This window comes from Rhineura floridana, chromosome 5 (genome assembly GCF_030035675.1).
Source record: "Rhineura floridana isolate rRhiFlo1 chromosome 5, rRhiFlo1.hap2, whole genome shotgun sequence".
Classification (NCBI taxonomy): Eukaryota; Metazoa; Chordata; class Lepidosauria; order Squamata; family Rhineuridae; genus Rhineura; species Rhineura floridana.
The window spans coordinates 95474151-95533503 of record NC_084484.1 but is presented as its reverse complement, the minus strand read 5'-3'; the positions used below and the strand labels follow the sequence as shown (position 1 = coordinate 95533503).

General features: G+C 41.9%; 2 protein-coding genes across 3 annotated transcripts; one reads left to right on the top strand and one right to left on the bottom strand.

Moving 5' to 3' along the window:
* Nucleotides 1-4666: 4666 nt before the first annotated feature.
* On the top strand, nucleotides 4667-37018 carry UBASH3A (ubiquitin associated and SH3 domain containing A). Its single transcript, XM_061629461.1, has 14 exons — nucleotides 4667-4779; nucleotides 8116-8169; nucleotides 11062-11248; nucleotides 12814-13012; nucleotides 13672-13841; nucleotides 17267-17475; nucleotides 19607-19718; nucleotides 21078-21186; nucleotides 21606-21728; nucleotides 22587-22679; nucleotides 25227-25371; nucleotides 34801-34907; nucleotides 35469-35575; nucleotides 36881-37018. Exons 1-14 carry the CDS (start codon nucleotides 4667-4669, stop codon nucleotides 37016-37018), a joined length of 1866 nt encoding a protein of 621 aa, XP_061485445.1.
* A 5512-nt stretch (nucleotides 37019-42530) lies between these two features.
* Nucleotides 42531-58990, bottom strand: RSPH1 (radial spoke head component 1). Of its 2 annotated transcripts, none has more exons than XM_061629459.1 (9): nucleotides 58888-58990; nucleotides 57326-57439; nucleotides 56383-56488; nucleotides 54978-55068; nucleotides 52630-52765; nucleotides 51039-51104; nucleotides 45792-45963; nucleotides 44520-44657; nucleotides 42531-42727 (listed from the first exon to the last, which is right to left on the bottom strand). In XM_061629459.1, the coding sequence occupies exons 1-9, from the start codon at nucleotides 58939-58941 to the stop codon at nucleotides 42675-42677; spliced, it is 930 nt and encodes a 309-aa protein (XP_061485443.1). In that variant the 5' UTR covers nucleotides 58942-58990; the 3' UTR covers nucleotides 42531-42674. The 2 variants fall into 2 exon arrangements, with proteins under 2 accessions (XP_061485443.1, XP_061485444.1); XM_061629460.1 differs by lacking the exon at nucleotides 58888-58990 and adding an exon at nucleotides 58075-58114 and having other exon boundaries at nucleotides 57326-57442.
* Between the last annotated feature and the right edge of the window lie 363 nt (nucleotides 58991-59353).

The window sequence follows — 59353 nt, the reverse complement described above, 5'->3', positions numbered from 1 at the left end:
GTCCTAGCCTTCTTCTAATTTCTTAACTATTGTCTCCATTTTGGTTAATGATTGTGCCAAGGTATTGATAATCCTTCACAAGTTCAGTGTCCTCCTTGTCAACTTTAAAGTTACATAAATCTTCTGTTGTCATTACTTTAGTCTTCTTGATGGCTGTAGTCCTGCTTTTGTGCTTTCCTCTTTAACTTTCATCAGCATTCATTTCAAATCATTACTGGTTTCTGCAAGTAGTATGGTATCATCTGCATATCTTAAATTATATTGATATTTCTCCCTCCAGTTTTCACACCTCCTTCATCTTGGTCCAATCCCGCTTTCCATATGATATGTTCTGCATATAGATTAAACAGATAGGGTGATAAAATACACCCCTGTCTCACATCTTTTCCAACTGGGAACCAATCAGTTTCTCCATATTCTGTCCTTACAGTAGTCTCTTGTCCATATTCTGTCCTTATAGTAGGCTCTTGTCCAGAGTATAGGTTGCACATCAAGACAATCAGATGCTGTGGCACCCCCATTCCTTTTAAAGCATTCCATAGTTTTTCATGATCTACACAATCAAAGGCTTTGCTGTAATCTATAAAGCACAGGGTGATTTTCTTCCGAAATTCCTTGGTCCGTTCCATTATCTAACGTATGTTTGCAATATGATCTTGTACCTCTTCCCTTTCTAAATCCAGCTTGGACATCTAGCATTTATCGCTCCATCAGCAGTACAATAGCTTTTTAAACAAGCATTTTGGTCTCCCTATGAATATCCCTGTCCTTGAACACTCTACTCTTCATTCGGGAGAATGCATCACTAGGGATGGGTGAGAATTTCGATTCAGTTCACATTTGAAGCAGAATTTATCAAATTCCCAATTTCTGAAACAATATGAGAACTGAAAGACAGCCATCCTTTGAAATTCACACTTATTTTAATTTTGGGATGCAGTTTGCCAACTAAATAACATTTACAAAACTGCATATATTAGGGGAAAGTGTGCATAAAAATGAATACATGAGTGAAAATAACATGCAAAAAGGCATCAAATGATGAGATATGGCTTGCAAAAATGTGCACCTTTGTCAATAACCTTTGTCAAACCTGCCCACAAAAATGGGCTTATTTCAAGAAATTCACACTAAAATAGTGGAGAATTTTCACAAGGATTTTTTTTTTAAAAAATTGCTGATCTCTTCAGAAAACTGAATTTAACATTGGAAAAATGAGAAACTGAGAGAACCAAAACTGACAGATCTTTCCATCCCTATGAGGCACTCGCAGAGCTCAGACGATGTTGAATTTCATCTTCAATATCAGCTTTTACAGAGAGATGGCTGCCAAGGTAAGAAAAGTGATCAACATTTTCCAGCGTTGCACTATTAATCTGGATTGATGGTGCTACAGATGGTTCGCACCTGCTGATGAAGCACTTTGGGGTTTTTTGATATTAAGTGAGAGCCCAGGCTTTCCATATGCTTCTGCAAAGACATTTAGGATAGTTTGAAGATCTTTCTCTGAATGTGCAGAGACTACATTATCATTGGCATATTGAAGTTCTACAACAGAGGTTGTAATTACCTTACTTTTTGCTTTCAGCTTACTTAGATTAAAAAGCTTTCCATCTGTTCAATATATGATTTCCACACTAGCAGGAAGTTTCCCCTCAATAAGGTGTAGAATCATAGCAGTGAAAATTTCTGTTTTGCCATTGAGGACATTCTTGGATCATTCTTTGCCTGGTTCCTCTCTCTTGACCTTACTGCCATGGGCGACCCTGCTGGGAGTACATGACTACCAATGGCATCGCTCACAGGGTTCACTGGAACACTCAAGCCCACTCACCACTACAAGGCGACAATCCAGCAAGCAGGCTCTTTTATAGAGTTCTTCCGTGTATTACTTCCATCTTCCTTTTATTTCATCTCAGTCAGTCAGCATGATCCCCTGTTGATTATTCAACATCCCTACTCTTGGTTTAAATTTCCCTTTCATTTCTCTAATCTTTTGGAATACAGTAGGGCCCCAGTCATACGGCAGGTTAGGTTCCAGACCCCCGCCGGAAAGTGAAAACTGCCAAAAAGTGGATCAGCTGTAGCACGGGGGTCTGGAACCTAACCCGCTAATTACACCTGAGGAGGAGAAGATCAGATCTTCCCTTCCTTGGGCACAATCAGCTCGAGCGGGAGTCATGCCAAGAGAATATCGGCTGTAGCGAGCTACACCTGATCTTCCCCTCCTCTGGCACGATCAGCTGGAGTGCGCAAGTCTGACCACCCCCGAGGAGGAGAAGATCGGCTGTAGCACGCTACAGCTGATCTTTCCCTCCTCAGGCACGATCAGCTGGAGTGCGGGGAGCTCCAGCACCCCCTCCAGCTGATTGCCCCGCTGGTGCCATATCAACGGAATGCGGAAAAGCGGGGCACTGAGAAGGGGGCCTTACTGTAGGGCTCTTGTTCTTCCCTTTTTGTTCCTTCCCTTTTCTACACAATAACTATTATAATAGTTCTCTTTGTCCCTACATACTAGTCGTTGTATTATTGCATTTAGGGTTCTGACTGTGTTTCTGTCTCCTTTTGCTTTCCTCCTATCTTTAACCAGTTTAAGAGTTTCATCAGTCATCCACTGAGGTCTTTCTGTCTTTTTAACTAGAGGTATTGTCTTTTTGCATTCTTCCCTGATAATGTCTCTGACTCCAATCCATAGTACTTCTGATCACCCCGCTAGAGCCGTATTAACGGAATGCCGAAAAGCAGGACACCAAGAAGCGGGGCCCTACTATAATCCTTGTCAAGTTTAGTGTCCTCATTGTCAACTTTAAAGTTACATAAATCTTCTGTCGTCATTACTTTACTCTTGTTGACATTCAGCTGTAGTTCTGCTTTTGTGCTTTCCTCTTTAACTTTCCACAGCATTTGTTTCAAATCATTACTGGTTTCTGCTAGTAGTATGGTATCATCTGCATATCTTAAATTATTGATATTTCTCCCTCCAATTTTCACACCTCCTTCATCTTGGTCCAATCCCACTTTCTGTATGATATATTCTGCATATAGATTAAACAAATTCAATAATTACTGCATTCCCTGGAATCCCCTTTCTTTGAAATGGGATATGTGGAGAACGCTTCCAGCGAATTCCGTATGATCAACGGCTATGTTTGTGTAATGAGGGGGTAATGGAAACGCTCTCTCATACCTTGTTGGAGTGTCCATTATATACTCGGGAACGTCATAATTATATTTTTCCAATTATAGAAAAATACCCAAGTAAATCTTCTAAGGAACTCATAACTTGCCTCTTGAGCAGTCTGAACGAACAACATACGAGAGCAGTAGCTAAATATCTGTATGTAGCTCAGCTTAAACGTTCAAAGCTTTTAAAGTGATTGTATTAACATTGAAACTCTAATTATCAGATCCCTTGATGATACTTGAGAACAACTATTTTATTTATTCTTGTAACAATTACTTTAAATTCCTTTATATTTTTGTATTAACTCTGTATTATTTATTAGTTTGTTTTAATCCTATTCCCACACTTCCAACTATTGTATATTAACCGCCGATTTTTATGGGTCTTTGACTGCAAATAAACTTTTGTATTTGTATTTGTATTTGCTTCCAGTCTGTGGGCCATTGTTTAGTTTTCCATATTTGTTGACCAATTTTTATCAAAATTTGGACAGATTCAGTCTCAGTAACTTGTAGCAACTCTATTGGTATGCCATCTGTTCTCGGTTATTTGTTTCTTTCACGTATTTTAAGAGCAGGTTTCACCTCACATTCTAAAATTTCTGGTTCTTCATCATGTGGTTCCTCCATGAATGAATCATCCTGGCATCTCTTTTATAGAGTTCTTCAGTGTACTGCTTCCATCTTCCTTTTATTTCATCTCGGTCAGTCAGTGTCTTCCCCTGTTGATTATTCAGCATCCCTACTCTTAGTTTAAATTTCCCTTTCATTTCTCTAATCTTTTGGAATAGGGCTCGTTCTACCTTTTCTGTTTTCCTCTTCTATTTCTATACAATAACTATTGTAATAGTTCTCTTTGTCCCTACATACTAGTCTCTTTATTGTTGCATTTAGGGTTCTGACCGTGTTTCTATCTCCTTTTGCTTTTGCTTTCCTTCTCTCTTTAACCATTTTAAGAATTTCTTCAGTCATCCATTGAGGTCTTTATGCATTCTTTCCTGATAATGTCTCTGACTTCACTCCATAGTTCTTCTGGTTCTCTGTCAACTAAGTTTAAAGCCTCAAATCTGTTCCTTATTTGATCTTTATATTCTTCTGGAATGTTATTTAAATTATATTTTGGCATTATGATTGCATTGTTGTTCTTCTTTAGCTTTACTCTGATTTTTGATATTAATTAATTTATGACCCAGGAAATGCTGATCTAGTTAGCTGATAAGTCACTGAAATATACTATATAGCACTGAGGTATGTGGACATATGCAGTTCTCATGGGACCTACCATGTGAGTTGCATTCAGTTTTTCCTTTTCAGCCTGCTTACAGTAGTAATTGCATGAACCATGCTATGCTGCAAAAACAGGATATCAGCTTGTGTGAAAAACCTCGGAGGAGGTTTTTGAGGTTTTGATTTTTTATCTTCATCTCTCAACTCTTTCTCTATGTATTTGTCTACATACATTCACTAAAGAGAAAGAGAAGAGATGGCGGAGGCCAAGACACCACTCTATGCAAAGGTCTTGAACAAGTACAAATACAGAAGTACCCAGTCCTTACTGGAGCCTCTCTTGGCCGCTGGGTTCCCCGTACATACGGCGTGAGTACCTTTGTTGTTACATTGCCACAAAAATCCTCTCCTATCTCTTTGTAAAAGTCTAACCTAAAAGACCACGTGGAACCATCAACAATTCCTTTGTTGCAGAATGTCTTCTTCTGTATCACAGCAAGCTCAGGTTTGGGTTGGATTTCACAAAAAAACTAATGAGTATGCTAGTTTTTTTCAGTCCTACCTTTTGGGGGAAAGGATTTGGCATAGTTTTAAAGTACAGTCATGATATATTGCTGTGCCTGCATCTTGTTTCAGATTTGCCAAGGCTAAAACCCTGTTTTAGGATGAGAACTATAGGAGAGCATGAAACCCTAGCAATAATTAGCAAATGCATTGTGGAATAAATGGATCCCGCAGGAAATCTCAGATCTTAATATGCTTAATAATAATACTAACATTAATAACCTTAATATTTATTATTTATATAGTGCCAAATCTAAGTGCTATACAAAATGTTTAAAAGATAGGCTTTGCCCTCAGGCTTGCAACAATCTCACTAACCTAACTAATGGTGCTTCATTACATCTCCTTTTTTTGACCATCTGATACCATTTTGAGTGAGGCCTTGCAGGAGATGGCTTCCACACAAGTGATTGCAATAACCATTTTTGTTATGGTTTATAATCCTGTGGCACTAGACTGTTGAAACTGATGAACAGAAGAAAGCGCAAAGCCACTTGCTCAGGAAAACAGTGGGCATGTGATCCACATAAAGCCTTATCACTCACTGGAGAAAAGGCAGAAATGGGCAAGGCAGGGAATAATTTGCCCTTGGAAATATTGAGGGAAGCATAACACAGAATCATAGAATAGTAGAGTTGGAAGGGGCCTATAAAGCCATCAAGTCCAAACCTCTGCTCAATGCAGGAATCCAAATTAAAGACTATACAACAAGTGGCTGTGCAACTACCTCTTGCATGCCTCCCGTGCTGGAGATCCTACCACTTCCCTAGGTAATTGGTTCCATTGTCATACTGCTCTAACAGTTAGCAATGTTTTTGTGATGTTCAGTCAAAATCTGGCTTCCTGTAACTTGAGTTCATTATTCCATGTCCTGCACTCTGAGATAGGGTTACTAGATCTCCATGTTGTAGCCTAAAACTCCAGTTTTGGGGGGTCCCCACCAGGTCTCTGGCTGCCTCACCTTAATCTCCGGACTTTCAGCTTCATTTTTTTAAAAAATTAAGTTTCTAGGTGGTCTGGTTCCAGAGACATACACCAAAACGTCAGCTCCCCCCCCCACAACTTCTTAGTTGCTCTAAGTTCTGCCCTAATCCCTGCCCTTTCAGGTTTTTAGCCAATAAGGAGTCAGGGTTGTGACTGACAAAGAATTATAGAGCCAAACATGTAGAGTCAAATTGAATTGTCTCTTTTTTTAATTCCCACGCATGCACAGGTTTGTGGATGTGCAAAAGGGCAAAGTTAATGGACCCCCTCCCCAAGTGCAAGCAAGATAAATGTCTGGGCTGTTACATATAACATAGTGCATATTAAGGATGGGAGCCACAGGTTACTCCCGATTCCATTCAATTTGTCAAACTGGGAAGCAAATCCCTTTCCGTGTTCAATTGATTCCCACTATCTCCTACTGTTACCATTTTGAAAGGGTTTTCCTTCTGCCCAGTGCACCTACCAAATATCCTCTTCATGCTTCCTCCTCCCAAATTGTATTAGATCCTCCACTGCCCACCACGGGAGAAAGCAATAGATCATCTATCATTCAGTTTCAGGTTAGCAAAGGGAGGACCCAGATTAGTTTCAGGCTCAGAGTAAAAGAACACAACTTACAGTGTGTGCGCTCACACACACACACACACACAGAGCCAGACCAAGAGAGAGAGAGAGAGAGAAAGAGATCTGGCTGCCTGGAGGGAGAGAAGCTGATATCTCCTTTCTCTGGTTCCCCAATTATTGCCTCTTTGATATGTTTGACTCTCCTTCCCATCCCTATCAGTAGTTGGGCAGGAAAAGAGAGGCTTTGCCTGCTGTTGGATTGGCTGCAAGATCAATACCATGTTAAAATATTAGAGTTTGCTCTTCTCCCCTCCTTCCCCCATCATCCCAAGGAAGCTCAGTGAAAAACCTCCTCCTTTAAATGCCATGTTTTCAATGAATTGTTTGCGTAATATTGCAAAATAGCTTCTAAGTGGAAATATTATTCATTAAACATTTGATTTTACGTTTGATTGCAAAATAGTAGTTTTGGGGGGGGGAAACCCAATGCAATACAGTTACAGACATCAGAAGGAGGAAGTACCCCAGTTCATTACCAGAAGCAGGAATGAACAGCAAAGAAGGAGGAGGTATGGACAGAGGGTGGATCCAACTTCAGTACTGGAAATGCAACTGGCTGTTAGGGGGGAAGGAGACAGGGCTTGGCATATGACAGAAGAATGCCCATGGACCACCTACTGCAGGAAAGTCCATGGCATTGCATCTGAGTGCACGGGTGTGAATGCGATTGATTATCAATACAGAAAAGGATATTGTTTTTTGGTGGTATTTCTAATGCGAATTTGTGAATGCGAAAATCCATACTGGCTTGCAACATCATATGGATGACGGTGAATTAATGAGGCCACAAAGCAATAACATTGCAGATTACACAGTCATATGGACAGGCCCTTAGTTTGAGAAGTGAGCATTAGGTCATTTCTCAGGAAAGTGCAAAATGAATCCAATTTCTCCTTCATCCCTATATTATCAACTCACAAGGCCTTTCTCAACCTCATATCAGTCCAGCTGCCAAGGCCTCTCACACACAGCTTCTGTGTGTCAACAAAAACCATACTGACCCATAGTAAGCCTCTCTGCAGACTGGGAATGTTGGACTACAACTCTGTCATCTTTCATCATTGACCATGCTGGTTGGGGCTGTTAGGAATTGGGAGTTGTACAACATCTGGAGGGCCACAGGTTCCCCATCCCTGTTGCAGGCAAACGTTACACACAGCCAACCCTTTCTACTGCTGTTTGATTCATTTTGATTCATCATGGCTGTTTTGAGGTTTGCTGAATCCAGTGGGTCTTTGAGTCTGGCAGGACTGGATTAACAAAGCTGTCAATTAAAATCCATTGTGATGAATCAACTAAGATTTCTTTATCTGGGTGATAATCCTAGTATTGAAATAGTGGGAAAACTAACAACTGGCTAAAATACACCATAGGCAAAAGTATTCTAAGTATCAAAGTCTAAATTTAGCCAATGCAGTAGGTCATTATGTTCAGAAAACTTCCCTCAGTCAAATGCCAGAAGGACAGCATACTGTTCAAATATGATTATGGCTTTGTTTTCACACAGTGCCTTCATTGTACTTTTCTTAGGCTAAAAGCTTTGGCAGCTACTGGACAAAAGACAGCAGAAGAAGCTGCAAAATGGTGAGTGTGCAAAAGCTGTACTTCTGAATAATGTGAATTAGCAAGCATTGTTCCATCTAGTGTTTTCTCCCCCTAACTGAATATGACTGGAACTGATGCTGCAAGATCACAGCAAATCCAAATATAACTTTTAACAACAGAATGAGAATGTGCAGTATGATTGCATATTAGATTAAGTATTTTAACAATAGGCAATAAGGCTGCCTGTGGGATATATGAGGTTGTCATCTCTGCCCCATTTTTGTACCGCTGATTACTTGTGATTCTAGAAGAGAAACAAATGACTGTGACCAAAATGATTGGGGGTGAGGGGGCAAGGTTGCAGATATGCACCAGCAAGGTACTGTCAAGGGTGTAGTCATCCAAGGTCACAGGAGGTTGTAGACCCCTTACTTTTTTAGGAGCAGAGTCCCAGTCAAGCCCCTATATACGAGCCAATCATCATGAAAGGGGAGTGTATTAGACACTGAGAAAAGACCTTGTCCTTTCATGCTGATTGGAGCCAATCAGCATGAAAGGAGATGAGTCAGCCACTGAGAAGTCTCTTTAGTAGCTAACATACAGGCTCCCCTCTGATGCTGATTAGCTCCTAGATACGTCCGTTGTAGTGGAGTGTGGACACGGAGAGCAAAGGAGATGAGGGAAAGTGGAAAGGGATTGTAGCTCTGAGCAGGGCCGGCCCCAGGCATGCTGGGGTCCTTGGGCCCCAGCCTGCCCTGGGCCCCAGCACCCACACGCACACACCACCTACCTACCAGGCAGGCGGAGGAGCAGGAGGTTGGGTGGGTGAGGGGGGCAGGATAGTGGGTGAGCGAAGGGGGGCTCAGGGGAGGGTGAGCAAGCGGGGTAGAGGGTGAGTGAGCAAGTAGGTGGGGGAGGGTGACCAGGGGGGCAGGATGGTGGGTGAGTGAGTGAGCAGGGGGATGAGAGGGAAGGGGAAGAGGGTGGGTGGGTGGGTACAGGTGACAGTGAGCGAGCAGGTGAGCACGGGCCGGTGAGAGGACAGGCAGTTCCCTCCCTGTGATCCTCTCTGCCACAGAAGGTCGGGCAGGCAAGGGAGGCAGGATGGCGGGCAAGCGAGTGGGGGGCACATGGGAGGGCGAGCGAGCAGGGGAGAGGGTGAGCGAGCAAGCGGGGGGGAGGGCGACCAGTGGGGACAGGACGGCAGGCGAGCGAGTGAGTGAGTGGGGGGAGGGTGGGCATGGGCTGGCGAGCGGGCAGGCAGCTCCCTCCCTACAATCCTCCCTGCCGAGGAAGGTGAGTGCTACTCCACTACCATGGAGAGGGCCTAGCTGTGATTATGATCAAGGGACCTTGCACTTCTGAATTCACCTCTACACTACTGGGTACTGTTGGTCATTGTTTTCCCCATCCTATTTTTAACTAATTAATTCTACTCCCCCCATCAATGCACATTTGAAAAGAAAGAGGCCTCATCAGTGGCTACAACCAGACACCAGAACTCCCTCCCAGGGAGGCTCACTAATGGTCTTTTATTAAATTGTCAAAACCTTTCTTTTTAGGAAGGCTTTTATGTTGCTTCCTTTGTAAAGAGGTAGAACTGTTGTGGTTACATTTTTTTATGGTTGCTGCATTTTCTATTTTCTCTACCCTTTCAGACTGCTTTCTTGAATTTATTCTCAGTATTCTATCAAATTGTTTTCAAATGGCTAAGTTTTAACTCTGTTGTTAGTTGCCTTGGGCTAATTGAAGAAAGTCAGGGTATAAATAAATGATGTTTTAGAGTAGCAGAGAATGGGCCCTTCCACAGGGAGGTTACTTACAAGGGGGCAGAGAACAATATATTCAAACGTGGTAACACATTAGCCCCATGGGTGGTTTGTTTTTAAAGGAATCTCCACAAGAGGAGAATCAGCCATGCAGAGGCACTTTTAAACTTTCGTTGAAAATGCAAATTACATGGCAAAGCAATGCTATGATCAATATGTTTTAACATTTGAATGTGATTTCAAGAAATTTAGCACTTATATTTAACAACGGTCTTCTCCATCATCTCTTACAGTACTGGCAATTGGAACAGTCCCGTTCTTTGAGTACTGGTTTGTTATATTCTTGCCACAATTTACGGGCAACATACACAACCCGCACCCTAACCCCCACCCTAGCTTCTTAACAGCCTCAAAAAGTTTGATACTTGGAATTTTTTAAAAAAGGTAAATCTCACATCAAATCATATGACTTGACAATAATTGACTCCCTTTTCATTGGTTGGCTGGGCAGTTTTTTTTCTGATGACGGTGTGATTCTAAATTCTTGCTTTGTGGGACTACTTTGTCCTCATTTTTTATCAGATATTCTATTTTGTTTGAGGAATATCACTCCTCTCTTTTCATTCCAAAACAGCTTTATCTGACACAATGATGGTAGTGATAATGGCAGCTGAAGAGTGCTTGGCAAAAGGATTTTTCAATATAAGTCATCTTGCACCAGGCTGTTGCATTTCTAATTTTTTTTAAAAAAAATAATCATTTCTTTTAACATTTGGCATCAGGCACATGCTTCACCCAAGTGTCTTAGGTTGCCTGGCTGCAGATTTATAAACTCACAACACCTCAGACTCAAACCTAGGCCTTCCTGTCTCCCAGGTACATGAAGAGGGTATAGAGGTGCTTCTTTGCACTTTGGATTGGCTCTTGCATTCTAAGAAACTCCCAGCTGCCCTTTAGGAATGCCTGTTTATTACAGAGGGACAAGATCTGTTTGCATGAGGAAATGGAGTTACATAAATACTGGTATAATCTGTAGAGCCTAAAAAAGAATTTTGGCTCTGATACACTTAAACTGTCACAGACAGTGCAGTCTTAACCAGAAGATCAGCAGGATGCTTCCCCCAAAGTTGATATGTTTTGACTGTTCCCCTCTTAACTCTAGGTTGCATTCACACTGCAATGATCCTTGTTTGGAAGACCCAATCCCTCAGGAATATGCCCTCTATTTGTGCCCAACGGGCCCTTTGAGTGATGTACTGATGGAGTTTTGGAGAGAAAGCAAACAACAATGTGGAAAAAATAAAGCCCATGAAGGTTTCCCACACATCACGCTTTCTGAATTCTTTACGGTGAGTGAGCCACACATTTCTTGTGTAATAACAATGACTGAAGTGCTATCATGGATAAATATACTTCCTGGTATTTGGTGGTGGTGGTGGTTCATTTAAGCTATTATTTTCAGGTATTATGTAACTGTAAGCATTAGGGATGAGAGAATCTGTCAGTTTTGGTTCTCTCAGTTTCTAATTTTTCCAATCTTAAATTCAGTTCTCCACATGTGCGATTTTTTTAAAAAAAATCCTCATGAAAATTCATGACCATTTTAGTGTGAATTTCTCCTAAGAGACACATTTTTCTATGCCGTTTTAAGTAACATACACATTATTTATTTATTTATTTTATTTATTTAAAACATCATAAAAACAGATCTTAAAATACATTAGAACAAAACAGTGTTAAAAACTTTTTTTTAAAAAAAGCAACTTTAAAAAAGAATTAAAACATTATTAAAAACATATTAAGCAATTCTAACACAGACGCAGACTGGGATAAGTCTCAACCTAAGAGACTTGAAAGAGGAAAGTCTTCAAAAGGTGCCAAAAAGATAGCACCTTCCCAATATTCTTGCAAGTGATTTCTCCTAATATGATGCATTTTTGTATGTTATCTTCAATAATATATGCATTTTATGCACATTTTCCCCAAATATATGCATTATTGAAAACAATGCTTGGTTGGAGAATGGCATCACAAAATTTAACTAAGGATGAATTTCGAAGGATAGCTGTGTTTCAGTTCACACATTGTTTTGGGAAGTGCAGATTTGATAGATTTGCTTTTCATGCAAACTTAATCAAATTTCTGGCCCATCCCTCATAAGCATCTAGCAGGTGTGAGACCATGTGCCAGCTCCATCCCCTCCACCCTCAAGGTCTGAAAGGAGCTTATGTGTGTTTGCCTGAATGCCCTTACAAGCCTCCCTGTTATCAGGAACTTCAATCCCTCCATCTTCTTCATGTTGAATGAGGCAAAGGCAACAAGGCTGGTGCATATGACCCCAAACCTTTTACAGTTTTATAACATCTGAAGAGGGCTGGAATCCCTCTCTGGATATGTAAAATGTACGTTGCACTCAATTTTAGCCAAGGATCAGCCTCAGAATCTATTTCCAATGCTTGCCATTCCTTATCCATCCATTTTCAATTTGCTGTTTGCCCTGTTCTCATCGTGTTAAGTATATCATTCCATCTATTTTCAGTGTTCACGAATGAGTTGCTTACATAGCCAAAACAATACCACTGGTGCATAAGAACCAGCTATCACCAGATATGGGAATGCTCCAAGACTTGCAGAAGTTCAAAACAGTCTTGGGGGGGGGATTCTAAAGGTGGGGGTGCTAAAAGCAGCCTAAAAAAGGCATGCTTGGTGATTTCAGAATACTGAATGACTTCTTGGGGAAGGGAATGAAAAATCGGGTGGGCAGGGGGATGAAATGGAATCATGTGGAGGAGGGAATGGCTGGCTGACTGAAACACTTGACACTGCAACCTTTTGTTGCAGATCCTACAGTTTAGGAATCTGCCTGAAGCAAGAGGGTCCACTGAAAGCCTGTAACTGATGTGTTTTATTTTAGTGTGAAGACCAAAAAGTTGATGGCTTATATGAAGCCTTAAAAAGAGCAGGCGACAGGTTTTCCAGTTGCTTCCCGGCAATCATCTCCTTATCACTACATTCCTCCAGTACCTACATTGGCTTCTTCGTTAGCGATGGGCCTGCAAATATCATCAAATCATTTGCTGCAGCTTTTGCCTCAGAGGCTATGGTCTTAGCAGGTAACCACTTTGACAAAATGGAAGTCATTATCCCTGATTTTAGCATGTGTTTTAAATTGTTTTTATATTATTTTAAATTTTAAAATTGTGTTTTAAATTGTTTTTAAAATATGTGTTTTAAATTGAATATTTGTTTTAATGTTTTTGGTTGCTGTAAACCGCCCAGAGAGCTTCGGCTATGGGGCGGTATACAAGTGCAATAAATAAATAAATAAATGAATTTTATCTGTTTCAAAGCACCAAGGGGTATGTAACTTTTGCATACATAAACGGATAATCTGCCCCCTTCATTTCAGTGTCAGGAAAAGCTCTGCATGAATTTCCTCATGGCACTTGCAGCCCTTTCTCTGACATCAGGCTGCATCAGACAGCCCCTTCTGGTGTGCACCTTTGTGAGGACATTGGAGCCTGCATTGGTGTACTCAGGCTGCAACCCTATCAACTCACTTCTGAGTAGACATTCATAGGATTACACAGTGAATTAAAACTATGACACAAAACTTTATAGAATACAACTCTGGGAATCACAGAGTGAAAAGTAATTTCATCCTGCAATACAGTGTGATGGTTGTTGTTGTTGTCACCATCATCATCATTATTTTTATTTATTTATTTTAAAATATTTCTATTTTTAAAAAGATAAATATTTTTATCTGTAGATTGCTGTATAAAACCTTCAACAAAACAGCTCCACCTTACAATGGCCAACAAATTTTATCCTCACCATCAAAAGACTTTGGAACAGCTGGCCAAATCAATAAATTCTAAGCAAAACTGCCAGTGGACAGCAGTTCTGTATTCCAGAGATATGCGATTTGTACATTACCAGGTGCGTACATTACTAGATACTAGGTATGTGCACTGGCCACAAAATTTAACTTGTATTCTGTAGCTTTGGGAAGCAGCTTAATCTGTTTCAGAATTGCAATGTGTCTTTGCAATTTGACTCATTATTTGAGATCAAATTAGATCTATTAAAAACAAAGCTCTATTCCCCACCCCCATTCAGTATAATGTGGAATCTAAAAACGGCCATAATTTTTTTCCTGTTCACAGAAGTGGATGAAATTTGCAGGCACAGCAACTCTTCCATAATTGTTTGCAGATACATCTAGGGGATTTTACACAGGGTACCTTTAAAGTTTGATTCTTAATAACAAAATTTAAACCCTATAACTTTTTCACTTTGGGCCAGAATTGGATGTAATTTGCAGGCTTTGTCACCTCACCCCATCAGAAGATGGGATGACTCCTGCCAAATTGATAGCAGCAGTTGTTCTCCAGCAACTGCAGGATTTACTATTTTGGGATGGGTACAACAGGAATCAGAGGGGTTGGGGTGGGAAAAAAGGGCATAGATCCCGAAGAGTAACGAAGATGGGAAAATGTCATCCCCCAGCAAGGACCCTGTTACCCCAAGGATTGTTGTTGTTGGAATTCTCATCCCATCCACAAACACACACACGAATTTTGGGGAATACAATGGAGAACTCTATTGACTTGCATTTGGAAAATTATATATTCACATGAAACACAGTTTTTAATCCCTCCCCCAAATCACTATGATTGAAATGCTTTGGTAAAATAATTCACTATGATTAAAAGCTAGACCTATCCATCAAAATGAAAGAACCCCCATCTCTCCCTCCCCTCCCCTTTCAAACTCTGAGCATTTCCCTAGTCTGCTTGGTTTTGTTTCTTGGGGAGAAAAACACACAGCCGCTTTTCGTGTTTTTGGGGCAGCTGAATCCACAGAGCAACTTGGAAGTGTAGGGAGTCCCTTATCCTCCTTGCTAAAGGTGTGATCCAACTCAGAAATGTGAGAACCCTGTCTGAATCTATTAACTTTGTAATTTGGGTTACACACAGAGCCAATACACATCCCTACTACATACCTTCCTCTATGAAATTAGAAAAACTTTTTGTGGGGGTTTAGTTGTTTAGGTTTATAGTACTCCCCTTTCTGATAAGCTTTTGGCAATGCACCACTTTATTTTCATTGCCAAAAAAGAATGATATCCTTTCTTTCAGTTTGGCTGTGTGTCAGTCTTGTCTGAAAAGTCATTTTGCATTACAGGAATTTTCTTGGGAGAGCCTCAAGCTGCTGGTGAGAAGAGAGGCCTCATCTTCCAAAATTTCCTATTTTGCTAGCAATATCTATGCCAGAGTTACTCAGACTCCTGACAAATGTAGCAGCCTTTCCTTCTGAATTACAGACTGAAGCCGCACATCAACGTCAACATCTTTATTTAGATGTATTAGTTGCTTGTTACCTGAAGGTCTCCACTCCAAGCAACTTACAACAGTGATAAAAACTAAAACAATAGTATCATACTATAAAAACAAAACAGGAAAAACAACAAAGCAATAAACAACAACACCCCCATACAGCAAAAGGAAGCTTTGACAGCATACTAATAACAGACAACATCATCTCAGTGTATCAGATGCCTGGGGGAAAAGGCAAGTCTTTACCTGGCCCTGAAAAGATGTCAAGGAAGGTGCCAGATGGACCTCAAAGGGAAGTGTATTCCACAGATGGGGAGCCACAACTGAAAATGCCCTCTCCCTTGTCATCACCCTCCAAGGCCTCCCTCAGAGGGAGGACCTGGAGAAGGGCCTCAGAAGAAGATCTAAGGGTCCAGGTAGGTTCATAGAGAGGGAGAAGCTCCAGAAGACATTGGGTTCCTGAGCAGTAAAGAGCTGTAGGGGTCAAAATCAGCACTTTGAATTGGACTCAGAAGCATACAGTGTAACTAGAACAGGATTGGTATTATATGATCTGTTCACTTTGAGCACATCAACAATTGGGCAGTCACATTATGCACTAATTGAAGCTTCTAAACTGTTTTCAAAGGCAGCCCCATATAAAGCACATTGCAATAATCCAAGTTTGAGGTTACCAGAGCATTACTGTAGCCAGGTTATCCATGTCCAGATGGGGTCACAGTTGGGCCACCAGCTTAAGCTGATGGAAGGCACTCCACACCACTGAGGCCATCTGTGCCTCGAGCAACAGGAATGGATCCAGGAAAACCCCTGAACTATGGAACTGCTTCTTCAGAGGGAGTGTGACCCCATTTAGAGCAGGCTGCACACCACTCAGTCGATTCAGAGAGATGCACTGTCTCACCTGCAGAATATGAAAAGGAGCTGTATGTCATTAGCATACTGATGACAATGCACTCCCAAACTCTGTATGACCCCACTCAGTGGTTTCATGTACATGTTAAACACTATGGAGGACAGAAGCAACTCCAGCAGGATCCCATACTGAAGAACCCACCAAGCCTAACAATATTCCCTAAGAACCACCTACTGGAACTGGCCATCTGCGTAAGAACAGAACTTTACTCAAAAAGATACCTGAAAAGATTTACCTTTAGTGTGCATGGAGTGAACTCATGGAGAAGAATATCTGAAAAGGAGAAGCAGCTTTCCAGGGCAAAATGGTGGAGAGGTCAGCACAATGGAAATGTACTGGCAAGAGACCCAGATTGGTTCCACCAGTGCATTTGCGCCACACCAGCTGCCTTACCCCTCTCCTTTCTGGTAAGCAACAGTGACTCACTTGATGGGAAGCTGGCATAGTGCCTCCATCCCACTCAGTGAGCCACTTCCACTGAAAAGGGCTTTTAGCTTCTTTTGTGATAAGATATCACACATCATATGACACATCATATTACCATAATCAGATAACTGCAGTTATGTTTTTAGTTGATCTTTGTTTTTACTATATTTTAATGTTTTTACTGTACGATTTTTATTCATTGTTAACCCCTTTGATGCATTTTAAATGAAATAGCTGTATGCAAATATATTTATAAATAATAAATAAATAACATGAACAGTAAAGCATGTGAGCTGTCTTTTTTCAGCCCTAAGGTTTCTCCTGATCTGATTGCTTTTGCTCTCATCAAGGCACACTTCCTTCTTCTTATGCAAGTTCTGTTGAAATCAATGGGACTTTGACAAGAGTCCTATGCACACACTTTTCTGGAACTAAGCTCCACTGAACTCTGTGGGATGTACTTCTGAGTAAACATGTGTATGACTGTATTGTTAGCTCCATATTAAATTATCAGCCTGCTTAATAAAGCAGAATTGTGGCCTAATGTCCATTGTTTAAAAGAAAATCAGAGCAGTGTATCAAATAACATTGAAGCAGATGTTAGCAATGTCTCCACGTATTCCTGGATTTAACAAAACATACCTCAATTCAACTTTCTCCTCTTTTTGATTGGTTTCTCTTAGCTTTTGAGAGCCTTGTACCAGTATAAGCCTCAGAACATTGATGAACTCATGCTGAATGTTGGAGATCTGATTTATGTTGACCGGGCACAACAAACTGAAGTTTGTGATGGCTGGGTCATTGGTATCTCTCATAGAACTGGATGCCGGGGATTTCTTCCTGAAAATTACACAGAAAAAGCCAATGAGTCGGATACCTGGGTCAAGCACAGGTTAGTGTTACTGACTTTCAGATTTCTTAATGGAATATATGCACACTTTACTATTCCATATTGTTTTCTATTGATATAATAAAAGGAGTTATGTTACTCTTCACTTTTAGTAGCTAAAGCAACCCTGTGTAGATAGATTGCTGTATAATGGACAGCAATATAGTATTCCATCATGTTGCATAAGTGCAGAAAAAGCACAGGATTTGTCATCCTGAGAATCTCAGTTTTATTTAGAAAAAGAAACAGTTTCTTGCCCTCATGCTAGGGATGGGGGGGGGAATTCAACACAGTTTGCATTTAAAGGTGAATCTACCTAATTTGCACTTTCTGCAACAATACACAAACTGAAAAACAGCCATCGTTTGAAATTTCTCCAAATTATGCAGTGCTGTCGTCCAACCAAGGAAAGTGTACAAAAATGCATATACTAAGGTAAAGTGTCCATATGAATGCACATATTAGTGAAAATAACTTACAAAAATGTGTTACATCGGGGGAAATTGCTTGGCAAAAATGTCTATATCAAACCAAATTGTATACACAAATGTGTACATTAGGAGAAATTAGTACTAAAATGCTGATGAATTTTCATGAAGACTTTTTAAAAAAAAAACATCATAAACTGATATAGAAATGTGGAGAACCGAACTTAAAAATAGAAAAATGAGAATCTGAGAGAAAACAAAATGGACAGATTTGCCCAGCCCTACCTCATGCCAATGAAGGCAGACATTGCATGATGAAACTTCCAAAGTGCGATGGGGCTACGGCCAGAACAGCTGTGCATTGCATGACGATTTGCCCCTCCTAATGACTAATGGAAACAGAATAAATGGGAGAGCGGAACAATTCTGAGGGAAGAAGACCTAGGTCATTAAATCTGATGCAGGTGTTAGCCTGAAGATGATCTCTATGGTACTGACTATAAACCTTAGAAGACCTTTCAGACTGCAGGGATTAGATGATGTTTAGTTCTCACACAAAGCGCAGGAAGAAAAGAGCCCTTACATACTTCCTGTTCAATGTATCACCAATATGAGGACCTATACTCACAATTATTTAAGCACAGGATAAACCTAGCCTATGTTGATTTCCATCGGTCTGTTCCATCACCTAATTTCTGGACTTGGCTTTTAGTGCTGCTCTCTAATTGTGGGTTAGCAGAAATGTGCTGAAAGCCAAATCCAGGGTATGACAACACATGCTTGTGTGCATGCACATACACACAGCCACAAAAGTGTTTCAAGAATTAATAGCAAAGCAACCAATGAACAGAACCAGGTCCAAATTTTATATAACTTTTCTTTAGCATGTCACTGCAGGCTCACTGAATAGAAACTAGAGTGAATTATGCATTATTTATTTATTAGATTTATATCCCACCCTTCCTCCTAGTATGTTGTCGTGGCCATCAAATGAGGAGATACCCTTATATGTAGTCTTGCATATTTGATGGCTAACGATGCTTCTTTAATGAATATTACCAGCAAGAAGATGCTTGCTTAATTAATACTGATGGATTTTTTCAAAGGCTGCTGGCTACAAACTCTGCTTGTTGTGGGGGCTGAAGAAAAATAATTTGCTAGACAGAGTGTGGCCATGAAGTAAACAGAAGTCTACATTTTGCAATTATGTAAGAAGGAGTTTGGAGGAAGGACTCCAAGGGTATGCTGTTTGCTTGTGAGAACTGATGCTGCTTCAGAGGCCAGCGTTATCTTTCAAAATGCTTTACAGTCTAACCTTATCTTCCTAAGTGCTTTGGAGATTAGCGTTGTCTTTCTAGTTCTTAAGTCATGGTCTTTCTTGCATGGTCTTTCTAGGTGCTTGTTTTTTCTCCTATGCTCAGCTTGAATGTTTGTAAATAAACAGATGTCACACACCTACCATACATCTCCAGTATTCACAAGAAAATGGCTGTGTGAGAGGCTGTCCCTCACACTTTCAACGGTATAAGGAAATTGGGAACTCAGTACAGCATAGTTGTACATCTGTAAGCTTTGCTCAGCATGGAGATGGCCTTTCTGTCACATAGTACAGACCTTGCATTTGGTTTCAAAGAGAAGTATGAGCTCAGATTTCCCAGAGGCTTTCTTATCCCTCTTAGTCACTGGCATCCAAATTTCCCTTGCAGACAATATATGTTCACTCTACATTCAGGATCACCTCCTAAGAATCAGCCTTGCATTCGACAGAAAAATGCAAATCCAGTGCAAAAAATTGCAGCAAAAATGCTTCCTCCTCAGGTAACTGGATTTTGAATATCTTCCTTCTATAATGTGTACATGAACATTAGTAATAGTAAAGCTGCTGTACAAAACAGGACTAAAGGGTAACATTATCAGAAGTGTGTAAGGAGGATTGCTATTTTCAGAAGTGAACCAGTTCTCAAAATCTTAGGTAAGGGGCAGGGGATCAGTGGCCCTCCAGATGTTGTTGGTCTTTCAAAGCCCATCAGCCCCAGCCAGCATGGTAGTCAAGGATGATGGGGAGTATTGTCCAACAACATCTTGAGGGCCACGGGTCTCCCAGTCCTAGGGCTATTTTATGCATTACATTTGGATCTCCACCATGCAAGCAGTTCTTCTAGTCAGGTTGAGAAAGCTTGTTAAGTTAATAGACTGTTTTGTACTCCTAGACGGTGTCCTCTTTTAGTGGAATTATCATAAAAGTTTTGTTGTTGTTATGTGCCTTCAAGTCGATTACGACTTACAGTGACCCTATGAATCAGCGACCTCCAACAGCATCGGTCATGAACCACCCTGTTCAGATCTTGTAAGTTCAGGTCTGTGGCTTCCTTTATGGAATCAATCCATCTCTTGTTTGGCCTTCCTCTTTTTCTACTCCCTTCTGTTTTTCCCAGCATTATTATCTTTTCTAGTGAATCATGTCTTCTCATTATGTGTCCAAAGTATGATAACCTCAGTTTGTAGAACCCACATTATGAGAATCTCAGTTATCCAATATAGCTAGCCATGTAACAACTATTAGCCATGATAGGTAAATGGAACATCCATGTACAGAGGCAGTATATCTCATACTCTACTCAGGAGCTTCTTAGAGATATCTGGTTCATTTCTTCTGGAGACAGAATGTGGTTCCCTTCAGGTGTTGTTGAACTTTGGCAAACATCAGCCCCAACCACCATGACCAATGGTTAGAGATGATGAGAATTATAGTCCAGCAACAAATTAGAGGGCCACAGATTTCCCATCTCACTATATAAACCAGACATTGGGTGGTATTCAATGCTAGTTCTACTTAAAATAAACCCATTGAGGTTAATAGACATGACTAACTTAGGTTCATTAATTTTAATGAATCTACTCTGAGTAGGGCTTAGTTGAATACAACCCTTTGTAGTATGACATTTAGTATGGCAATTCCTACATTCTTACCATGAGTTGAACTTGCATCATTGTCATAGTAAGATGATTGTCGGTGTCACTGGTTGACATGCTTAAGATAAAATGTATAGGAGTACCAGTTTGTAGATTCCATGCCGGTGCAGCCCATGTCAATAACACTTCTGCTCATGTATGCTTCAGATTGTCTAACAGTGCCTGTCATTTTAATAAACAGAGTTGTAATGCAATTTTTTCCAGCTTTCTAAGACAACCACAGTCCAAAGAGGCCTGTTGGTGATTCGCCATGGAGAAAGGGTAGATCAGGTGTTTGGGAAGTCTTGGTTACAGCAGTGTTTTGATGCAGATGGTAAGTAGAAGGTTGGGGATCTGATACAGCAGGTTTGACCTAAAGCAATGTATCATGTTAACAGTAATGAACAGCAATGAAGAAACAAAAATGATTAGCTCATCTGCTCCCTGGAAGCCCAATTGAGAATGGAAATGATCTCCCTATGAGCGCCCAAGTTTGCCTTTACTTTGAAATGGGGTTACCATGAATTAATAAAGTTTCACTTTTTTGGGCTGTGCATCACAGTTTAGAATCCGGTCCTTAGGCTAATATGGGGTGGGTGGGCATTATGTATTCTGAAAAGAGCTGAGATTGTACTAGAAAGCATTCTAAAGACAGCTAGGCCATAATGTATCATAGACAAATGTAAGACAAATAAGATTAGATTTGCTAAGACTGTTTGACACCAATAGTAAAAATATTCTGTTTTGTTCCAGGAAAATATTATCGAGCAGACCTCAATTTCCCCACCACCCTACCAAACCGAAAAGATGGCACCAAGAACTTTGAATATGATCCTCCTTTATCGTGTTGTGGTATTTTCCAATCTAGACTAATAGGTAACCTTTTAGTATGCTAATCAGAAATTGAAGAAGCAGAAGGAAGGGTTGGAGACCAGGATATTGGAAGGGCCACCACTTCCTGGATTACCCTGCCTGTCAATGACAGACATCTTCCAAAGCCTGCTCTGCATTCTGCCCCCAAGGCAGATACAGTTGGTAGTGGTGCCAGACAGTGGCAGCACCTCCACTGTAGAACAGTCTCCCAAGGAAGGTTAGACTGGCCCCTTTTGGGGGGGGGAGTTAAGCTTTCAGTATCGTTTAATTTTATTTAATTAAGGACTTGACAATTTGTGTTTTGTTTTGTTTGGGAATTTTTCGGCTTTGAATATTTTAAGTATTGATATTTCACTGTTGCAGGCTGCCTTAAGGGCTCTCTTTTTAGAGCTGAAAAGCGGTTTGGAAATGTTTGTGAAATAATAAAAATAAAATAAATGTAAACTCTCAGAGAACATTCAATCAATACATCTTAGGGAACTCTGGGAATTGTAGCTCTGTGAGGGTAACAGGGATTTCCTAACAACTCTCAGCACCCATAGGATGCTGGGATTCTTCCTAGGATTCTTTGGGAAAATCCAGGACAGTTTAAAGTGGTATTATAGTGATTTAAATGTACTGTGCAGATGTGGCCTTATTGAGATTTATATATTTCAACCACATTTCCACAAAGACTCTGGTAGTTTCTCCTCATTGTTTCCTCCTAATTGTTTAAAACCTTTTTGGTAACAAGTGACTAATAAGTTTTAATAATAATAATAATAAAATACAAACAGATATGTGTGAGAACGCGTTTTGCACCCATTTCTTCTTTTTATGAAGAGGGATTGTGTGTGTGTGTGTGTGTGTTCTCTTTCCCAGGAGAAGCTCTACTGGAGAAGGAAGTATTGGTTAGCTGTGTCTACTCTTCCCCAGCACTGCGCTGTATCCAAACTGCTCAGTGTGTATTAGAAGGTAGGTGACCTTTTCTTACAGGAGAGATATTTTGGTCTGGTTCTGGTTTAACACTAAACCATGGTTAACATTAACTACAATTAACATTAACAATAGTTAATAAACCACAGTTAAAGCTGAGGTGTCTAACAGATGGTCACTTAACAGAATAGTTAAGAACACTAGCAAGACCAGCTGAGCCTTGAAGGCAGTTTGCATTTTTTGCTGCTTTTCATTTGTGGCTGTAAAGCATTTGGGCAGTGACAGCTCCTTAACCACAAGTAGGAAGTCCAGGTTCACATATAGCACCAAATGTTAACTAAGGTTTATGAACCAGATATAAACCTTGGTTAACAAGTCACCTTTAATTGTAGTTTTAAAAGCATAATTAAGTTGCTGGCCTGGGTTCACACATAATGCTAAGCCATGGTCCTAATAAACTATAGTTTAATAAACTATCATTTAACATTATGGGTAAGACAGGCCTTTGAATCAATCACCACTGAACTGGCCTGTGGTTTGCTGGCAGTTGCCCTCTGACAGATTTTTTATTTTTAAACAGTTTCTTAGGGCCAACTCTACCATTAGCCCAAGGGGGCCACTTCAGGCAGTTGATTTTGGGTGCCTTGAACGGCAGCAAATTGATAATTTATTATTGTTTCATTTTTCTTTTACTGCCATGGAGGGATTTTATGCTCAGGTATCAAAATAACTTGACTGGCTTTGATACTATGCCCCTTGACTTGGGTGGGGGAGCATTTCCTGCTCCACCATGGCAGTAAAAAGTCTTGAGCAACCCCTAGGGTTGAGTGGGCAGGTCTTGTGCCTATAGGCTAAGAGGATATTCCTTCATGATTTGAAGAATGCCTTTTTTGTCTCTTTGTGCATCCCCTTCTAATGCTTCTCCTTCAGCTCAATTGCAAATGGCTCAATGCACACAAGCATTCTTGATCAAAGTTCATCTGCTTTCCAAGAATTTTGTCCCTACTTGTAACTTTGGTGCATGTGTATTGATGCATGCATTATGTGTGCATTATTGTATTGCTTCCTGAGAACTGTAGATTGGATTCATCTGTTCCAATAAGAAAGGGTTTTAGATCTAGATGGAGCACAACCACCATGTAAAATGTTTGCAAGATTTCTTGGGTGTCTGGTCGAATAGATCACACTAATCAGCATCAGCTTCAATGAGACTATGCAGATTCATTCATTCATTCATTCATAAATAAATAATATTTGTATGCTGCCTTTCAGGACACAACGCTCCCAAGGTACCTCACATCAGACCAGTGATGCAAAGATAATAAAAAACCCAATAAAAACACAATCCAAAACTAAAAACATTATACAGTAGCAGTAAAACAATAGAGAGCTGCTTGAAAGAAAGAAAAACGACACTTCTTTTAAAAAAAGACTGTATCTTCCTTATGGAGCCACAGCCAAAAAGGTCTCATGCCCACCAATCTAACCGATTTCAGTGTCTGGGGCCAATCTTTAGGCTTGGCCAGGTTCATATGGCCATAGACAGTCCTTCAAATAACCTGGGCCCTAACAGTTTAGGGCTTTGAAGGTCATTACCAGTGCTTTAAACATATCCCAGAAACAAATAGGTGCAGCTGGTACAGCGTAGGCATTATATGCTCCACCTGCTTGGTATCCATAAGCATCCAAGCAGCTGCTTTCTGTTTCTGAGCTGTCTTTAAACTCAGCCCCACTTAACAGCACAGAACAACAGTCTAGTATGGATATAACAATACATGTAACATTAAAGCACTTCTGTACATGCACCCCCTAAAGCAGCTGGCTTTATTGTTCCTGAAGCTTTGTGACAATCAGCAAGATTTTTATTGAGAGAAAGATGACATGCACCTTCTATGCATGCACCCACAAAACAGCTGAGTCCTTGAGTGCCTGGTTTGCTGAACATTGAGTGTGTATGTTCTAGAAGCTTGCTTATCATTCTAAGTTGGAGAAAAATCTTTTGGAGGAAATGGCACTTGTTTGGTAGTACAGCTGGGTATTATGAGTTTGATAAATTTGTCATTACAGATTTCAGTGACATCACTACTTTTGATATAGTATTAAGTGAGAAAGAGCCATTTCTCACTTTAGTTATTCTCTGGTTCTTTTTATTTGATTACCAAGAATGGGAAATTTGAATACAATTATTCATATCACTCCTATGAAAATGATGTTATGTGGCTACACTTTTGTTACCAATGAAACAGGGAGAGTTGCCTGTTGTTCTGAAAACTGACCCTTTACATAGTAATAGCCCGATGGAAATGTATTTTTTGGCAATGGAGTTCAGTGTTTAGGCAGTACACTTAGCAATGAAAACTGTGCCCCATTAAAATCTGGAGTGTGATGCAATAGTGATCCATAGAGGCACACTAATTGAAAACCATAACCCGAACAAAATAATTGACCTTTGAGACATGGCATATTCTAGTTGGCACAACAAAGGGGTTCATTAGTAAGATTTTAAAAAAAGTTTACTGAATGCATGATTCAGGCCTAAATATGGAGTTCTGTATTACTTTCTAATATCTGCTTTGATCATTGCAGGGCTTGATGTGGAACAAAAACTTAAGATTTGTATAGAACCTGGACTATTTGAATGGACTAAATGGGAGGCAGGCACAATTACACCCTCTTTTATGACACACAGAGAATTGACAGAGGTCAACTACAGTGTAGATACCACATACAAGTAAGTAAGTTCGGCAATTACAGCTGCCCATTTCTCATGGAATGTGAAGCCAAATCATGGCTTAGCGTGAATGAGCAAATGTGCGAGTTCCCAGAGTGAAGACTGTGGCTACTCTGCTCTTTTCCCCTGTCCTGCAGCTACCATGCTACTCAGGGCTAAGCCATGGTTTGGCTTAGCTTTATATCTGAACCTGGGCTTGTGGCTTGATTCCCCTAGACAAACCACAACTGGTATACCAAGAATAAATCTTTGTTACAGCTCGTTGTTTGTCTGGAGCAAGACAAACCATCAGCATGTTTCTAGAATAACGTCAAAATTTGATGGTGTGTGACTATGAAAGTGTGACCAACCAGTACTGAACCAAACACATACATGCCTTCCATTTATGGTCAACATAATTAACAGGATGTAGCAAGTGTGTTGTTATTAGGGATGGGTGAGAAATTAGATTCAGTTCACATTTCAAGCTGAATCTATCAAATTTGCACTTTCCAAAACAGTATGAGAACTGAAACATAGACATCCTTCACAATTTGCATTTATACAATTTGCAGTGTAGTTTGCCAACCAAACAATGTTTACAAAAATGCATTATGTTAAGGGAAAGTATATATAAAAACCAATCTTTAAATGAAAATAACATACAAAAATGCATTACATGACAAGCAAATGTTTGCAAAAATGTGTACGTTAGTCAAAACTGCCTACAAAAAATGTGTTTATTAGAAGAAATTTACACTAAAATCCTGGAGAGTTTTTCATGAGGATGTTGTTTTTAAATAATCACACATTGCTGCAGAAATGTGGAGAACTGCATTTAAATAAGAAACTGAGAACCAAAATTGACAAATCTTTCCATTCCTAGTTCTTATTCACTCAAGTAGCTGAATATTACACAGTCTCTATTCATTATCAACACTAGTAACAGTCATTTACCTGAATAGCAATTGAATGTAGGCCTGGCGCCAGTGCATGGCCAGGATGGTCCATGACCAATGGCTCCTGTGGCCCAGAAGGCCCACTGAGGGGCCCCTTCTTAGGGTGGGAGGGTAAAGTGACCCAACTCTGCCATGGATCATGAAACGGGAGCACCCCCCAATACAGGTGACATGGGCTTAAATAAGCCCACTGTCTCACCTACCTGTTGCATTAGTGCATCAGTGCATGTGCCTCATGTGATGGGCATGCATGCCTGCCATCACCCAAGATGGTGGGGGGGCATCCCTAAGGGGTTGATGTCCCCATCTCCATCTTGGGTGATGACAGGCATGCGTACACAGTGCATGGAGCATGCGTGAGGCAAATGGTGCTGCAGGCCCCAGCAGGCTTGTGGCCAGGGGCCCAGTCATACCTGGCACTGGCCTTGGATGGATGCACCAGAAGCCAACTTCTGATATGTTCAGCCAAGTTCTATTTGCTCCTGTAGTTATTGGCTACTACAGCATCCTGTAAGAGGCAGATCTGGCAGAACTGGACACGGATGCTTCACTTGCATCCTTAAGCATGAAGTAATTCTCTTGCTTTTGTTCTTTGCTAGCATATGAGGGTCCATATATATTGTTGGCCTTAGGATCAGATACAAGAGGCTTGCTTCTACCCAACTGAAAGCTAATTTTTGGTTGATAAATATCAAGGAAGGGCTTTTGCCCTTCTGCCCTACTCATGTGCTCTCTGAAGCCAGCTGATTGGCCACTATTAGAAATAGGACTTTAGAGGAGATGGACTTTTGGCCTGATCCAGCAGAGCTGTTCTTCTTAAGCCCTGTGTCCAGATGTGATGAAGGAACAGTGCTAATGTCTGGTATAAGCAAGCGCTGTGGTACAAAGGGAGGCCAATTAATTAAGAGGGCTTCTTGGGCTAGTGCGAGGGGGTGGGTGAAGACCAGATCCGTACTCTGTTGGTAGCACGTAGACCAGAGTTTAGAAATAGACTCTTCCAGTGCAATAAAACAATCTCTCCATTAATGAGCTAGAAAGCAGAAGGGAAGGTGAAGGTCAGTCTCAGGGCCGGTTCTAGGGCAGCCAGGTGAGGGCCCCTGCACTCCCCTTTCGCAATCCATGGCAGCAATCCTGCCGCAGATAGTAAGGCAGGAGCTTCAGAGCCGCCCACCATTCCCCCACTTCACCTACCTTTTTCTCTGGTGTTTTTTGTGGCTGCACATGCTGCGCACACAGGTTTGCCATCAATCAAGATGGTGGCCAAGGTTCCCCTAAGGGGCTGGATTTTTTATTTATTTATTTATTAAATTTATTAGTTGCCCATCTGGCTGGCTGCCCACTCTGGGCGACATGCAAAATAAAAACATACAAATACATTAAAACATTAAAAATCTCAACAATAATAATAAAGCCTAACCCACCCCAAAAGCCTGCCTGAAGAGCCAGGTCTTCAAGGCCGGGCAGAAGCTCATCATAGAGGGGGCATGGCGGAGATCATTTGGGAGGGAATTCCACAAAGTGGGGGCCACAATTGAAAAAGCCCTCTCCCTAGTTCTCACCAGTCTAGCTGTTTTAACTGGTGGGATAGAGAGAAGGCCTTTTGAGGCTGGTCTTGTTGAGCGGCATCCCTGATGATGTTGGAGGCCCTCCATAAGATAGACTGGGCCGAAACCGTATAGGGTTTTAAAGGTCAGAACCAACACCTTGAATTGGGCCCAGAAAACAACCAGTAACCAGTGCAACTCCTTCAGCACTGGAGTGATGTGATCTCGCCAGCGCCTGCCTTTAATCAGGCAAGCTGCCGCATTCTGTACCAGTTGCAGCTTCCAGACCATTTTCAAGGGTAACCCCACGTAGAGCGCATTGCAGTACTCTAGGTGAGAGGAGACCAGGGCATGTACCACAGATGGGAACAGATGGTTGGGAAGGTAGGGGCACAGCCTCTGTATCAGATGGAGTTGATACAGCACCACCCGGCTCACAGCCGAGACCTGAGCCTCCATGGACAGCTGGGAGTCAAGAATGACCCCCAGGCTGCGGACCTGGTCTTTCAGGGACAATTGTACCCCATTGAGCACCAGGTCAACATCCCCCAACCTTTCCTTGTCTCCCACAAACAGTACCTCGGTTTTGTCAGGGTTCAGCTTCAGTTTATTCCTTCCCATCCATCAACCAAGATGGCAGCAGAGGCTTCAGCCCCTTAGGCAAACCTTGCCCGACATCTTGATTGATGGCAAACCTGTGTGTGCAGTGCGTGCCGCCGAAAAAACAGCACAGAGAAAGGTAAGTAGAACAGGGGAATGGCGGGCGGCTTAGGATCTCCCGCCTGCGATCCGCTGTACCAATCCTGCTGCGAATCGCAGAAGGGGAGTGCCGGGGCCTGAGGCAGGCTGGTGCCCAAGGGCCCCGGCATGCTTGGGGCTGGCCCTGATCAGTCTTATCTCCATTGAAACTAGGGATTTTTTTGCAGAGAATATTAGATCTCTTGAAATGGTGCAGCTGATAATGCTGCCATTATGGTGTATAATATTGTCATATTATCTATGGTGTGAATTGCTAACCTTTTTTCTCCAAGGGCCACATTCTCTCTTGGCCAGACCACACATTATCATGCACACACAAGATGCACACACTCAGACACATGCACAGGCACACAGTCCCCTCCTCCTCAGCTGTTCCAAGCAGATCAACTGAGGGAGGGGTAATCACCCCCTTTCCACACATCAAATGATCAATCTGAAGATTGCGGAGGGGGATAATTGCATCCCCATCCAAATGTTGGGCTCCACTTATTCCAGTGCTGTGTCTACTTTATTTTTATTTTTTGCCACTGCTGCCAAAAATTATTTTATCGCTGGTACCAAAATTGGTGAGGTCTTGTGGAGGGGGACAAGAAAAATTGGCTTGTGGTGTCAGATCAGGCCTGAAAACAGGGGTTAGCCACCCTGCCCTGATCCAGTTTAGTGTCAGAATACAGTAGGGCCCCACTTATATGGCAGGTTAGGGACCAGACCTCCGCCGAAAAGCGAAAACTGCTGAAAAGTGGAACATCAATCAGCTGTAGCGCGGGGAGCTCCAGCTGACAGCACTTAGCCCCAAAGCTCTCCGCGCTGCAACTGTTCAATGTCCCACTTTTCCATACATCACCCTCTCCCCCACCCCACCCCACTCGCTTGCTCATTCACCCTCATTATGGTGGTGGAGTAGTGCTCGCAGATTGCAGGGAGGGAGCTGCCCGCTTGCCCACCCCTCGCCCTCTCACCCTCACCCACTCGCCCTCTCACCCTCACCCACTCGCCCTCCCCCCTGCCTGCTCACACACTCACTTTCCCTCCGCCACCTCCCTCAACAATAAAATGGTGCTGGACACCCTTCTCGGACTCAGCTGCTGAACGCATCATCAGAGCTTGGAAACGTTCCTTTTTTGAACTACAACTCCCATCAGCCCAACTGTAGTTTAAAAAAGGAATGTTTCCAAGCTCTGATGATGCACTCAGCAGCTGAGTCCGAGAAGGGCGTCGGGCACCATCAATTTGTGCACTCAGCATCTCTCTGTATTCTGGCAATTTTCCGCCACAAAAAAGGAACAAGCGCCAAACATATGGAACATGGATACAATTCAAAACCGCCGCATTAGCGAAGCGCCATGAAGTGAAGTGCCGGAAAGTGGGGCCCTACTGTATATGAAAGGTTTAAACAGAAATGTCTGAGAAGCAACTGTTTGGAAAGAATCAAGAGCAGCCACTGGTAATGTGGTGACACAGGGGATAGGGGATGAACACTTTAGAAACAAAGCAGCTCAGATTCTACATTTAATCACATTTTCAGAAGGTTAATAGCACTATGCATTATAGGCATAGAGAGTCTGCATGCTTTGCAAAAGTAGTTATTATTACACTCCCATGAACCATACTTAGTCTTCTATTTCCTAACGCTCTATGGGAATGTAGTTCTGTGGTTCAGTACAGTTTCTGCAAGTTTGCAAAACCTCAAACAGAACAGGAAACAATAGCAGGAGCTGGACTGATTGCATCTTTGAATCTTCTTCTTGGAATCCTGTTGGCAAATGGCCACTTTGCATAGCTCACCGGTGAAAATTGTTCAACTGATAAAAGTAACTTTGGTTGAACATACATGTGTCAGGGGGTCCTTATCTGTTTATTGTATTATTCAGCACAGAGCAACATCTTCAGCTTTAAAGGGAGTTGCTACCAAAATCCTTTCCTGCCCCCCCCCCTTTATATCACAAGCCATTTTGCAACAATGCTACTTTTGCAGCCCTGGACTTCTTAAGAAGGTCCTGGAAGCAAAATTTAGGTTGCTAGGTAGGATGCTGAAAGCCAGGACCTCCAAGGTGGCTTTCTCTGAAATGCTACCGGTTCCACGCGCAGGACCAGCCAGACAGGCCCAGCTTCGCAGTCTCAATGCGTGGATGAGACGATGGTGTTGGGTGGAAGGGTTTGGATTTGTTAGGCACTGGGGAACATTTTGGGACAAGCCGGGCCTGTACAAAAGGGACGGGCTCCACTTGAACCAGAATGGAACCAGACTGCTGGCACTTAAAATTAAAAAGGTGGCAGAGCAGCTTTTAAACTGACTGAGGGGGGAAACCCGACAGGAGCTGAGAAAGGTCCGGTTCGGAATAAACCTCCCCCCTGGGATAAAAAACAAAGAAATGATGAAATTTTAAAAGGGGTAGGCCTAGAAGTAGGCATTGTGAGAGCAGGGGCACAGGATATAAATTCAGAAGAGCAAAATTACCACAGGCCTAACCACAAGTGCCAAAGACAATTGAAGAGAGACACTGCTTACAAGTGCCTGTACGCTAATGCTAGGAGCCTGCGAACCAAGATGGGAGAACTGGAGTGCTTGGTCTTAGAGGAGAGCATTGATATAGTGAGCATAACGGAGACTTGGTGGAATGGAGAAAACCAGTGGGATACGGTTATCCCTGGATATAAACTATATCGGAAGGACAGGGAAGGACGTATTGGTGGCGGAGTCGCTCTATACGTGAAAGAAGGCATTGAATCCAGCAAGCTCGAAACCCCAAAAGAGGCAGACTCCTCCACAGAATCGTTGTGGGTGGTGATACCATGCCCCAGGAGGGACTTAATACTGGGAACGATCTATCGTCCCCCTGATCAAAATGCTCAGGGAGACCTTGAGATGAGATATGAAATTGAGGAAGCATCCAAACTAGGAAATGTGGTAGTAATGGGTGACTTCAACTACCCGGACATAGACTGGCTGCATATGTGTTCCAGTCATGACAAAGAAGCAAAGTTTCTAGATATTCTAAATGACTATTCCCTAGACCAGTTGGTCATGGAACCAACCAGAGGGACGGCAACCCTGGACTTAATCCTCAGTGGGGACCGGGACCTGGTGCGAGATGTAAGTGTTGTTGAACCGATTGGGAGCAGTGACCACAGTGCTATTAAATTAAACATACATGTAACTGGCCAATTGCCAAGAAAATCCAACACGGTCACATTTGACTTCAAAAGAGGAAACTTCACAAAAATGAGGGGATTGGTAAAAAGAAAGCTGAAAAACAAAGTCCAGAGGGTCACATCACTCGAAAATGCTTGGAAGTTGTTTAAAAACACTATATTAGAAGCTCAACTGGAGTGCATACCGCAGATCAGAAAAGGTACCGCCAGGGCCAAGAAGATGCCAGCATGGTTAACGAGCAAAGTCAAGGAAGCTCTCAGAGGCAAAAAGTCTTCCTTCAAAAAATGGAAGTCTTGTCCAAATGAAGAAAATAAAAAAGAACACAAACTCTGGCAAAAGAAATGCAAGAAGACAATAAGGGATGCTAAAAAAGAATTGGAGGAGCACATTGCTAAGAACATAAAAACCAACAACAAAAAATTCTGTAAATACATTCAAAGCAGGAGACCATCTAGGGAGACAATTGGACCCTTGGATGATAAGGGAGTCAAAGGTGTACTAAAGAACGATAAGGAGATTGCAGAGAAGCTAAATGAATTCTTTGCATCTGTCTTCACAGTGGAAGATATAGGGCAGATCCCTGAACCTGAACTAACATTTGCAGGAAGGGATTCTGAGGAACTGAGACAAATAGTGGTAACGAGAGAGGAAGTTCTAAGCTTAATGGACAATATAAAAACTGACAAATCACCGGGCCCGGATGGCATCCACCCGAGAGTTCTCAAAGAACTCAAAGGTGAAATTGCTGATCTGCTAACTAAAATATGTAACTTGTCCCTCAGGTCCTCCTCCGTGCCTGAGGACTGGAAAGTGGCAAATGTAATGCCAATCTTCAAAAAGGGATCCAGAGGGGATCCCGGAAATTACAGGCCAGTTAGCTTAACTTCTGTCCCTGGAAAACTGGTAGAAAGTAGTATTAAAGCTAGATTAACTAAGCACATAGAAGAACAAGCCTTGCTGAAGCAGAGCCAGCATGGCTTCTGCAAGGGAAAGTCCTGTCTCAGTAACCTATTAGAATTCTTTGAGAGTGTCAACAAGCATATAGATAGAGGTGATCCAGTGGACATAGTGTACTTAGACTTTCAAAAAGCGTTTGACAAGGTACCTCACCAAAGGCTTCTGAGGAAGCTTAGCAGTCATGGAATAAGAGGAGAGGTCCTCTTGTGGATAAGAAATTGGTTAAGAAGCAGAAAGCAGAGAGTAGGAATAAATGGACAGTTCTCCCAATGGAGGGCTGTAGAAAGTGGAGTCCCTCAAGGATCGGTATTGGGACCTGTACTTTTCAACTTGTTCATTAATGACCTAGAATTAGGAGTGAGCAGTGAAGTGGCCAAGTTTGCTGACGACACTAAATTGTTCAGGGTTGTTAAAACAAAAAGGGATTGCGAAGAGCTCCAAAAAGACCTCTCCAAACTGAGTGAATGGGCAGAAAAATGGCAAATGCAATTCAATATAAACAAGTGTAAAATTATGCATATTGGAGCAAAAAATCTGAATTTCACATATACGCTCATGGGGTCTGAACTGGCGGTGACCGACCAGGAGAGAGACCTCAGGGTTGTAATGGACAGCACGATGAAAATGTCGACCCAGTGTGCGGCAGCTGTGAAAAAGGCAAATTCCATGCTAGCGATAATTAGGAAAGGTATTGAAAATAAAACAGCCGATATCATAATGCTGTTGTATAAATCTATGGTGCGGCCGCATTTGGAATACTGTGTACAGTTCTGGTCGCCTCATCTCAAAAAGGATATTATAGAGTTGGAAAAGGTTCAGAAGAGGGCAACCAGAATGATCAAGGGGATGGAGCGACTCCCTTACGAGGAAAGGTTGCAGCATTTGGGGCTTTTTAGTTTAGAGAAAAGGCGGGTCAGAGGAGACATGATAGAAGTGTATAAAATTATCCATGGCATTGAGAAAGTGGATAGAGAAAAGTTCTTCTCCCTCTCTCATAATACTAGAACTCGTGGACATTCAAAGAAGCTGGATGTTGGAAGGTTCAGGACAGACAAAAGGAAGTACTTCTTTACTCAGCGCATAGTTAAACTATGGAATTTGCTCCCACAAGATGCAGTAATGGCCACCAGCTTGGATGGCTTTAAAAGAAGATTAGACAAATTCATGGAGGACAGGGCTATCAATGGCTACTAGCCATGATGGCTGTGCTCTGCCACCCTAGTCAGAGGCAGCATGCTTCTGAAAACCAGTTGCCGGAAGCCTCAGGAGGGGAGAGTGTTCTTGCACTCGGGTCCTGCTTGTGGGCTTCCCCCAGGCACCTGGTTGGCCACTGTGAGAACAGGATGCTGGACTAGATGGGCCACTGGCCTGATCCAGCAGGCTCTTATGTTCTTAAGAAGGAAGGATGTGATATAAATTTAATTAATGAAAGAAATAATAAAAGAAAAGAAATTTAACAGAGTGAAACTCAGGGCTAGCAGGATGCTGTGCCAATGAAATTACATGAGATAGTGAGAAGGTTGCAATCCAAGCCACTTCCTCCGGAGAGAGAGAAAAATGGTTCACTTAAACACAGCATTTTTCTTTCTTTCCAGAGAAATCAGTTTGGACTCAACGCACTGGAGGAAGTGCCTTAAAACTGCTGCCTCTGCAGAGGGTCTCTGCAGAGACTTCAAAGGGGCTCACTGTAACAGCTGATCAGCGGCTACATCATGTCTCTTGATTGGCACTGAAAGTATGCCTTAAAGGAGGTTGCTATTACTGCCAATCAGCTGCTCAGTGCTTATGACAACCTCCTTTGAACTTTGACAGGTATAAATCAATGATGTCATTATGACATCAGGTGATTGACAGGTGGGTGGTCCTGCTCACCTATCAAAGTTGGTTTACAGGGGTTTGGGAGATATACGAATCCGGCTGACTGGCCACATCCGATTCCCCACCCCTGCTCTAAATGACAAATATTCTAAAACCACCAAGCAGGTTTAGTAATGAAGCAGGGATTGGTATTCAAATGTTCCAGACTTAATGTGTCTTTTACGGCAACAAATGTTAACCAAGTGGATTTCATTAACAGATGTAATTGTCCTCTTTCTTCTCTGATGCCATCCGAAGACTATGAGGATTATGTTAACAGATGCTCTGCGAGTATCAAACAGATTGTTGGCTCCTGTGCAACTGAAGGTAACTCTTTGTTAACTCTTGATTTCATTATTTTGTATGTTCAGTGACAGAATCACAAGCAAAGATTTGCCATATGAAATTGCCTGTATGGCTGCTAAAATATAGGAGGTTTATAATATGTGCAGATCTGAGTGCTCTCAAGTATTTCTTGTACTATTCACACCCTGTACTTCAGGCATGGGGAACCTTTTTTCAAGCGGAGGGCCACTTTCCCTTCTGGGCAACTTTCCAAGGGCCACATGCCAGTCAGTGGTGGGTGGGGGCGGGGTCAAAGGCCAAAGTGAGCAAAACAATTAATGTAGATTTTACCTTTGTACAGTAGGTTAGTTTGTACTCCCACACCTCCATCCAGACAAGCAAGAGTCATTATCTAAGTTCAAGGGTGCATCCCAGCCAGGTAAAACACTTAAGGAGGGTGCAAAGCAAATCTAGTGAGGTGTGTGGCCTGAGGAGAGTCCCAAGGGCCAGATACAAGGGCCCTGGAGGGCCACCTTTGCCCCCCTGACCTGAGGTTCCTCACCCTTGCACTACAATTCTAAGGAGATGCATTTCTAACAATAGGCACCATCCTGATTGTTGCCCATGGCTCATCTCTAGATTCGTTCACCAGACCATTAGTGGGTCTCCCTGCCAGAAAGAACAGTGACTTTGCCCAGTTTGTTCGGAAGGTAAGGAGATATATGCTTCTCTAAATCACACGGTTGTTTAGGTTTGTTTCTCTAATGTCCGTGACCACGAGAGATTAAGATTTGGTTAGCAGTAGGGTCATAGCTCAGTGGTAGAGGACATGCAGAGAGTCCCAGGTTCAGTCCCTGGCATCTTCAGGAAGGGCTGGGAAAGCGCCCTGCCTTAGATCCTGGAGTCATTGTCAGACAGAGTTGACAGTAAGGGGCTGGATGAACCAGTGGTCTGATTCGGTATAAGGCAGCTTTTTATCTTCCTGTTCTCCATTCATATACATGTGTGTACACATTCACTCTTAGAAACGTAGGAAGCAGCCTTTTATTAAGGCAAGAGTATTTGCCCAGCTAGATCAGAGCACCGAGATTTCAGGCAGAAGTCTTTACCATCCTCTGATACCTGTTCCCTTTTAATGGGAGTCAAATCTGGGATGGAACTATGCCCTTTTCCTTACTCTTGAAAATTGCTGGAAGCAGAAGAATTTGGCTGGCAGTATCTTTAGTGCTATTGATAAGGCATGTGAAGGAAGGAACACACAGAGGCATCACTAGCGGGGTGCAGGGGGTGCGGACCACACCTAGGTGACACCATGAGGGGGGTGACACCAAGAGCTGCCCCGCCCCGCGCCGTTGCCTGGCAAAGGAGCCGAGAAGCGCTCCGGGTCAGTGTCAGAGCAGCCAACTCCTCCTCGGAGGTGGGCGGGTGAGACCGGGAGCAGCGTCGGCAGGGCAAGGGAGGCGCGCCAGCGTTCCCAGGCCTGCTTCTCTGGCTGGGTGCCCCTCCGGCATGCACCCTCCAAGGGGCATGGACAGGGTGGCTGGCCTAGCACGCATGCGCGTGCTCAGCACAAGATTTGGGGGCTCACCAAGGGCCCCCCGGCACCCGGTCCAGTGTGCACCAAAAGCAGGCGCCCGCTCGCTGGCGGTGAAGCCGGGACGGGCCTTCCACCATCAGCCTGGAGGATGTGGTGAGCATGCACACACATGCGTATGCACGGCCAGCCACCCCCATGCATGCAACGGGGAGGGCGCGCGCCAGAGATCTGCACCCCCCGCACTCCCGCTAGTGACGCCGCTGGGAACACACAGCACAATTACTGGATCTCCTGAGTCACTTCCTTTCTTCAAGCCTTAGTAATCCATTATTTATGTCTTTTAAAAGTCTCAAGTGACTTGCCCCTTCTCTTGGGTAATGAAAGCTATTCAGTTATCTCATGGTAGTGTTGGCCTATATGGGGTAACTTTCCTTCTTGCCATAACAAAACCCTCTTGAAATCTTCTCTACTTTACTAGATACCTTCATTGGGCATGTGTTTCTGTGAAGAGCTTAAAGAAGAGAAAAAATGGCAAATGATTAAGCCACCGGTCAAGATGTTAACCCATGGAGCGAATGCTGCATTCAATTGGAAGCACATCCTTCTGGACAATTAAGCAATGTGCACTCACTTGAACTGTGGATTTATATTTTTCTAATTCAACAGAATCTCACTGTTAACCCAAAGCCCTGCTCTGCATTCTGTTTCTTGGTCATAGCCAAGTAATGGAGTGGAACTCCTATGTGGAGAGAAAGAGATCCTCTTTACTTTAAATTTTCAGTGAAACACATTTTTTTCATTTTTCCCAATCAGGAAGAAAATTCAGCCAAGAAATAAAATCCACCCATTTCACTTTTAACTACATTTCTACTATAATAAATAGGAGTGGAGTTTCCTCCGATCCCACACTGGCTTCCATCAAATAACTTCATCAGTAATGAGATACAGGAACGGTTAAATGCCTTACAGTTCATCTTAAGAAATAAGCTCAAGTGTTTTGTTTTGCTTTTGCAAAAACTGTGTTGCTGATAATATCAACTTCACATTTCAGTTCAGCAGAGCTTGGAAGATTACTTTTAAAAAGTAATAAATTACAGTTACAGTTACATGGCCCAAAAAAGTAGAAATTACCGTTACAATTGCAATTGCTCTGAAAGTAACTGATTACTTTACTTTTCCTCCAAAGTAATCACTACAATTACATTTCACTTACTTTTTTAAAAAAGCCTACAAGGTGCTGGCCTTGGCTGCTGCACATCTAAGTAGCCTAAAACTACATTAAAAATAAACACACACATACAGAGGTAGTAGAATAATTCTTTTTATGCATAAGGTAGCAATGGTGGTCTCTCCGCTGGTAAGGGTGGTGGGGAGGGAGGCTGAGGCCACTGCTCAGATCTTTGCATGTCAAACCAAGTGCCACCCCCCCCACTCAGCCAGCAAGCATAATCTCTCTCACTTAACCACCTCCCAGACCCTGCCCTGCCACCAACTAAGGGACACTCACTCAAGCAAACATTTTCCCCTGAGATGCAAAAAAGTTAAAATACTGCAAATGCAGCACAGTAGCCAGAGAGGGTGGTGGTGGCCACTTTGTGTGGCATGTGCAAACAGTATTCACACACACACACACATACACATCTTGTCATCTTTCACCTCCACAGTTCTTTATCTCCATTCTGCTGCTGCCTCCTTCTCCTCCTTTATCCATGTTCTTGACCTCCAGATCCTTTTCCCCTCCACTCCATTCTTCACCACCACTATCCATTTTTTTAAATAATTGTTTTCTCCACTCCACCCCGTCTCACTCTCTGCCTCCTCCCTCGTCACCTCCTACCCATCCACAGAGCATGAGGAAAGAGCAACACTGCACAGAAGCCCAGTTTGAGGCACATGATTTTCATCCACAGATCAGAAGAGCAGAAGACTTCCCCTGTCCCCCCCCAGTAATGCCCAAAAGTAATTCTGGAAAAGTTACAATTACTCCACAAAAGTAGTAAAATTACTCCTAGTTCTATTACAATCAAAATGTAAAGGAATTACCCACCCATTACTCAAAAAAGTAATGAATTAGAAGTAATTCGTTACTTGTAACAAATTACTTCCAAGCTCTGCAGTTCAGTATTTACTGGAGATTTCCTGAGATAGCATTCATGTGATAAAATAATGAGACCACTACTTTTGATTCCGTTTGCATGTAAGTCTAAGATAAGACACCTCTCTCTCTCGCTCTCACTCTCCCTCCCTCTCTCTCTCTCTCTCTCTGAACATAAGAAGAGCCTGCTGGATCAGGCCAGTAGCCCATCTAGTCCAGCATCCTGTTCTCACAGATGCCCATGGGAAGCCTGCAAACAGTGCCAGAGCTCCACACACACCCCAGCAATTTCCAGCAACTGCTATTCAGAAGCATGCTGTCTCCGACTATGGTCTCTTTCTCACTTAAATCCATACACAGTGTGTTTTTCGCAGACACATTTCCATTTCCCCTCTAGTCGTTCTCTCCTTTTCTTGCTAGCAGGTGGGAAGTGTTCAGGATAGCTCCTGGGTTACAGTCACTTTGGAGAATACTATGGATCAGGCTAGGTATACAGGCATAGAGACAGTTGTTTGCTTTAAAAAGACACAAGTACCCGATACACACACACACACACTTTTTTATGCACTGTTGTTGTTAGGAAAACAAGTTTTTGCAGGATTTTGAAACACTAAAAACCTTTCCAAAACCAGTTTATTGGAGGCAATAGTGGAATGAGTGTGGGCAGGGCACCATGAGCAACTATGCTTCTCTCAAGTTCTTAAACCAGAGGTGGGGGAACCTGTGGTCCTCCAGATGCTGTTGGATGACACCTCCCATCATCTCTAACCATTGGCCATGCTGGTTGGGTCTGATGGTAGTTAGAGTCCAACATCTGGAGAGCCACATGTTACCCACCTCTGTCTTAAACAATGCCTCTCTCATGTCACACTCTTAGGAAAAGTTGTCTGTATCCCTGTCTTTTTTCACCTGCTTAGGGTCACCTTCAGACAACCTATTTATTGAGCATTCATTTTGATTTGTTTGCACAAACTTTGTGGGAGGTTACATGATGGTTGTTTATTGAGCATTCATTCTGCTTTGTTTGTATGATTATACAATGTTGCATCAAATAATTGTTATCCCATACCTTTCAGTGCATTTTCCATCACTTTCCTTTCTGCAAAAAGTCTAATTTTTAAAAAGCAAGTCTGCTGCACAACAGCTTCAAATCCACTTCTGTTGCATAACCTGAATTTGCCAGTATGCACTTATTTTATTTATTTATTTTATTTATATTTTGCCCTTCCTCCCAGTAGGAGCCCACTTGAATCTGTCTTAAACAATTCCTCTCTCGTGTCACACTCTGGGAAAAAGTTGCCTGTATCCCTGTCTTTTTTCACCTGCTTAGGGTCACTTCCAGACAAGCTATTTATTGAGCATTCATCTTGATTTGATGAATCACAAAACAGCACACAAAACAGTGGAAGCATTCAAGTATATCAGTGAAGAGGTTCCAACTCTGCTGCTGCTTAACATCCCAAGCCTAGTCAAGTCAAAAAGAACTGCCACTATGCCCCTCTTTAAGGGCCCTGCCCTTTCTCTCAACAAAACGTTTACTGTCTTTCGGCTTCTATAATCATGTTCTCCTAGAAAACCCCAAGAGGCATTATCTCGTGTATGCCTTATACATAACTCCTGATGTGTCCCCTGGGCAGCAAACAATAACCTCAGGACTGGCCCAAGACTACAGGGCTATTTCTGCCAGAGACAGAGCAGAAAATGCCTTCCCACACACACACACATGTCAAGGTACATAGTGCCAAAGGCTGGCCAAGTTTGACACCTTACGCAGAAAACCCCACAAGTGTCTCTCCCGGAGAATATAAAGATACAATAATAAATCATTAAACAACTAACAATCGGATGCCCTTTCATGACACCCAAAATCAGATGCCTGATGGGGCCTATTTGAAATCAGGATTTGGATTACATTAACAGAAGCCAAGAGCCTTTGCAAGATGGTCGATGAAAATGACGAGGACAATCAGTCTGGTCTATAGTCCTGAGGCACAATTAAAGCTCACATACAACTGCATTGACTTTGGAATGATTAAGCCAAGATGCTGAGAGAGTTTTGAAAATTCATTCTTAAACTTGTAATTTGAGAACACTTGTACAGCAATCTAGGGTGACATCTAGTGGAGCACAGTGAAAATGAAATCATCTAGCATGCCTGTTTGAAAACCTTATTTGGAATACACCCTGCTCAGGCCTGCTTCACACAATGCAGTCCAAAAGAATTAGTGGAAAGCTGAACTGCAGTCCGCAGTCCTGTAGTATGTTCTGTATCAAACATGTTTTAAAAACATATATTTGTATTTAATATACATGTTTTCTTTGCACGGTCAGTTTCTGATAAGAATATAGTACATGAGTCAGTCCCCATTTATTTCCAGGTAACTTATCAGAGCTGGCAGGGGTAGTTGCAAAGGAAAATGATCTGTGTTCTTAGTAGAAGAAAGGGAAAAAATATAAGCTTGATTGATTTAGTGGCTGGGATCCATGAGTCTAGGCATGCCTGTGGGAGTTTTGGGGCTTATCCATGTGGGAGCATTTCTTCGTAGCAAATGTTTCGGGGCTTATCCATGTGGGAGCATTTCTTTGTAGCAAATACACTGCTTTTACCATCATAATAGATTTGCAAAGTCCACACCACACCCAATGGTAGCTTCAAATCCGTTGTTTTCCATTCACACAAGTAGGCATTCCTCTGGGAAAGATTAGTGTTGCTGTTTCCTTGTGGTCCTGCCTCTAATTGTACATTTTTATTCCCTCTGGTTGTTCAGTTACTGGGCATGTGCAAATAGTTTTGACCCGCACAGTATTTCCACTCCCTCCTGCCCCCACCACTTCCTGAAGTTTGGGGTTGAAAAGAAGTGGGGTCATCTGCCCCCCCTTTCTCCACTGCCCCTTATTTTTTTCTGAGTTAATTTTCCCCCCAAGAAAAACAAATATATCAATATTTAAAAGAAAATATCAATAATATCAATATTTTGAAAAAATATTAATATCAATATTTTCTTAAAATACTGATATTGATTTTTGAGAAAATATCAATACTGATATTTATATTTTCTTTAAAATATTGATATTAATATCAATATTTTTGAGGCAACTTAAAAAAAATCCACTTAAGATTTTTTAGAAAAATTGGAAACCAGGCACAGAGAGATGTCACTTCAAAATTCTCTCTGCAAAGATTGAGAATATGAGAAAGAATGATAAAATCCAATTTCAATTCCCCATCGCTTGTTGCAAGGAGTGAAGGAAGTTTACTGAAGGAGAAAGAGGAAAGAAGGGAGAGCTTCAGCAAACAGTGAAGGGGGGGAGGACAGAGCAGTCGGAAGTTGCTAGATAAACCACCGGAAACAAAATGGAATTCATGGGAAAGTTAGTGGGCAGAGAAAAGGGAAGAGCTGAAAGTGATGATTCACCTGCCTACTAAAAACCATCGAAGCAAACCATCTTCAAAGATGTGTGGAGCGGACTGGAGCCGTATTGTGCTAAACTTTTCGTATTATCAGCAGATTGGGTTAGTGCAGATTTACAGGGAGAAACCGCATGATAGCTTCTGTTAACCAGTAACATCATGTGAATCATTAAAAAGTGATGTGAGTAGCACCAAACACTCACTAAATCACCGTGTGGATGAGCCCTTGAAGTGTTGTCTGGTTTGACAGCAGCCTAGTTGAGGTGCCTTCTGTTCCTTTGGGGCTCCCCTGACTCTAGTCACCCACTCTACTCCCTCACTACAGCCTTAAAGCTTATCTCCTCCTCATGGGGAGGAGATGCACCAGGAAGGAGGAAGTGTATGATTCCAACGTTCACCCAGAGTTGTTCTTATATTCCTAAACTGTAAATTAGCATTATGCCTGAACACCATAAAAACGTAAGAACAGCCTGCTGAATCAGGTAGGTGGCCCATCTAGTCCAGCATCCTGTTCTCTTGCCACAGACAGCAGTGGGGCTAAGGCTGCCCCTTAAAATATAAAACAAGTAGTCCAGTTTATAAGCTTTAAAAAATGTACGGGCACAATCCCATCATAGTCAACCACTTTTAAGTTCCATCGATTTAAATTGGAGAGTTGAGCATGTGAGCAAACTTCTCCATTAAAATTAATGGAACTTAAAAGTGCCTAACCTTGAGTGGATTGTGCTTCATTTCTTTATATGTAATGTTTGTCATTTCTTTCCCTTATTCTTGGACCTCGGCTTCTTTTGCTTCCTCCTCCTTGTCTTCTGCCATGCCTGCGAGAAAAAATAAAATGGAGGAAAATAAATACAAGAGAATTGCTTTTTCTTTCTAAAAAGTGAGACTTGCAATTGGCACTGTACAAACTTTGAATTTAAAAATAACTAGGCAGCAGTCCTGAAGCTGACCAAAAAGAGTCTGAGATGTCTTAGGATGTGACATAAGTGCAACTCCATGATTTGAGAGGAGCTGGTATAGAGATTTCCTTCCCATGGATGCCAATGGGACAGAAAAGGGAGGGGGAAGCCTCCCCCCACCATCTTCTTCCATCTTGGCAAAAATCAGCCAGCAGGGCTTTGGTAGTGGTGCTTTCTCTCCCATGAGATATCTTCCATCACTGTTTTAGGATTGCTCAGCCACTGCTGAAAAGTATGTAAGTTAAAATCAAACATAGAAACAAGTGTAAAAGTAGGCAAAAGGAGAGAAACCTATTTGGGTGGTGGAGGAAAGGTTTAAAATGTGTTTCTGATTTCAGTAAACAAAAAACACCAAAAAAATCCCACAACAACCACCCTGTAGGGCTCAAGTGAAATAGAACCAATTTACATTATCTTAGGGAGAAACAGATTATAACAAGCCAAATAGAACAGGCTATGAATTGAAGGAAAAAATGGAGGCAGTATTGAAATCTGGAAGGCAATTTTTAAAAGTATGGGGCAGTAAGGCAGAGTGGATGAAGGTAACCGGTTTCAAATTGTTCTATTTCATCCAATAGTAATTGTGTCCAATTGGATTCAAGCTGGAGGTTCTGTGGTGTGCTGTGTTCTACAATACTGCAACAGGGAGCCTGCTCTTAATACCCACTTCCACTATTGTGCTGGCTCTCCAGATGAAACATGTCAGTCTGCCACAAGGTGGGATGAAACACTTGAGTAAGGTAGCATTATCAGGGATGGTGTACAATTCCCTTTCTCCTCCATCCTCCTAATAACTGCCTACATTGCTGCCTGTTCACTCCTTTCTCCTCTTCTGGCCAGAGAAAAAACTCTGTTTTTCTGCAGCATGGAGAGAATGGCTATATTTCACTCAAGTGGCACCATCTTGCTTAATACAGCACCGTCTTAGAAAAACCTGCAACCTATTTCATGTCACCAGGCAGTGCCATCTTGCACAATGTTCCCAGCTGGAAGAAAAGAAGAGAGGAGGCAGCATCTTTGGCTGTTAACAATCAGGGGGAGCAATGCTGGCTGTTGGGGGGGGGGTCAGGGAGGCAAGCAGCAGGAAGAGGAAGGGCAGGAGTGAGTGATGAGAGGATGGGTGGACATTGCCTTTTGCCTTGAGGCTCAGGCTGCCCCGATACATGAAACAAGCAGTCCAGAAATAGTGCAAGGGCTCTGATGTTTACAGACAGCTGCCGACACCTTTCCACTGTGCTCAGGTGCCATACCTTACAGCAGCCATGTAAGTGGATACATAGGGAGACTGATGCATCAAAGCACCCACAGGCAATGGCCAGTTGACAAGAGCTTACTAACTTATTTGGCCTGCTGGCATTGTGTTCCAGCAGTGTGCCGTGGTGGAGCACTATGGCCTATATTATGTGGGCTTTTACAGTGAATGATCCCACCTTGCGGTGGAAAGCTGGATGAGATGCAGCTATGTTTTATGTCATGATTCATGTTGCTGTCTCTACAAAAAGTAGTTTTAATCTATTAGCCATGGTAACTAAGTGGAACCTCTACGAATAAAGGCAGTATACCTCCAAGTACCAAAAAGAATAGTGTTCCAATTGCCATCTTTTTGAGAGAACAGCTTAATCACTCACTGCAGACTATCTCTATCCCTCACCCTGATCCCCTTGATCTTCTTTAGCTGCCTCATCTTCTTCCTCTGTCTCTTTAGGTGGAGATGTCATTTCAGTGGGCTCTGCTCCCTCTGCAGGTGCCTCAACACCTTCAGGAGCAGCTTCAGATGGAGTCTCACCCGCTAGTATGGAACACAAAAAGGAAATGTTGGAAGAGTAAAAGCATTACTGCCCTGCTTATTTGCATGAAGCTTCTTTTGAGTTAACAAGTCACTCAGATAAAATCCAGGGGGTCCTAAGATGGATGTCATCAGCTTTCTTTCCTAGTAATATAAAGCAAGTATGATTGCTAACAGTCTCACAATGCAATTCTACATATTTGGTTGTCCTCCATGTTGGCCTCATTTACAGGCAAGATAAAAGCCTTTCTGTTTATCCAAGCCTTGGGAATGTAACCAACTTTCTTTGCCACCAGTGGGAGGCCTTTTTCAAATGCTATAGCCACATGCAGGATTTTTCCTGGGGGAGGTGGAGAACTCACAGCAGGGGACAGATTAACCCCCCCCATTGCTTCCTGCATGGCAATTAGTTTTGAGAAAGCCTGCCACTATCACAGTAGGAGGCTTTTTTTAAACCTAATTGATTGGAGGGAGAGTGAAAGTGTGCAAGTGCGTAGGTTATATATGAATGCATGTGCATGTGCATGTGTGCGTGTACGTGAATGGATGTGTACATGAATGGATATGTGTGTATTTTAACAGATGTGTATTAATATGTATTATGCATGAAAGAGAGTGTGTGGGGTGGCCCATTTTGCTTTGGTCCACCCACCACTGGGATGTGGCCCCCTGGAAGTTAGCCATGAGAGAATGCAGCCCTTGATCTAAAAAAATTTCTCCACCTCTCATTTAAACAGGGTTCTATTCTAGGTATTTTTCGGAATTTGAAACAGTCTTCATTCTGTCTTCATGTGTCATAAATTTCTTGTTGCCATGTCTCTAAAAATTACACACAGGAAAAAAAATATTTTTGATTGCCGCTATACCTGTGAATGTTCCAACCACCCACGGGGACCAAACAATCTGAATTTCTCCATCTGCAGATATCATTACGTACAGCCTTCCAAACTGGGTGATGGGTATATCCTATGTGATTTTGCACCCAGTTTCATTTGAAAAACCCTATGTAGGGGAGTATCATAAAACGCATACAATCTTGCAAAACCTTGGTCTGCCAAATACATGAATCCTACCAAAATGAATGTAGATTGTACTACATCAATGAATGAAAGGTTGATCCCAAAGGAAAATACACACCTGGAGGTGCACTTTCCTCAGCCAATGGAGCCTCTACAGGTGCTGCAGGCGTCACTTCAGGAGGAGGTGGTTCTTCAGGTTTCCAGAGTGTTAGGGCAGTAATTTTTACTGCTTTCCATTTTGGAATAACTGGAATAAAAACTTCTTCTTCCTCCTCTTCCTCTGGTTTTTCCTGAAGATCAGATGAATACCCAGAATAACAATTTGAATGAAAAAGGAAATGACCAGGCTTGTATATCACAACAGCTTGTTGATTCATTATGAATTTACACACACACACACTTCCATGTTCCCTTGCAGCCCTCAACAATACAAAGGCTTAGACCTAAACACCAGTCTCTGTACACAGCTTCTATTGCTCCAATGCCCCATCAAAGTGATCCAGAAAGAATCTTGATCCAGCCTCGCTTGGAGAAGTATTAACTTGCCTGCTTTTTAAGATCTCTTAATGAGAGGCCCAGCTCCAGATGCTTCCATCTTCCAGAGTGAGATGGGTAGTAATTAGAGACCAGACCTTTGTGGCTCTGGTACCCTGGTTGTAGAATATTCTCCCCAGACTGAGACACTTGGAGAGTGCCCTTGTATTAGGCACCAGCATAGGTTTACTTGTTATGTGTTAGCTATTTTCCTATATCAAATTGTGAATGGTATGTTGGTGCAAACTTGTCTTATCTAGTTTAGGAATGGATGGTATTCTAAGTTCCTAAACATCTGACACTAGGGTTTGACCTTGTTTTAACAAACCAAAGTATAAAGAAACTACAGTTCACCAAGTCTGGAAGTCAGTAATAGCAGGTGTGGAGCGGCAGAGCCATCCTTCCAAACTGGTGTTGCTGCACCTTAGCTGGGTCAGGGCTCTGCAGACAGACTGATAGAGATAATCTGGCCCTCCCACTGGTGTACATAGACCCAACCTTGCCACCACCCTGCCATACCCTATGGCCATTCAGGTAAGCTGAAGTGACACTGGTGTGGGGAGGGCAACTCCATGCTGGCCTCTGCTGTTTGATGAAATGGCAAACTGTGGCAAAAGCTTTTGATCACCTCCTTGAGAAGGGGATGAGAGCACAAGTCTCAGCCTTGTGCAGGCTTGTGCACATAGCAGGAAACTATGGTTTCTCATTACATCCAAATCTTCATTTGTAAAATACATGATACAGCAGCACATTTGAAAGTGCAGATATGAAGCCCTTTAATTTTTGACTGCAGTGTCTTCCAAATACATTCCTTAAAGGACCAGGATGCTATTGGCCATCCCATCAGCCCACCAAATCAGTCTTCCTTCCCACCATACCACCCATGCTGCAGCACTGTCTCTGAAATTCACTATAGTCTAACCATCAACCCATTGGGATCTCTGGCTACTATCTGGAAACTCTGAAGCATAAAGTACTATCTTCTCCACTATCGTGTACTCTGCTAAAGTAATAGTGCCATTATTAACAAAATTAGACCAAGATACTCAAAAGGCTGCAAGAGACTGCAAAAATAACTAGCCATATTTTTAGTTTTTAAAAAATGCAAATTAGAGGTATATACTGTAATATCAACTAATGTTCTAAAGGATTCTCCCCCCCCCAAAAAAAAATCCTTCCTAACATATCACATGCAAGCAAACCATGCAGACACACTCCGTTTCAAAGCCAGGGGGCACCTCTGTTGTACTAGGTTCCACGAAGAGAAAGGCTTCAATGGCTGGTTGCTTCTCATAGTTCTGAACAGAAGGCAGCTCTTTGCTGCCTCTTCTTTTGCTTTTGGTTTGCATGAGCTAAGCAAGTTATGAAAAGGGAATCAAAATGAACTATGAATGCCACAATAAAAAGTCAAAAGGCCCATTTGCAGAAGAAAAAACAACCCACAAATTTGCTGAAATGAATGTAACATGCATTCATGGAATAAAGTTCATAAAAACATAAAACATATTTGAAAAAACAAATCAGCTTCTGAAAACTGGAGTCATAGTTGGTTGACTGCTTCCCATAGCCCTGAAGAGAAGGCTATTGCCTCTTTTACAGGAGAGAAATAAGGGGCAGGAAAATTAACATCAAATCTTGAATTCAACAACTTTTGCAGATCTGCATGGTGAGAACTCAGTTCACTACTTTCAGAAAAAAGCACTCAGTTTGTGCAATTTATGGGGATCCCCCTTCTGTCTCAGCCCCTTCCCCATTCCACAACCCACCTCATTCAGCAGCTTCCACAAGTCTCATTATATACATTTAACTATGGACCCAGCCCATTTTGTTTGAGTATGCAGTACTTCATGGTAAAAAAAAAAAAAGAGTATGGAAGCTCTGCTTTAAATTCCTTTATTTATTTATTTTATTAAATTTGTTAGTCATTTTTCTTCACAAAAGTGAACCCAAATGACTTACAATCAATTAAAAAGTTAAAACCAGTATAAAAAAGTAAACAAAACAAAAACTTAAAAACACATAAACGTAACAGTGGTGGAACAACCCACCCCCTAAAGGGGCTATAGCATCAAGAGCCCTCCATAAGCCCTCTAAAATTAGGCGCCAAATGCTTGGGAGAAGATAAATGTTTTTCCCTGCTGCCTAAAAATAGATAATGCCTCCCGGGGGAGAGCATTCCATAAGTGGGGGGCCATAACTGAGAAGGCCCGCGCTTGTGTCCCTTGGAGAGGGAACACAAAGAAGGGTCTCAGATGCCGAATGCAGGATCTGGGTTGGTTCATATGGGGGGAGGTGGTCCTTCAGGTATTAGGGTCCTAAGCCGTATAAGGCTTAATAGGTCAAAAACAGCACTTTGAATTGAGCCTGGAAACTAACGGGTAGCCAGTGTAGTTGTGCCAGAATTGGTGTTATGTTCTCAGACTGTCTTGCTCCAGTGAGCAATCTGGCTCCTGAATTCTGCACCAGCTGCAGTTTCTGAACTGTCTTCAAAGGCAGCCCCTTGTATAATGCATTGCACTAATCTAGCTTCAAGGTTACCAGGGCATACACAACAGAAGTCAGGCTATCCGTCCAGAAAGGGTCATAGCTGCTCCATCAGCCAAAGGTGATGGAAGGCACTCCTCACTACTGAGGCCACTTGAGCCTCAAGTGATAGTAATGGATCCAGGAGTACCCTCAGCTATGCATCTGCTCCTTTAAAGGGAGTGTAACCCCATCAACAGCAGGCCACATCCCCTCGATCCAGTCTAGGGAACTACCCACTAACAGTGCTTCAGTCTTATCTGGGTTGAGATTTAGTTTATTGGCTCCCATCCAGGCCATTACCAAGGCAAGACATCAGTCTAGCACATCCAATGCCATACCTGGTGATGGAAAGATAAAGTTGTGTGTTGTCAGCATATTGCTGACAACTAACTCCAAATCTCCAGGTGATTACACTCAGTGGTTTCATGCAGGTGTTAAATAGCATGGAAGATAAAAGCTAAACCCCACTGGAAGCTCCGCAGGGCCAAATAATACGCCCCAAGCACCATCCTCTGACAACAACCATCCAAGTTGGACCAGAACCACTACAACACCCCCATCTCGGACAGCCGCTCCACAAGAATACCATGGTCAATGGTATCAAAAGCCACTGAGAGATCAAGGATCCCCTTATCTCTCTCCATAAGTAGGTCACCATACAGGGTGACCAAGGTAGTTACTGTGCCAAAACCAGGTCTAAACCCCAATTGAAATGGATCTAGAAAATTGGTTTCATCCAAGAGAGTCTGTATCTGGCCTGCAGTCATGCACTCAAGAACCTTGCCCAAGAAAGGAACATTAGCGACCGGACAATAATTATTTAGATCTTCTGGAATCAGGGAGGGCTTTTTAAGGAGTGGTCTTACCACAGCCTCTTTTGGGCAGACAGGGACCACTCCCTCTCGCAAGGAGGCATTAATCACCTCCCTAGCCAGCCAGCTATCTCTTGGTATTTTTTATCAGCGATGGAAGGCAAGGGTCAAGAACACATTTGGATGCCTGAAGTGAACCAAGTGCCTTGTCCATTTCCTTGAGTCCTACCAACTGAAACTCATTCAATACAACGGGATAAGATAGCACTCTGAAGTCCTCTCGAGAGTCATTTGCTCTAATTGTGGAGTCAAGTTCCCAGTGGACACAAGCAATTTTATTCTCAAATTGTTTTGCAAACAAGTCACAGCAAGCCACAGTAGGTTCCACCACCTCCTTTGGATCAGACTGTAAAAGGCCCTGCACTAGCCGGAAAAGCTCTGCTGGATGACACAGTGAGGATGCAATGGAAGCAGCATAGTATGGCTTCTTAGCTGCCATTGCTGCCATTGAGAAGGCTTGATAATGAGCACTTACTAGTGTTTGATTGCACTTTGGTTCAAGCCATCTCCCAACTTGTTTCATTGTCCTAAGCTCTGGTGTGTACCAAGGAGCCAACTGGGCTCTATCAACTGGACATTATCATGCACAATACTACTACTTTGTTACTAAAAGAGATCATCACTTTTCTTCATGCAGAGCAGAGTACAGTAATCTGTTTTCAGTAGTGCATAGAATGTGACTGCCCAGAACGAAAAGACTATGCAACTTTTGAACACCTCTGTATGACTGTATTGGTTTATCATGGCAGCGCCCAAATGTTGCAGGCCAGAAGGCACAAGTCCAGAAATCCAAAAGTCTTACTGTCTGTATCATAACACATTTCTTACACCAACACCAAGGAGTTATGTGGATGTGGCAAAAATAGTTGGGAGGACAACAAATGGGTACTGTGTGGAACTGGCCTTTCTTTCTTTCTTTTACGAAGTTCAACATGGGTTCAGGAAAAACTAGGGATGCTCCTATATGGGCTGCTTATTTAGCATGTATCTTAATTTGTTTGCACACAATTTGTATAGAGGTTATATGACATCCCCACCTTGTGATTGTCATCCCATGCAATCTTCTGTCATTTTTCTCACTGCTGGTAAGAAAAGAATTGGGAAACTGTACTGGAAACAACCTCTAGATGGCAATGTTGCATAACCTCACCAAAAGAATTGTATATAAATCCAAATGAATGTTCTATAAACAGTTATCTGGAAGCACCCCAGGTATTGCTAGAGCAACAGGTTGAAAGGAGAGTGGAGAAGCAGTCCTTCTCTTCATCTGGTAAATGCATCCCTCATCAGTGATTTAGCATTAGCATTGTAAGCAACTAAAATTGTTACTTTTGCACCCTGATGGACAAGAAAGCATATATTTGTTTCAGTCAGCTGTTGGCTATAAGACACAATGAATGGGCTCTCTGACTCTTAGTATTTGTAGTGTTTACCTCATGAATGTATTCGCCATGTTGTTCACATCCAATATCAAATATATACTTCCCAGGACCCAATGGCTGTATGAGGAAACAAGCACAAATTGATAATATTCTGACAATATAATCCTAACGACATGAAACTGTATTCTGTAGATGGCATCTACCAGTAGTTCTGAACTCTAGATAGGAAAACTAGGTCAGTTTCTAGTAAAAGAAGAGACAGAAATCTAACATCAGAAACTGGGCATCTGACATTCAGAAACCAGTAGAGAACAGTTCAGCCTCCCAGGATTTAGACTATTACTGATCTAAAAGTGCTCATTCTTATTTAAACTTTACATAATTGTCACAGATTACATTTTTTGCATTTAATTTCCACCTGTTCACTGCTTTTTTCTAGACTCGCATACATATGCCCCCAAAATGAGGATAACAGTTCATGCATATGAAGACATGGACTCCATTCCTTAATGCTTATGCTATAATCAGTGGGTTAATCTTTATCAGTGGTTTCCATACTTTTTTCCTCATGGTCCACTTGAAAATTGCTGAGGGTTTTGGCAGACCACTTAATGATTTTTCTGCTCGTGGTAGCAATTGTAATGCATTGTGCTAGATGCTATATGAGTTTTAATTATATTGTTATTACTTCTTTTATTTCTTATAATTCAAATTGTAATACATTCAATATATTATATGAATGCAGAATTCTAATTGTAATACAATAAAATACAATATATTAGAAATAAGGGCAATAAAATACAATTAAAAATCAATCTGAATATTTAACGCAACGGATGTGCTGTCTCCCATCTTCAACCACGAATCCACAGATACACTACGGACCACCTGAACAAAGCTCATGGACCACTGGTGGTCCATGGACTACAGTTTGGGATCCCCTGGTCTATATGATTCCACAAGTCATTTAGTTATTTTTGCTGCAACTGTAAGGACATGTATACAATGTTTACTAAAATAAAAACAAACATTCTCAGACCAATCTAAACCCCTTCAGGAGTTCCATGTAGACAGGTGGAATTGACCCCAGACTAAAGTAAAGAAAACAACCTTGCTTACATAAGGCTCTGGGTTAACACTAGAGATCCACTGTGCTCAAGGAACTTCTGGATATCCAGACTATCATTTGACTGCTTCATTCTGCAGATACAGCATTTTACAAGTCAGTTCTGCATTTGCAAGGAATCAGTCCTTTGGTGTGGCAGCACCTACCACCTGGAACTCCCTGCCTGTTAATATTAGGTGTTTTCAGCACCTGCTGAACACATTTTTGTTTAGGCAAGCCTATCCAGGCATATAATTTTAGGTTTGTAATTTTAACATGAAATTTTACTATATATATTCGTTTTAAAATTGATGAGTTTATTTATATTTTGATAGTTTTATGTCAATTTGTTTTTTGATTTTATTTTGTATTTTTAATAAATATTTCTATTACTTTACATAAACTACTTAGAGATTTTTATCGATTAAGCAATATACAAATCTTGTCAAATAAATAAGCATGCTCAACAGAAAGCACACATAATAAAAGATAACTTCCAAGACATTCTGAGATCAACACAATTTCTAACAAACATACATTTTTATTCACAAACTTCCCCTGGTATCGATGGTTTAGATGAATAAGTTCAGCAGCTCCTTCTTGTTGTCCATTTGCCCAAGTGCCAACATATTTAGAGCCAGTTAGTGCATAGAGATATGTACCTTGCCCATGCCTATGGAGAGACAGAGAGTAGCTTTGCATTAGACAGGTGGAAAACCAGAATCTTGATTGTGGATGCCAAAGTTATCTTTTTCAGATTGTTACAGGACAGATGGATTTAAATCAAGACAATTTAAATCATTGATTTAAATAGATTATTAAATTGATTACTATGGAAAATATTCTGTCTTAAAATTAAACCTGTAATTCTATATCCACTTACCTCTGAGTAAGCCCTATTGAAATATTTGTTGTTATATGCCTTCAAGTCGATTCCTACTTATGGCAACCCTATGAATCCTTTTTTTGGTTGTATTCACAGGGTTTTCACAGTAAGAGGTATTCAGAGGAGGTTTACCATTGCCTTCCTCTGAGGCTAGTCCTCTCCAGTTGGCTAGGACCTGCTCAGCTTGCCACACCTGCACAAGCCCACCCCTTCCTTGTCCGCAACTGCCGGCTGGGGGGCAACTGGGCTCCTTGGGACTATGTAGCTTGCCCACAGCTGCACAGGTGGTAGGGCACATAACCCTTGAGCCACTCACTGTGGGGGTGATCTTTAGCTGGCCCTTGACACCTAGGAGACACAAGCAGGGATTTGAACTCACAGACTCTGGACTCCCAGCCAGGCTCTCTTCCCCACTGTGCTATATATAGAAATGTGTAAACTGAAAAAGAAAAAAACTCCAAAATGACCCAACTAGTACCTATGAGATTCCAGGGCTGAGATAATAGAGATAGGAAAATACTAAGAGTAACTAATCCCATTGTCTGGAGAGGAAATGTCTGTGTTCATGTTTAAAGTCAGGAACTTGGTGAGAATTCAGTGGGAGCACGGGAAAGTACCAATTATAGCTACACTAAAATTGTGAATTTCTCCAAAGTTTGGAGAGCATTCAGCGCCAGATTTAAACAGTGCAAAATTCAAGCCCTGCTGCCAAAGAACCATTAGGAGTGCACAGTTTAGGAGTATGGTTTGTTTGGGGTTTTTTTGCAATGAGGCTTGCATTCACCATTGTTTAAATTTGGCATCAAATGCAAATCCTGCTGCTTTTGGTGGGCACAGATCCACTTGGCAGATTAAACCACCAGTTAAAAGTGGCCCGCTGGACAAGCCCCCTGGTCTAAAGGCACAGAAGATTTGAAAAGACTGAGAGTAAATTTAAGCCTTGCCCACTTTAGAGTTGAATGTGAGTTTGAAACTGCTTATGTCGCTTTTTTTTTCAGCATCCACATGACATCCTCCTGATTCAAGCAACAACTCACACTTCTGCCCAGCCCACCACCACTTAGTTTGGATTTTCCCAATCTGTGGATAATCAAATTAGGGAAGAAAATGCAATATAAAATTGTATGTTACTCAACTGCAAACATTTTAAGGTGCTGACACAGGGAAACAAACACCTGTGTACATGTCCACAATGGACTTCAGATTTCCAGAACTAACGGTGAGCAAGGAAGTACTAATTGAGGGGAGGGGACAATAGCAGAAATGAATACACCCCATCAAGCATCACCCATTAGTGTGGACAGGAAACATCAAGATAGAATTCGGATGCATAAAATGTAAAGCACCTATGTGTGGTTGAAGGCACTGAAGCACATACACAGAAGCAGCAACGCATGTAAACATTAAAGTTCGAGTGTGCACACTGCCTTAGTCTATGGTTGAGATTAGTTGGTCAGGGAACATTACTGTGTCATTTGAGGAAGGAGAAGGGAAATGGCGGGTGAGGAGAGAAAGGAAAATGGCATACTCAAGTCTGTAAGTTTATAGTAAAAATTCTGGAAAGAGGGGATTAAGGCATGGGGTGTGTGTGGAGGAATGCCATGAAGTTAAAAAAACCCTCCCTGTGCTATATGGGGACATTTCAGGAGGAAGGAAAGGAAAAAGGATATATGTTCCTTTTCTCATTCTCCAGAGCACAACTCCTGTCATACAGTAATAAAATGTTCTGGTTCAGGATTGCCAGCCAGCCTCAAATCTGACTCCTCTAGCACTAAGCAGCACAACAGAGAAATATATTGGGAAGTGAAGTGGGGCAGAGAAAGAACTGCCTCCCGAAGAGCCTAGGCAAACTACAAGGTGGCTGTCCCAGGCTAGTGGGCACCCTTGTACAAAAGTACTCCTAAGAGGTAGGGATACACTGCAGATTTGTTGCAGATCCCGCTAGTATTTACAATTTATCCAAAATGTAAAAGAAACCAGATGCCTCAGTAGAACAAACCTCTGGTGATTGAACCAGTCTCCAGTATATGTGTCTCCATTTACATAATGGTAAACACCATTTCCATGTCTTTGATCCTCCACCCAGTCTCCTGCAACGAACAGAACAGGTACACTAATATGTATACATTTCTTTATAAGCCAGAATACTCCATCTTTGCTTTGATTACATATACAAATAATTTGTGAGCATGGGGAAAGTGCTTAGTATTTATACAATTATTTTTAAAAATCAAATTTTACTGATCGCAGCAGAGAGATCAATAGCAAATTGAGCTAAAATAACCCTGTACTGTGATAAGGAAGCAAAACTGGAATAACTGATAACATAAACATAAATGTCTGCATTTAGCACTAGCACAAGACCATAGGCTGTGACACTGTACTTATTTCATATCCATCCTTGTGTCTCACCAACTTCTCTTGTGGGCTGGACTCACTGCGGCAATTCTCTATTCCCACACTTAGTCTCTCAGGTTTTCTTAAGAACATAGTAAGGGTCCTGCTGGATCAAACCAAAGGCCTATCTAATTCAAAATTTTGTTCTCACAATGGCCAGCCAAATGCACATGAGAAACCCATAAGCAGGACACGATGAGTAAGCATTATATAGCCATCTTGAACTAGTAGCCTTATCTTCCATTGATTTTTCTAATCCCCCTTTAAAGCTGTCCAAGTTGGGGGCCATCACTATATCTTGTGGGAGCAAATTCCATAGTTTAATTATGTGCTGTGTGAAGAAGTACTTCCTTCTATCTGCCCTCAGTATTCAGCTTCATTGGATAACCCCCTAGTTCTAGCATTCTACAAAGGAGGGGCTGGATAAAGCATATTGTGATAATTTTCCTTGCTATTTTTATTTGTTCTATCATATTAAAACATATAGTAAACACATAATGCATATTCTTCTAATATTAATATGCACTTAAGCAATTACTGTCAAAGAAGACAGACGCTGAAACATTCACAGGCCCAAAAGTCAGAATATTTACTGGTCTTACATTCTAAATGATACACATATATAGATTTCAACAAATTATTACATATTACTTGATTCATGAGCATGCCAAGTTCACTGAACTGTATTCAGGTATCAAAATCCTCTGGTAAGATGTTTAGACAAGGAAGGCAAGACCATAAATAATAAAGAATTTATCAGCTTGTTAGCACCCTCATTATTATTATAATATTGAATACCTAATTACAAATTGTCAAGGTAGAACACCTGCTCATTGTTACTTGTTACACTTTGAACATAGTTTCCTGTAAAACCATTAAGTCCAGAGTCTAAAATGATCAATTGCATTAATTTGTTAATTGATTCATACACAGAGGCACAATTGCATAAGCTGCACTAGTCATCAAAATCCTGACATTTAAATCTGAACAAAGAAAATGCAATTTACCTTCATATCGGGATCCATCTGGATAAATAAAGACGCCATTGCCATGCTTTTTATTTTCAAAGTATTCTCCTGTATAGCGTGCACCATTCTTAAATCTGTACATCCCCTGAAATATATATACATCATAGAGACCTCTTGTTCATTCTCAGGTTCTTTTACTGTAGCACCTATATTGGGAGAATGGCCGATATGCACTAAACAAGTGGGATCTGCAACAAATGTTGCATCATGGAATGCTCCTGTTCAGGGTTCTATCCACTCCATTCCAACCTGCCCCCATCAGTCAGCATTACATGCCCAATGAGAATACTCAGTTCTCATTGGGTGATTATGGGTTGTTCTCTCCCCCCTCCTTATGATTTTTTCTCTACTTTTCTATACTTCTGAAAACCTTGTCCAAGCCTATTAATATCTCCTTCTTGTATGCAGATGGCACCATTTTGACTACATAAGGAGAGGTACAGAATGAGTTGCAAGACAATCTAAACTCTGGCCAAGCAATGGCAAAACTACCGCTACACCTGCCGCCCTGTCACTCATGCTGACCAAGGCAAAAGGGTGTGTGCATGTACAAGGAAAGCTGGAATAGTAATCAGGCCTGAATTGAACCCAATGCTGTCAAGCAGCAGCAGTGGTGCCTGTTAGCTTGGGATCCAGAGGATCCTGAGTTGGATCAGTCATTTCCTGCCTCTGAAACACCTGTTTTGGGGCTTCTCCCCATGCATTCAGCAGCTAGAATAGGGAGCTCCACATTGGCAGAGTGATGCTGGTGTCACTCCATGGGCAAAGCCAACAGAGCTGGGCAAAAGGCACTTCCACCTAATCTAACACACACACCCAGTCCAGTGCAAAAGGGGAGTGGTGATATAGATATATAGAGATACATATATATTATTAATATACATAATGAACAAATGCAAATGCTTTTCATAATAAATCATACCTGTCCATTTCTTTTACCATTTGCATATTCTCCTTCATAGGTATCGCTATTGGGTAATCTCGCCTTTCCATGTCCATGCCGTTCACCAGCTTCATTGCGTTCTCCTTCATACTCCTACTTAAATGGGATCAGATAGTTATCATTCAGCTAAAACAAAAAAGCTATTGTGATTGGAGTCTACTTATAAACAAATATTTTGAGTATAAACATAGGAATAGGGTAGCCAAAAGCAAAAGAGGACAAGGCTTCCTTCCCTTTAGTAGTGCAGTAGAAGAGGGAATTTCAGCAGATATAGCTTATCATGCAAGAAATTTCAGCATTAGCTTGTCATGAAAACCACACCTGCTGAAATTCCCTCTTCTACAAATTATGAAAGTGGAAGGAGCCCTGTCCTCTTTTGTATCTGGCCACTCTACAAAGGAAGCACAAGTCCATTGATCTATCTATCTCAGTATTGTCTAAACTGACTAATATTATGCTATAATAAATTTGTTGGTTTTTAAAGTACCACAAGGCTTGTTTTTGTTGCAACAGACAAACACATCTACCCCTGTGGAAACTGACTAGCAATGGCTCTGCCATTTCAAACTGAAGATGTTGAGGACTGAACCCAGGGCCTGCGGGCTCTACTGCTTAGCTGTGGCCCCTTCCCATATGAAACGAATGTGCAAATAGCTCTCTTTTTTTGTCATGAAGTGCTATCCTATCCACATATACTCAGAAGTGATATTCAGTTCTATAGGACTTACTCCCAGGGACACGTGCATCAGACCACAGCTGGAATGTACTAGTTCTCTCTTTTATTTTAATGTGCATAATCTTGAGATGCTATTAAATAGCATTTTGAAGTGTTCAGTAAGATTATACATAGTATTTATTCCTGTCATATAATTTTTGGGTTTTAATCATTTCTATATTGATTTCTGCCAAGTAAACATCTTCAGCAAGAGCTTCAAAGCCAACTCTCTGGAATTATTTGTAAATCCAAAATTCTTTCATCATAACCCCAGACTGCCATTTCTCTATTTTAAATAAAGCATTCAAATTAAATATTTGCATAAAGCTGCTTTGCATTGATACAGTTATACAATTTGGATATTGTGTCTTTTAACAGTGGCTGGATGAGGACTAAAAGACAAGAATTAGTATTTTCAAAAAAAATGGGGTAAAACTCTAGAGGACACTTATCAATATTGTGGGTAAGATCCTGAATCAAACTCCCAGAATTAGTCATCAGTAATTAAAAGCCTTCGACGCCATACATTTCCAAACTGTTTCTACCATCATGCAAATGTGTATGAAACTCTCAGCAAAAAATCCTTTTCTGTACTTCACACGTTCTCCCCTCAGACTAGAGGGAGGAATATTTATTCAGAAAATTATCTATCTATGCATGTTTACTCAGAAGTAAGTCCCACTGTGATCAATGGGGCTTACTCCATAGTAAGTGTGTGCAGGATTTTGACTCAGTCATTAACATGCATCCCACCACCACCTTTTCACCTAACACCGACCCAGCTCCTCCTCAGCTTCCCTGTATCTTTCTCTCCTCACACACTGACCCCCAAATCATTCTCTGCCTCCTCTTCGATCTCTTCTGAGCCGAGATCCGACATGCTTCACCCAAGGCCTTTCACCATGGAAACAGCTTCCTCATCGGACCCCGCCCCCTCACTCGTCTTCCAGGAGGCGGTGCGCTAGGAGCGTGGTCACTATAGCAACCGTGTCAACATCACTCGCGCGCGATCGATCAGGGAACCCGATACCGGCTCTCCGCTCCTTCCGTAATAACTGCCCGCAGCACCTTCTGTGTCTCGCCCTGGAGCCTGGCCGCTGTGTGGCTGGCATGAGGAAGCACACGAGGAATACTATCTGAGTGTGCCCGTGGCCATGCTCCTAAGGTTACCAGCATCTTTGACAGTGTGGGTGTGTTTCCTTGCAACGCTGTTTTCTGTCTGGTTAGACTGCCCTTAACAGCTAGGTGGCAGGCATAAAATAAAATAACCAGGTGCAGCATTTCCCAGGAAG

Coding starts and splice junctions, on each gene's coding strand:
- UBASH3A (XM_061629461.1), top strand. CDS start 4,667: ATGGCGGAGGCCAAGACACCACTCTATGCAAAGGTCTTGAACAAGTAC. Junction 22,680..25,226: donor TGCTCAGTGTGTATTAGAAG/GTAGGTGACCTT, acceptor TGATCATTGCAG/GGCTTGATGTGGAACAAAAA. Junction 25,372..34,800: donor AGTGTAGATACCACATACAA/GTAAGTAAGTTC, acceptor TTTCATTAACAG/ATGTAATTGTCCTCTTTCTT.
- RSPH1 (XM_061629459.1), bottom strand. CDS start 58,941: ATGTCGGATCTCGGCTCAGAAGAGATCGAAGAGGAGGCAGAGAATGAT. Junction 57,440..58,887: donor AGGCAGAGAATGATTTGGGG/GTCAGTGTGTGA, acceptor CCATTTAAGTAG/GAGTATGAAGGAGAACGCAA. Junction 55,069..56,382: donor AGATGGATCCCGATATGAAG/GTAAATTGCATT, acceptor TGTTCGTTGCAG/GAGACTGGGTGGAGGATCAA.